This window comes from Eubalaena glacialis, chromosome 2, assembly GCF_028564815.1.
Source record: "Eubalaena glacialis isolate mEubGla1 chromosome 2, mEubGla1.1.hap2.+ XY, whole genome shotgun sequence".
Lineage (NCBI taxonomy): Eukaryota > Metazoa > Chordata > Mammalia > Artiodactyla > Balaenidae > Eubalaena > Eubalaena glacialis.
This window is the reverse complement of record NC_083717.1, coordinates 270,844-342,932: the sequence shown is the minus strand read 5'-3', so window position 1 is coordinate 342,932 and position 72,089 is coordinate 270,844. Positions and strand designations below refer to the sequence as shown.

At 41.8% G+C, this 72,089-nt stretch overlaps 1 protein-coding gene across 1 annotated transcript; it reads left to right on the top strand.

Annotated features, from left to right (window-relative positions):
- The first annotated feature begins 21,248 nt into the window (after positions 1-21,248).
- Positions 21,249-43,804, top strand: LOC133084770 (patched domain-containing protein 3). Its single transcript, XM_061181515.1, has 4 exons — positions 21,249-22,310; positions 23,405-23,526; positions 39,388-39,533; positions 42,054-43,804. Exons 1-4 carry the CDS (start codon positions 21,249-21,251, stop codon positions 43,556-43,558), a joined length of 2,835 nt encoding a protein of 944 aa, XP_061037498.1. The 3' UTR covers positions 43,559-43,804.
- The last annotated feature ends 28,285 nt before the right edge of the window (positions 43,805-72,089 follow it).

Below are 72,089 nucleotides of genomic sequence, written 5' to 3'. Positions count from 1 at the left end.
CATGGTATTTCTCTTCATTCATTTAAATCTATAAATGTCTCTTAATTTTTCATTTCTTCCTCTAAAGGTTTTGTATATCCTTAGTGAGATTTATTCCTAGATAATTGACTTTGTTTGATGCTATTGTAAATCATGATTTTAAGAATTTGCTGCTTTATGGAAATACAATTGGAGTTTGTGTATTGATTTTAAATAGAGCTACCTTGCTAAACTCTCTTATTAACTCTAATATTTTATTTGCTTATTATATTGTTTTATCTACAAACACAACCATGTCGTATGTGAATTATGCCAATTTTATTTCTTCCTTTCCAACCATCAGACTTTTGTGCGTTTCTCTTGCTTTATTGTTCTGCCTAGGAGCACTACTAAAATGCTGAATTGAAGAGGTGATAATGAACATTCTTGTCTTTTCTTGAACTCAAGGGAAACTTTCAGTGACTCACCATTATATCTGAAGCTTATGGAAAGTTTTTGGGTAGTCTACAAATAATTTTCCTTCTATTCCACAATTGCCGGGAGTTTTGAATCATAAATGGAAATGAATTTTATCAAATACATTTTTCTGGATCTGTTGAGGTTATTATAGGATTTCTTTCATTTGTCAATTAATTACATTTATTGATTTTCTAATGTTAAATTTGTCCCTTTCATATAAACCCTCCTTGGTAATGATGGATTATCCTTTTTACATGTTACTCAGTTTGATTTGCATGCGACTTTGCTTTCCTGTATTACCGATGTCAGGCTTTAGTATCAAAGTTATGCTACTCTCACAAAAATAAGTCTTCCCTTTTCTTATTCCTATTATCTGGAAGATTTTGTGCAAGATTGGTGTTATTCCTTCCTTTAATTCTTGGTAGTCCTTGCCAGTGAAATCACAGGGGCCTAGAGTATTGTGTTTTGTAGCTATTTGACTGATATGATTTCTTAGATTTTTTAAATTGTTTATTTGATGATTATTAAAGTTTTCTCTTCCTTTTTGAATTTGTTTTAAGGTTTGTTTGTTTGTTTTAGGAATTTGTCCACTGTTTTCCTATTTTTTTTGCATGATGTATATTTTGTTTTGTTTTATAATATCTTTTAATCTATTTCATTTCTGTAACATCTGGGAGGTGTTTCATTTCCATTCTTGATCACTGACACCTTTTCTTCTTTTCTTCAGTTGGTGTTCCCAGAAATTTATCAAATTTATATCTTTTTAAAAAGACTCAACTTTGGTCTTTTTAAATCCCCTCTATTCTGCTGATTACCAGTTTTATTATTTTTTTTATTTCCTTACTTCTCCTTGATTAGATTTATTTCGATGGTCTTTTTCTATTTTCTTTAGATGGAGCCTTATTTCACTGGTTTTCAGCATTCCTTCTTCTCTATTATATTCCTTAAGGCAAAGTATTTCCTTGAAGGCTACTTTAGTTGTATCCCATTATATTAATGCCTCACATGAGTTGTCATGACAGTTTAGAATCCCAAGGAGCCTTATCCACAGATCAAGTCTGCGCTCACTTGTCAACTCTATCCCGTGGGCTTTCACTGAATATACAGAGGTGGTAATCCAAAGCATGGGAGCAGGTAAGGAGAGCTGAGAGAAACTTCTGAATGTTTCATTCAGTGCAAGACATTGCCTGGCAGCTTCCTATGGCTAAGGGATGTCAGAGGGCTGAGACAAATCCCCTACTGAGTTCACTGAATAGGCTCTCCAAAGCCTGAGGGTAGGCTGCAGAGAGACCTCGTGAGGCCCTGATTGGGGTCATAGTTGAAAAGCAAAGAGAATTTCCCATGGACACAAAAAACTGGCAGCTAGAGAGAGATCTCCCAAGCAGAGACATATCTCCCATGGTTTAGCGAGCTGGTAACTTGTCTATAGAACATAAAGAGATATGTAGGGTCCCAAGCTCTGCTAAAGGGAAAATGCTAGTTCTTCCCTCAAAACATTTAAAGCTAGTGATGACCTGAATCTAACAAACCTGCAACAAAGTCCATACTCAGCTCAACTACAGATTAGATGAACTCAGGCCCCTACACCAAGAGCCTGACTGAAGAACTGAAATGCACTTTTCTGGAAATAAATATTATTTAATTTCCTCTCCATTTATCTTTTATACACAATGTCTCATCTAATTGCAAAAATTATGACATATTTAAGGAAGCAAGTAAATATGAGCTAAGGTTGAAAAAAGAAACAGTCAATAAAAGCAAATCCAGAGAAGGCCCAGATGTTGGGCTTATCAGACAGGGACTTTACGTAACTATAATAAATATGTTAAAGGCTCTAGTGGGTAAAAAATGGACACCGCACAAGTAGATGGGCAAAATCCACAGAGAGCCGGAAGTTGTAAAAAAGAAACAAATAGAAATATTAGAAATAGAAAATATATAACAGGTATGGGAATCATTCAGTGAACTTAGCAGACTGGACACAGCAGAGAAAACAATCATTGAGCTTGTACACAAGTCAGTTAAAATGGTCCAAAACTAAACTAAACAGAGGGAAGGAGGTTAAAAAGAGATGGAATCTGAGTTCTGCCAGACAATAACAATAATAGCCTAACATTGTACATGTAATTAAAGTCCAAGGAGAGGAGAGAGAGTGACACACACGAAAAATTTGAAGAAATAATGGTTGAGAAATTTCTTCAATTGATTATGATATCAACCCACAGATTCAAGAATCTCAGTGGACTGCAAGTGGGGTAAACACAAAGAAAACTGCTCCTAGACACATCAGAGTCAAACTTTGCTAAAAAACAAAGACAAAGAGCAGATCTTAAGAGCACCCAGATGGGGAAAAATCTTTACTTTCAGGGAAACAATGATAAGAATGATGGCTGAATTCTCTCAGAACCATGAAGACGAGAAGACACTAGAACCACATCTTTAAAGTCCTGAAAGGAGAATTAGGAAAAAAGAACACTGGCAAGCTAAAATATTATGTCCACTGGAAACACCCTTCAAAAATGAAGGCAAGGTAAAGGCATTACAGAGTAACGCTGAGAGAACTCACTGCCAACAGAAAGTCACTGCAGAAAACGTTAACAGGTTTTAGGTTGAAGGGAAATGATACCACGTGGAAGCAAGAATCTTAGGACAAATGAAGAGACCAAAAGCTAAATATGTAGCTTTAGACTCACTCGGCGTAAAAGCTTGGCTTTGAAACCCATGTCACGGTCACCAATACTCTGCCCTAAGGGAAGGGGGGCTTGTCCTCCCAGAGTGTGGGCTCTCCAGCTGCAGTAAAGAGGTGGCCGCCGTCTCCAGCTCTCCGGTGACATTTGGGAAAGCCTACCCCTACAGATGCTGTTCTTGGGGCTCTTTATCTCTTTCCGCTTGACTATACTCTTTAAAAAAAAATCATTTTATATTGAAACAGATCACTCCCTGCCAGCAGTGTGCCAGAAGTTTTACAGTCTAGATAGATACGGAAAGAAAAGAGAAGCTTGGTGGGGCTGGGAGTGGGTAAGTGGAGAAGGGGCGTCGCTCTGACCAGCTTACAACAGAGCTCATACACAGAAGCCCAACGGCTGAATGCCTCTTTGGTGTTTCCGTCCAAGAGAGTTCCTTGTTCCAGGCAGGCCACTGAGGAGAATCAATGCCTTTTTCCTTATTGCTGTATCCCTGCTGCTTTAGTGTAGAATTCAGCGCACATGGAGCCCCAGAATGTGTCCCTTGGACCACCCCCAGTGACACAACACTTGTCAGTGTACTTGCCTTTCAGTTTTGTAAACAGGCTTTTTTCCCCCTCTCCAGCACTTTTTCCAGTTGTTGGCCTTTTGTGTATCTTCTCGGGTATTTTAATGAGAAAGTTAGAGAGGTCACATCAGGTAAGTCTAGCCTGTTTTTTGACAACTTTTTATTACTTAAATTTTCATATATACAGGAAAGTTGAAAGAATTTTACGGGGAATGTCCATACACCTTCCACCTAGATTCAATACCTAAAGTATTGATTTTGCTTATTAATGATAAATTTTCATTTTGAGACACACAAAAAATAGAGTTTAATTTAATTTAAGCAGATTGTTATTATGCACATTCTCAGGATGTATGAACATTAAATATCCTTTATAATATTAATAATAAAAATATTTAACCAGAGAAATAAAAACTGGAGTATAAATAATTTTTCTATAAATGATATGTCAGCATTACATTAATAAATGGAGAATTGAAGTAATCATTTTAACGGCTAATGTTTCAAAAATTTTTGTGAGAGTCACTTGAATAGTTTTTTACAACTATCCACCTCATTCTATAGATTAAAATTGGTTGAATGAAAAGAAAGTAGAAATAAGTGACCTTGATGTCAATTTGGGCCTATGTTGTCCCAAGTAAAAATTTACCTACACTATAAATCAATTTAGAATTCAAGAAATCTCCTTTTATAGCTAATTTTTTAAGAGGTTATTATATAGTCATATAGTTTCTCACCAGATTATGGGAACAAGAATGAGAAGACTCTTCTCAGCTTTGTGATTCATCACCTTCCAACACTTCCATGATTTGGGAGAAAACAGCAGCAGTAACTGGGTTGACTTCTTGAGAAGCTAAAGGACGGCCTCAAAGTCCTTTAAAAGGAGTACTAAACTCCAATCTCCTATAAAGGCTACATTTTATACCAAAACTTTGCTGTAATATTCTTCCACTTTACATTTTTCTCCTTGTAATATAGCATTTTAAACATCCCAGCCACGGGACCATAAAGCAGTATTAGCTCTTACATAACAATTCCCTGCATATTATTATTCTTTTTTTAAATTGCATTTCTCTGGCACACATTACAAAGAAGTTTTCCTACAGATCAAAACCAAAGGCTTGGACTGAGCCCATGTTTGTTTCAACTTGCATCACCACGCACCTGGGCCTGACTCAGGCTGGCAGTCCAAAGGGAAAATACTGCCTCAGTGTATTATAACCTCTGGATCTGTTCCCCTGCTCAGGAGCACAGAAACAGATTAACTGGGGGAGGTGACAGGGCAAATCTGACTGGAGGTGAATTCCGGGAGACAGCAGGGTTGAGGGCAGCCCAGCCATTTGGCAAAGAGTAAGCAGAAATGACTTCTGAGAGGAACAGTTTGAGAAAGAACAAAGTTGCTCATGATTCCTAAGCCAGAGTTTGCTGAAGCGTTTTTTAGCTAGAAATGCTTTCAAGACAAGACTTTTCCTTCTGGAGAAGCTTAAGACCTGAAAACCAGCCATCTTTGGTTATTGCAAAACTTCACAATGTATAAAATTTTAAAACAAAGACTTGTGTTCAAGAATTCACTTAAAAAGCAACTAGAATTGATCTGTTTTTGCTTCTAGAGGTCCTTTTCAACTCTAGACTTTTATTTATTCTAAAAATAGAATCCTTCTTCAAGTTAACTTTCAGGAAAAGGAAGGGTAGCTTTATTAGATAATTATTGTTCTTTCCTTTTCCCCATCAACCAGATTTTGTCAGGTGAGTAAACAGTGTCAGTCAGCTGAGTCTTTCCAGCTTTAAATATCTTTAGTCCTCTAAGCCTCCAGGATATTGCTTATCAAGGACAGGCATTAATTACTCTCTACCAAAGGGTCTAGCAATGTGGTTGGTCTCCTGAAAAGTTGGTGAAGAGGGGTGTTATATGTCTTATTTGGGGTTAGTCAAGAGCCCAGAAGCCTGGGAGACCATACTGGCTGCTCTTGGAGGTTTTATGGATGTGACTGGAGAAATATGATAGTGTTTCCAGCTGCTCCATTTAGTGGCCAGAGAGAACGGGACAAGTTACTTAATCTCTAAGGCCCATTCCCTCACCTGTAAAATGGGGGTATTGGTAACACCTACATCACTGCACTGTTTTTTGGATTAAACGATATAGAAAGAGCACAAAGTAAATGTTAAACATATGTTAGTCATAACTATCAGACATCTGTGTGTGTGCTTGACTCATGTAGCTGCACCAAGACCAAATTTTATTTGTGCCAGTAGGACTGCATTGTCAGCTTTAGTCAGATATATCATGTTTTTAAACTTCTTTCATGATTGTGAAAAGATCACCAAGAGGAAGCAGTGAGCTGACAGCTGAGGCAGAGGGAGAATTGGAATTCCTGGAATGTTTGTTCCCAACCTCCTTTCCAGCTCTCATCACCAGTAAAAGCTACTTTTTTGGACCAAGAGAGAGCACTCTTGGGAACCTCTATGGAGCAGACTTTGTGTGTGTTTTTTTAAAGTTCTTCAATAAATACACTAAGCTCTGCTTTGGGGATACATCATGGATCACAAAGGAAAACCAGTAGAAAGAAACATTGTGGATGTAAAAAACATCGTTGAGACTTCACTAATGCTTGGATACTTTTGCTGCTTATATTTATGAAGAGACCCTTGAAATTACCCAGGAAAGTGACCCAAATAGTCACAATGTGACAGTGCTTTTAATTTCACTAGTGTTCATATGGCTACAGTTTAGTTTCAGATAAATTTGCAATAAATGAAATTACAAAATGCAGTTTGTCTCCCCAAGGGATGGTTTTATTGCTTTTGCATCCATTTTGCTAAGTATATTTTCAAAGTAGAGGCCTGTATACCTAGTGATAGTAAATAAAATCATTGGATATTAGGAAATAGGCATCACTGAAAGATATTCAGATTCTTGGAAATTTTAGATTTTTAGTTTTTTAGTTTTTTCTAAAAAAAAAAATGTAATTAGTTTTTTGCTTCTATTGCCAGAGAAGCACGGGAGAACTCTATTTCCTTCCCATTTGAAAGATGTAATATCACAATCTCGATTCTGACTCCTGTTCAGACATTCTGAGCCACAGGGGAAGCTGCCCACATTCAAATTCACAATGTGGGTGCTGACATCATAGGGAATTATCTTATTGTTCCATTTCCAATAATAGAGGAAAAAGTCAGAAATTCAATATGACTCTACTAAATAGTAACAACATCTCTCAGCATTTATAACACATTATATTCTGGTATCACCCAAGGTGCTGAAAGAAAAGATTTTTTTCCTAACTTACATAAATTCTTGATTTTCATCTTCTGAGATGTTGCAATGCATGCAGATGTCTCATAATATTATAGATGTCTTAATTTTGTACACAGACAGTGACATGAAACTGAAAGGATTTGGTCCAACCACTGTTGTGAATGTATTTCCATATAAACCCCCAATCTAACGTTAGACTAATTCTGCCATAATGTAGACACTTCAGGGAAATGATAAAACCAGGGACACGTGACTTTGAAAGTCTAACTGGTGAAAGAGCATTAGTTTCTTAAAACTGGAAATGCTCCAATTTCTTTTAGACATATTTACCTGGAGCTATTTATAACATTAACACATTTCCTAATCATGCTCTACAACAAGAAGTCAGCGCCTTAAAATATTCATGGAATAGTGAAGCTTTTACAATTAAGGGGCCAAAGTTACAGCGGATTGTCAATTGAGGATGTTAACATCAAGTAAAACCCAACATCATTTCATCTCAAACATAACATGTCCAAAAACAAAACTCTTGATCCCTTCCTGCCAACACAAATCCATTTCTCTAGTGTCATCCAGCTTAGTAAATGGCACCCCATTCACCCAAAATATTTGCTCAAACCAAAGGCTTGGGAGTTATTTCTAACTCCTTTATTTCTCTCATACTCAAAATCCAATTTAGCAGCAAATTCCTTTGGCTCTACCTTCTCCAATTATCCCAGATCCAATCACTTCTTACCACCTTGATCTCCAACACCCTGGTCTAAGCCGCCATAGTTTCTAGCCTGACCTACAGCAACAGCTTCCTGACTAGCCCCTGCTTCCACTCTCACACCCAATAATTAGTCTATTCTCCACACAACTGCCAGGGTAAACCTCTTAAAATATTAATTAGATTATTTCACTCCTCTTTGCTCACAATCCTCCTATGGTTTCCATCACGTTAGAATAAACCCATATTCCTTCCATGGCTTACAGGGTTCTAAATGGTCTGGCTCTTGTCTTTCCAAGTGAATGCTATTTTCATTCTTCCCCCGACTCTGCTCCACCCCAGCTAACCTCCTTCCCACTCCTCACCAGGACCTGGCCCGTGTGGTCCATCTACTTGGATGGAAGCTTGAGATGTTCTTTTGGTTCACTGTCTCTCTTCATTCAGATCCCTCCCCACATGACCTTGTCAAAGAGGAGAGAACACTCACCTAAAATAGCATCTTATGTCACTCTCTAACCTAGTGGTCCTCAGCTCTGGCTGTGCATTAGAACTTCCTGAGCAACTTAAAAATTGTGATGCCCAAGCTGCACTTCCAAGTAACTGGAATAGAATCTCTGCAGGTGGGACTAAGGCTTCAGCATTTTTTAAAGTGCTCAGTTGTTTCCAGTTGTTGAGCCAAGGTTGAGCCCCACTGCTTCAACTCCTGACCCTGCTTCATTTTTCTTCATAGCACTTATTACTACTGATATAACATTATATATTTATTTGTTTTCTAGAATTTGCTCTATGTGTTTAGAGACATTCTGTGTTTTGCTCACTGCTAATTCCTTAAGACCCAGAACACTTTGCAAATTATAGGGATTCTTAATTAATTTCTTAAGAGGAAGAACATTCCTTCCCAACAAAACAGAAAAAAAAAAAGATAATTTCAAAAAGAAGAGATGGTCCTTTCAAAGAAAGAAAAATTGACTTTACACTGATTTATTTTTTAACTTTGAATAAAAAAAATTGTATTGATATATTACATTGTGTGTTGTGTGATTACTTTCCATTAGATACGGCTTTTTTAGTGTTGTTTCTTGTAGCTATGTTTTTTCTTCCAGTTTTATTGAGATATATTTGATATACAGCACTGTATGAGTTCACGGTGTACAGCATGATGATTTGACTTACATACATCATGAGATGATTACCACAATAAGTTTAGTGACCATCCATCATCTCATGTAAACACAAAATAAGAGAAGTAGAAAAACATTATTTGCCCTTGTGGTAAAAACTCTTAGGATTTGCTCTCTTAACAACTTTTATATGTAACATACAGCAGTGTTAATTATAGTTATCCCGTTGTACCTCACATCCCTAGTACCTATTTATCTTATAACTGGAAGTTTGTACCTTTTGATGCCTTCATCCAATTCCTCCCCCCATCCAGCAGCCCCTTCCTGCCTTTGGTAACCACAAATCTGATCTCTTTTTCTATGCTCAATGGTAGTCAATTGTTCGAGTCTACCAATTTGTTTAATTTGTCCCTTGTTAATGAATATCTATATTATATTGTTTCCAGGCTCCAGGCTTTCACTATTATAAAGAATGTTGCATTTCTCATATAACCCTCAAACTCTATGAGAGGGGAACAATTTAATCCCATTTTACAGATGAAGACTAGAGAGAGGGAGAGGGAAATGAAGTAATTTGCATAATCTCATGCATGCAGTAAGTGGAAAAGGTACAATTCTAATCCAGAGACTGCATTCTTTACTACCTTCCATTGTCTTCCTGCCAACAAGGGGAACTGTATTAGTATTTATCTACCATATTAAGTCAGGTGTTGGAGGCATGCTGCACAGTGTACAGACTGGGGCTTCAGGAGTGTTTGTAATATGTTATTTCCTTAGCTTAGCTCATGGATTCGCACGTATCTATTTTTGTGGTTTGTTTTTGAAACATAAAGCATTTGTTTATTTTTGTGTTTCTTAATTTACATCAATGTCACATATGAACTTTCATATGTATCATCTATTACACAATTAAAACTGTTAAAAATCCCAGTACTGGTAAAAAGATGTGTGGGTAAAATCTAAGGACAAGTTCTTCAGATTGCTTTAAAATTTCTGACCTATTCCTACATGGCTGGGGAAAGGAGAGATTGGAATGGTGATTTAGGAACTCATGGAGAGCAAATCTCAAATCTGGTCACATAGTGACCACCATGGCAATTATTCATCTGGCATCCCTTTTCTAGGAACTATTCTTTTCCCAGTATTCATGGTTATGGTGGGAGACATAATGATCCTACTTCCTGGATACAGTTGATTGGACCAAGAGAGGACCCTTGGGACAAGATATTGTTTCTCTGGTAATTCACTTCCTGGCCTGAGTCAGCTGGTCTGTAAGCAGGCACATGACTCAGGCGAAGCCAATCAGTGTCCTTTACCTATAATTTTAGAACCAGAACTGGGAAACTATTGAGATTCAAACTCAAATCTGCTCGTAGACTTTAAAAAAAATTTTTTTTGGCTGTGTTGGGTCTTCGTTGTTGCATGCAGGCTTCTCTAGTTGTGGCGAGCGGGGGCTACTCTTCGTTGCGGTGCGTGGGCTTCTCATTGCGGTGGCTTCTCTTGTTGCGGAGCTCAGGCTCTAGGCGTGTGGGCTTCAGTAGTTGTGGCACACGGGCTTAGTTGCTCTGCGGCATGTGGGATCTTCCCAGACCAGGCATCGAACCCGCGTCCCCTGCATTGGCAGGTGGATTCTTAACCACTGTGCCACCAGGAAAGTCCCTCTGCTAGTAGACTTTTGGAGAAAAATTCATTTGCATTCAAAAAGAAGGAATACAAGGCAGACAAAAAAAAAAACAAAACAAAAAGCGACAAGCCACAGGGAGTCTTGATGGCATTCAAGGCTTGATTCCAGATGTTCCTGAGGCCCAGCTACACCCAAGACCTTCCAGAGCTAAGTTGTTTTGTAAGAGTCCCACAGTATCCATTTAATAAATTACTTTTTTCTAAAGTACTTAAAAACAAAGTTTCTTTTTTACCTGAGAGAGTTCTAATTTCCTTAGGTCAATTAATCAGCAGGTGGTGCTGCAAAGGTATAAGAAGACAGCTATCAGGACAATAAGGACTTTCTGTGCTAGCCACGGAGAGTTTAATTGGTTATAGACCCACAACAAGTATTTATACTGAACAGCCAAAAGAAAATACAGTTAGCAAACAAAGAAGTATACCCTATAAGTCATGACAAAAAAAAGACAAAAGTAAAATCACCAGAGTTGCAGAACTTCCTTTGCCAAAAACAAAAAGAATTTTTAAAAACTAAAAAACAATTGAGAGGCAAAGTAGGAATAATGGATCCCAATCAACAGTAATAAACCATTTAAATTCTTCTGTGCAAATGCATCAGTTTTGTGTAAAAAAAGGAGGTGGACCAGATAACTGCCTACCTCCTTACTACCTCTAAAATTCTTTAGCTCTGATGTTAAAGACATTAATAGCAATTTACAACTTTTGTAAAGTCCTGAAAATATGACAAAAATTATTTCATATTGAACATCACTGTCAAAAATGGAGGTCTTAGCTGACTTAATACCAATGATAAAATCAGACCAAGTGGTTCAGAATATGCTTTATTGGCTAGTTAACAAGTTTGGGTGACTTGCGAAGTATCAGATATAGCCCATGCTCTGTAGATGCTAAAAATATATAGAAATGTTGTGTAAAGATCCAAGAAAGCAAAATCCAATCCCTATCATTTTATTTCTCCATGGCTTTTAAATTAAAATCACTACTCATGATCCAGCTCATATTTATTTTCATTTTAAAGTCTAGTTTATTTTTCCTTTCACACCAATGATTCACTTTGTCAAGAATATTTTCTTTATTGTGACTTAGTACAATATATATATATATATATATATAATTAGAGTAACAATTACAGAATATTTTTGACAAGTATGGAAAAATAGTAGTTAATGTTTTCCATCTGTTTGCTGCATGCTATGTCACCAAAAGAACCACTGATCCTACAGAATCAGGAAACGCCTATGCAAGTATATGACAGAAATATAAATGTCTAATGAATTAATTTTGATCCCTTACTTACACATTTTTGTAAATGTTACCATATGTTGTTTAAATTACCCATTATCAAAATTAGTGCACAAATGTTGTCTCTTCCAGAGCTTCACTCTGGGAAGTTTTAAAAATTGTAATTATTTAAATTTATTTGTGTGAAATGTATTGTCATTTACTTCTAGATATCTAATTTCTAAAATTAAAGTTCAAGTTCTGAAATCTTCCTTATAAGAGCCTTGGTGGTGCTGTCGCAAGTCTTTTGTTTGGTAGACTTACGTTCTCCAAAAAGTAAAAACCAAGAACTATATCTAATGACCTCAAATTCAAACTACAACTTACAGAAAGGGAATGCAGAATGTGTCACAATTTCAATCTGCAGGCTTGGAAGGCATTGCAGATTGTCTGTGTTCTAGGAAGTCACCATAGCTTGGTTCCGTGTTGGGACCCGTCTGTCCCCATCCCACCCCATCCTTCTGAGGGACTGTGCTGGAGGAAGAGACCTCAGTCAGAACAACACAGAGAAGTCTAAGAAACTCTTTCTAGATGAGTCTATTTCACCAACCTGGCACAAAAATGGAGGTCAGAAAGCCTTCCCATAACCAAAACAAGTGTTCTAAATATTATAAATATTGCCATAGTAATTTGCTGTTTGTTGAACAACGATTGAGCAATTATAAAGCCAGCACGATCCTAAACTCCTTGGAGGCAGGTGCTCTAATTATGCCCATTTGACTTGCCCAAGGTTACACAACTAAGAAGTTGCCCCGCTGGGGGTGAACACAGGTGTGTCTGACTATGGAGCTGGTGCCCTGACCGGTGCATAATGCTCCCTCCAAATAACCAAGTGTAAATGGTCAGATTTATTGGTACAAATGACACAAACATAACTTCCCGCCTTCTTGTCCTAGGCTATGTTATCAGGGATGTAACTAAGCAAACTTTCTGGTCTGAGTTTTTTAGTCTTATATTAATGTTTACAGAATGTGGTTTATCCCAATTAGTACTGCACATGCAAATTCCACACAGTGAAAATTTAAAGAAAAAATAGGCCTGAAATCACATGGCTCTCCCACTTGCCATACTGGCAGAATAGGTATCAGAGAATCTGCACTGCTCTCCATTCACCAAACTGCTGAGTCAAGGTTAAGTCCAGGGGATAAGTTTTGGAAACACGCAAATCCTTGAATACATGCACACATGTACACTGTGCCTGAGGAGAGGTCACATATTGGATATTCGCATCCCAAAACATGAAGAACCATTGCACTAAAATTTTTTAAATTGTAAAATTGTGATTTCCCACATAACTTATATTATATAGGAAGAATGTTAATCCATAAAAGAAAACCTGGCCTGTTTGTTATATTTCTCATGATAAAGTAATAAATTAGTATTGTGATTTACTCAAAAGCAAAGTTAGAGAAAAACTAAAAGTGGTTGCACTAAGGTTTACAATGCACATATGATACAAGTGTGTTAAAAGAAGCAACATTAGACTGGTACAATGTGAATTGTTTCATCATTAATACATGTCTTAGAGTCTCCGAGAAATCTTTCCTTCACTCAATCCTGACGGTCAGAACATAAAAGGTGACTGTTAATGAAAGAAAACCAGACATCTCAAGTTACGGAATTTAGCGCTTTTCTGTGTATGGGAAGATGCAGGAGCCTGGGCTCATTGAAATCACTCCTTTGATGTGCACCTCAGTGATCTGGGGTCAGTACCCTGCTTTTCTCCATCCTGAATCCCCTCAGGGTGCACAGTTGGGGGCAGCTGTAGTGGCTGAGGGCCTGATGGCAGCAACATCCTTTGTTTACTGATAGGGCAGGTGACACTCTTTGTCCACAACAGTCCAGAACTGTCAGGCACAAACTGAAGCTGCTGTGCTCAGGCAGAATTTCTTCTTCAGGGGAGACTTAGCTCTGCTCTAAAGATCTTTCAAATAACTGATTCAGGCCCATGAGATTATCTAGGATAATCTCTTTTCCTTAAAGTCAACTGGCTGTGGACTTTAATCACATCTACAAAATGCCTTCACAATAACACCTAGATAAGCGTTTGATTGAATAACTGGGGACTACAGCCTGGCCAAGCTGACACACAAAACTGACCAGTACAACAATCACATGTATATGAATGTATATATACATCTGTATTATGATCCAGATGCACTGTTGCACTATGTGTGTGTAGACAGACAAATGGAGCATTCAGGAGGGATGCCCACTAAAATGATAACAATGGAAGAGAGTGTATTTGGGGAGTTGAAAAGTGTAGGGCAAAGAGGAGATTCACTTTTTACTCTTTATAGTTCTGGTGGGTGATGTTGATACTGGGGAGAGAATGCATGTGTGGGATCAGGGGGTATTTGGGAAATCACTGTACTTTCTGTCCCATTTTTCTGTGAACCTAAAACTACTCTGAAAAATAAAGTCTATTTTTAAAGAAATGACAGATTACCTACAAATAAACAGCAATCGGGTTGGTAGCAGAGCTCTCATCAGCAAAAATAAAAGCGGGAAAATATCTTTTATGTACCCAAAGTAAAGAACCCTGAACCTAGAATTCAATACATAATAAATTATCATTCAAGAAGGAAGATAATTCAATATGTATTCAAATATGATATACAATGGAATATTAGCCATAAAATGGAACAAAATTGAGTTATTTGTAGTGAGGTGGATGGACCTAGAATCTGTCATACAGAGTGAAGTAAGCCAAAAAGAGAAAAACAAATACCATATCCTAATGCATATATATGGGATTTTAAAAAGCGGTACTGATGAACCTAGTGGCAGGGCAGGAATAGAGACACAGACATGGAGAATGAACTTGAGGGCACGGGGTAGGGGGGGAAGGGGAACGTAGGATGAAGTGAGAGAGTAGCATTGACATATTATGGGGAAGGATGCACACCTCTGTGACTGTATTAAAAGTCATTAAAATGTACACTTTTAAATGGCTGATTTGTATGGTATGTGAATTATATCTTAATGAAGCTGTTAGAAAAATAAAACAAATATGAAAATATAATAGTTTACTCCTCACTGACATTTGTGAAGAAACTACTGAAGAATATGCATGAAAGAGGTAGGAGGGAAATGTAGTGGTGAGCAAATCCATTTGGATAACATATTGCTAAACTAAATTAAGTATTGAGTATGAAAAAAAACACAATACTTTTCATGGATGTGTTTAAAAATCAGAATGAAAATTCTGGATAACAATACTATGGAAGTTGATGGTGAAGTGTTTCAGCATGAAATAAAAAAATTATAAATATTTTGTTGCTTTTGGAAGAGAACAGAGTTAATAATTAACTTTAGAATATGTTAAAGAAATGTGAAGCTAACACACATGTTAAAAATGTAAGAGTACCTTTTAAAGAAAACCACAGGAATTAAGAAAAACATACTAATCCAACAAAAGGAGCAAAGAAAAACAATAGACAAAGCAAATGGGGATAAAAGCATGGTAAACAGATGACACAAAATAGGATAATTTCCAAGGAAATTAGTACATTTTTGAAAATTTATCTTTAGAACACTACTCATCAAAACCTGTAAAATAGTTAATCCAATACTAAGTGAAAATGTATAGTTTTAAATGTGTTTATTATAAAACAAGAAGCAGTGAGCCTAAGAAATCAGAAGAACAACGAAAATTGGAGGAAGTAAATAAAAGCAAAGGTAGAATTAAAGAAACAGAATGATCAAAGGATTTTAAAATAGAGTTAAATTGGAAATCAAAACCTGTTTCTCTTAAAAGAGTAGTAAATAGAAAAAGTCTGCTTAAGGAAAAAAGAGAGTACATGCAAATTAACATTAGGAATGGAAGAAGCCTGGTAAGTACAGATGAAGAACAGATTTTTTTAACCTTCAAAAACACATGACAATGTTATGACAATTAATTTTAAAACAAATGACATTAACACATTTTTAGAAAAATAAAAATGTCCACCTCTTAAAGGAACTAGACCCAGATATTTCACAGAAGAGATTTAGCAACCTCCAAGAAACAAGTTATTTCTATCTTATAGAAACTCTTGCAGAGAATAGAAAAAGAGAGAAAGCTATCCAACTTTTTAAGGGGCTAACATAACATTGTTACCCAAACTGGACAATAAAAGAAAATTATAGGCCAATCTAAACTATAAACATGAATGCAGAAATGCTATATAAACTATCAATAAATTGAACCCACATTATATTCTGACATTTAGGGTTTTCTAGCATTTTTCAAAATTAGAAAAATATAATAACACTGTTTTCCTGTACGTACATTGAAGAAGAGAATCCATATGATCTTCCCAATGAAACAACAAATGTGATTTGACAAAACTTTAACTCATTCATCTAACAAAAAAGAAAAAAAAAATTGTAGCAAACTGTCCTTACGTTGATAAGGTATCAAACTACAAACAAAAACCAAGAAACCACTCAGTGGTCAAAATATTTCAAATAATAATGGCTCGTATTGAATTTCATATTTTAAATAATTTTGCATGTATTAAATAATTTAATCCTCATAAGAACTACATGAGCTAGGTATTATTTTCTCCATTTGATAGATGGAAAAAGTGTTGCAGAGAGAGGTTAAGTAACTTGCCCCAAATCACACAGGTAGTAAGAGGTAGAGCTGGGATTTGAACCCTGGCACATTAGCCTCAAAGTCTTACTTTAGGATGCCATAATGCCTTGAAAAAGATCCAAAACCTCTTAATTTCCATTGCCCACATAGACCATGCATTCTTGGACTGAGTGTGGATTCTGTCTAGTTCTATTTAAGCAGAATTTATGTAGATCCTGGAACTTGTGTCTCAGGGGCACTTTCCCCTAGGTCCCAACATCTGTTTCAGATTTAGAATCAACCTCAGCAGATTCCTGAACAGAACCTATTATTTGTCCTTCTGAAGTCTGTACCCTCTGGGGCCTAGTGAGGATCAATGCCCCGGCCATGTTCTCTTCCCAAAAAATCTAACGTTTTTTCAACTTTTGGATATTTTCTATGCCCTAAGTAACTTACTTCACTTCAATGGAATGCAGATGGCCTTCCCTTTGCCACAGCGCTTTCTGTGGTGGAGACCCACGACACAGACGACACAGACTGGGACTCTTTCTGGCTACATCTCACCTGCTCCTTTCAGGAAGGTTCCCTTAGGTTTATACTTCTTATCCTGACCCTTACATTGATCCCTTTCCTTCTTGAAAAACCTGTAAACCAGCCCTGTTTGCTAGGACTGAGTGCTCTCCCTTGATTACAGTCCATATCCGCGGGCCAGATCCTCTATTCCACCAACCGATTTTCGATCCTCAGTTGGTTGACTCGAACCATGCAGAACCAAGGATGTGGAGGGTCGACTGTACTAGCTATTTCATATAAAGGACTTGGACATCCACGGATTTTGGTATCCGTGGGGGTACTGGAACCAATCTCCCTCGGATACCAAAGGACTATTGTAATTTCCCTTGATTTGGGGCTCAGATATTTGTTTTCTAACATAGTCCTCACATCTTGATGTGGAAGGTCTAGCATAGGCAGAAATATGAAGTCAACAAGTTACTGAATTATCAGACCGTTCATTGTTTAGCTAAAGCTTGTCCACCTTCACCTCCTTGACTCAGATAAATTCATCTAGGATGTCCTCTTCCAATCACCCCATCATGTACTTTATGAGGGGGGTCAATCGCTTTTGTCTTCCTTGGTTCCTTTTAGTGTTTCTCCTCTTCTCTGTGCTTCTTTCTTTTTTTTTTTAATAAAATTTTTTTAATACATTTTCTTTTAAAATTAATTAATTAATTAATTAATTTTTGGCTGTGTTGGGTCTTTGTTGCTGCGCGCAGGCATTCTCTAGTTTCAGCAAGCCGGGGCTACTCTTTGTTGCGGTGCATGGCTTCTAATTGCAGTGGCTTCTCTTGTTGCGGAGCATGGGCTCTAGGTGCAGGGGCTTCAGTAGTTGTGGCACGCGGGCTCAGTAGTTGTGGCTCGTGAGCTGTAGAGCTCAGGCTCAGTAGTTGCGGCGCACGGGCTTAGTTGTTCCGCGGCATGTGGGATCTTCCCGGACCAGGGCTTGAACTCGTGTCCCCTGCATTGACAGGCGGATTCTTAACCACCGCACCACCAGGGAAGTCCTGTGCTTCTTTTTTGAGGAGACTTAACTCTAGAAGTTCTTGGCCCCCTAGGGCTCAGGAAATACATTGGCAGTGGGCAGGGTGGTTGCTGAATAAAACGAAGTGTGCTCAGACACAAGTGTTTAGGGACAGCAATCTCCTCACTGGATTATTTAGTGGTGAAGCCATACTGGCCACTTTAATAAATAAGTCCCAACATTTTAGTGGCTTACCACAATGAAAGTGTATTTCTCACTCATGTAACAGTCACTGTAGATGTTCCTGGTCAGTGAGTACCTATCCTGACCATGGTGATTCAGGGACCCAGGTTCCTGCCAACTTATGGTGTCATGATCCAAATGGCCTCTTTTGTTGCCTGTGTCTAGATGGCAGATGGGACAGAAAACTTCTTAAAGGTCTTGGCCTATAGGTGAAACACATCACTTCCATGCATATTTTGTAGTCGACTACTGATCTCATTGTCACATGTGTAAGTCAAAGGAATTAGAAAATGTAGTCCTTGATAGGGCAGTCTTGTTTCAATTAAATTCCATATTATGGAAAGGTAGCACAATTTTGGTTGAAGCAAGCACTCAATGTCACTTCTTTACATTACATTAAAATAAATTTCCAGATGGATCAATATTTAAATGCACATTTTCTCCTCTTCAGCAAGTGGTGTCGGGAAAGCTGGACAGCCACTGTAAATCAATGAAGTTAAAACACACCTTCTCACCATACACAAAAATAAACTCAAAACAGCTTAAAGGCTTGTTAACATGACACCATAAAACTCTTAGAACATAGGCAAAACATTCTCTGATATAAATCATACCAATGTTTTCTTAGGTCAGTCTCCCAAGGCAATAGAAATAAAAACAAAAATAAACAAATGGGACCTAATCAAACTTACAAGCTTTTGAATAGCAAAGGAAACCATAAATAAAACAAAAAGGCAACCTACAGAATGGGAGAAAATATTTGCAAATGATGTGACTGACAAAGGCTTAATTTCCAAAATATAAAAACAGCTCATACAACTCAATAACAAAAAAACAAAGAACCCAATCAAAAAATGGGCAGAAGACTTAAATAGACATTTCTCCAAAGAAGACACACAGATGGCCAATAGGCACATGAAAAGCTGCTCAACATTGCTAAAAATTATTAGAGAAATGCAAATCAAAACTACAATGAGGTACCACCTCACACCAGTCAGAATGGCCATTATTAAAGAGTCTACAAATAACAAATGCTGGAGAAGATGTGGAGAAAAGGCAACCCTCCTAAACTGTTGGTAGGAATGTAAATTGGTGCAGCCACTATGGAAAACAGCATGGCAGTTCCTTTAAAAACTAAAAATAGAACTACCATATGACCCAGCAATCCCACTCCTGGGCATATATCCAGAGAAAACTCTAATTCAAAAAGATATATGCACCCTAATGTTCATAGCAGCACTATTTACAATAGCCAAGGCATGGAAGCAACCTAAATGTCTGTCGACAGATGAATGAATAAAAAAAGATGTGGTACATATACACAACGGAATACTACTCAGCCATGAAAAAGAATGAAATACTGCCTTTTGCAGCAAGATGAATGGACCTAGAGATTATTATACTAAGTGAAGTAAGTCAGAAAGAGAAAGATAAATACCATATGATATCACTTATATATGGAATCTAAAATATGACACAAATGAACTTATTTTTGAAACAGAAACAGACATAGAAAACAAACTTATGGTTACCAAAGGGTAAAGGGGGTGGGGCAGGGGTAAATTAGGAGTTTGGGATTAGCAGAGACAAACTATTATATATAAAATAGATAAACAACAATATCCTACTGGATATTGACTGTATTCAACATCCTGTAATAAACCATAATGGAAAAGAATATGAAAAAGAATATGTATTTATATGTATAACTGAATCACTTTGCTGTACACCAGAAACTAACACAACATTGTAAATCAACTATACTTCAGTAACAAAAAAAAAGAGTGAATTTAAAAAATTTAAAGTAGATTATAATCACTGAAAGGGAAACAGCTGTCTATTATGAAACAAAATCCAGAACTCATTTTTAAAAAATTAGTTAATTCAACTACAAACAGAAGGCATGGCATCCAGCAAAATGGGGATGGGAGAGTAGGGGGGTGGGGAGACTCATGACTCAAAACGGTCATTTCATTAGTATATGAATGGTTTCTATAATCAAGAAGAAAATTCTAACAGTCCAAAAGGGAAACCAGGAAAAGATATAAGATGATAGTTCACCCAGAGAGGAAATATGGTGAGTCTAAGCAACAAATTAAAAAAGTAAAATCAAAATAAGATACCAGTGGCACAAATCAAACATTTTAATGACATTCTGGGACAGGCTGTGGCATAACAAAACTTCATGCACTGCTTATGAGGGTGTAAACTGATACAACTTCTATGGATTTTATCAGTAACTCTGAAATTTAAAATGGGATATCCTTTGACCCAGTAAATCCCTTTCTACAAAAACATCTCACAACTCTAAAAGACCCACAGATCTATCAGTAGGGTTATGGCTCGTTAATTTATGTTTCACTCATACACTGGAAAATTATAAAGCAATTCAAAAGAGTAAGATAACTCTACATGCAGTCACATGTTAAGATCCTTTGACATATTTGGTGAACAATGTAATCTGCATACACAGATAGTGAAATAATACTCATGGAAAAGATATACTTGCATATATTTTGATATGCCTGCAAATGCAAAGAAAACGGTTTGTAAGGATAAACACCCACTTTTTAACACTTCCCTTAAGAGGAGGAATGGGACAGAAGGAAGTTTTAGGGTTGGGTTTTGGGTTATTTTCTTTTTTTTCACTTTTCATTCTATGCATTTACTTCTAACTTTTTACAAGGAGAATGTTATGTCTGTAGTAAAACAATAAAAACAACTAAATTAGGTGTACCAGGTTCACCAAAGCCTTACCCTGAGAACCATGCTTCTGGATGATCCCCCCGAAAGGTAAAAGCTGCCACTTAGAACACATGACATATCTGTGCCATTTGTGTGTGTGTGTGTGTGTGTGCGCGTGCGGGGGGTGCGCACGTGAACCAGCCAAATTCTGCCAATAAATTGTGAGTCCTGTAGGACAGGCACGATTCCATTCGCCTGTAAGAAGTGTTTCTTGTATTCACTGAATCCTGAGAGGCTGGGCGCAGGGACACATTTGGGGCTGGTTAGGCTACCACGTGGCCCCCAGCGAAGCTCCAGCCTCCGGGCGCGAGCATCCCGGACTCAAACAGACTCCCTCAGAATTTCCAGGAAACCGTCGGGTGGGTGGAGATGGGCGCTCCGTCCAGCAGCGCCCTTCCAATCGCTCTCTTGTTTGAGAACGTCGCCTTTCCTTGCCGGAAATGAGCCTTAATCCAGCTAAGGTTGCGCCAGAGGCGGTGCCCGGGCGGGAGGCGGGGCAGGAACCGGGGCCGAGAGCGCAGGGGCCGGAGGCGGGGCCGGGACCGGACTCGGAGAGCCGGCCGCAGCCGGCGGCAGGGCCCGGCTCGGAGTCTTTCCCGGCCGCAGAGCCCGAGCCGGAGCCGCTCTCGGCGTCGGGTCCGGGACAGGAGCCCGAGCTGGGCTGGGCTGCGGGGCAGCGCGCAGGGGCCCCGCCGGAGTCGCAGCCTCTGCCGGCGTCGGAGTCTGAGAACGGAGTGTCCGAGAGGCCCCGCTGCCACACCGACTGCCTGGAGGCGCCGCTCTCCCGGGCCTTCCGGCGGCTGGGATGGGAGGTGGGCTCGCACCCTTGGATCTTCCTGCTGCTGCCCATGGTTTTAACGGCCGTCCTCGGCACTGGCCTGATTTACCTGCCCAAGGAAGAAGAAGAAGACCTCGAGGAGCAGTACACCCCGATAGGGAGCCCCGCCAAGGCTGAGCGACGCTTCGTGCAGGGACATTTCACCGCCAACGACTCTAATCTCTTCTCCATCTCCAGGAAGAGCACCGAGGTCAATTATGCTTCCATTCTAGTGGTCTCCAACACCAACTCGCTGCTGGAACAAGAAACCTTATCAGAAATTAGTGAAGTGGACGACGCGGTCCAGGCTTTGTCTGTGACACAGGGAAACGGAACCCAGATCCTCTACAATGAGGTGTGCTCGAAGAACCAGGGCTACTGTGTACCCTCCAACCCACTCTTGTTCGCCTGGAAAACGAACAATTTCCTCAACCTGAAAAACATCACCTTCCCCATCTACAGCCTAGCCGGCCAGGTCGTGTACCTGGCCAACAACCTTGGAGGAACTGTGTTAGGCGAGAGCATGGGACTGAGCCAGTTACTCCTGGAGGCCAAAGCCATGCGGCTGCAGTACTACCTGAAGACCGGCGAAGGCGAGGACAGCGAACGTAGCAAGGCGTGGCTGATCCACTTCCTGAACCAAGTTGGCAACCTTGAAAAGAGTCTGGCCTTGAAGAAGATCCAGGTACCTAGCGGCTGGGGCTTTATAGGGAGGCCAGGAGAAGGTGGGAGGGATAAGAAGACTTGTTCCAACCGCACTCCCTAATTACTTGATGGAGCCCTTGACTTGAAGCTGGGTGTGTTCTGCTGTATTTGGTCCTTGATCCAACTTTCTTAACATAGCGCACTGAAGAATGCCACAAAAGAATCTAAAAGAGTGGATATATGCACATGTATAACTGATTCACTTTGCTGTACACCTGAAACTAACACATAATTGTAAATCAACTATACTACAATAAAATTTTTTAAAAATAAAATAAAATAAAAAAGAGAGCTAAGACCTAAAAAAAAAAAAAAAAAAAAAAAAAGCCAGAAATCTGAAATCCTTGGTAACATTTTGCTGAACAACACAAATTGTACCTCCTCCAGGTTGTTCTGTTCAGTACAGACATTGATCTTAAGGTTTAGTTTGGTTTTCTGGTCATATTACTTGGAAATTCTTACTTTTAGTTAAAGCCTTTGCTGTTTCTGGGAGCCCCCTAAAATTTGTTTAGAGTTCAGTGGAATAAAAAAAAAACAAATCTATAAGCAAAAGTTCCATGGTGTTGTTGAAAAAGAATGGTGAGCATTTTAAAAGTAAATTATAGCATAGTGCCAGGCACATGTTCGCTGTTCAGTAATTGCTGGGCTGGCAAACCTAATACTCTGAATAAAACTGGTGAAAATGAGACACCTTCTGGAAGAAGCCTTTGAATACCCAGTCCTTAATGAAATGATATTTGTGCAATTAAAATAGTAAAAGATAACAACCTAATAAAAATTTAGAAAAAGCCAAAATGTCTATAGTTGTTAATGATTTTTTTATGTAAGATTCAGATTTCATATATTCAGGAGTTTTAAACTTTAGATTTTTGAAAGAAACTTTGGAAAGCATGCCAGAGGTTTGTGGGAAGAAGCAAGTCTTTATTACCTTCTTTATTCTAAAATCAGAATCCACATAGTTTGATTCTTTACTGAATTTTAATGTTTCAATCAAGCTGTAGTGTTTCAATATCATTTGTAACACACACAATATCAGAATTAAAAGTTACTTATCTGAGTATATTTTTGTGGCAGGTGGTCTACTTTACATCACTTTCTAGACAACTGGAATTTGAGGCAACTTCTATGACAGTGATTCCCTTGTTTCACTTGGCATACCTTCTAATCATATTATTTGCAATCACATCATGCTACAGGTAAAAGACTTTTATTAGTTTTTTAAACTCTAACTTTAAAAAATATTTTATTGTGGTGATATATATGTATATAATATGTATAACATAAAATGTACCATTTTAAAAACCATTAAAAAAAATATATATTTAATTATTTGGCTATGCCGGGTCTTAGTTGCAGCACATGGGATCTTTAGTTGCAGCATGTGGGCTCTGAGTTGTGGCATGCAGGCTCTTAGTTGCAGCATGCGGGATCTGGTTTCCTGACCAGGGATCCAACCTGGGCCCCCTGCACTGGGAGCATGGAGTCTTAACCACTGGACCACCAGGGAAGTCCCTAAAAACCATTTTTAAGTGTACAATTTAGTGGCATTAATTACATTCACACTGTTGTGCAACCATCACAACTATCTCTTTATAAATATGTTCCACCACCCCAAACAGAAACTCTGTAACCATTAAGCAATAACTCCCCATTGTCTCCCCCAAGTCTTGGTTACTTTTTAATGTACTTTCTGTTTCCATGAATTTGCCTATTGTAGAGATTTCATATAAGTGGAATCATACAGTATTTGTCCTTTTGTGACTGGCTTATTTTCACTTAGCATAATGTTTTCAAGGTTTATCCATGTTGTAGCATGAGTTCCTTTTTATGGCTGAATAATATTCCATTTTATGTATATACCGCATTTTATCTACTTATCTGTTTATGGGCCCTTGGAATATTTCCATCTTTTGACTATAGTGAATAATGCTGCAATGAACGTTGGTGTACAAATCTCTGTTTGAACCTGTTTTCAATTCTTTTCAGTATATACCTAGGAGTGGAATTAGTGGGTTGTATGATAATTCTCTGGTTAGCTTTTTTTTTTTTTTTTTTTTTTTTTTTTTTTTTTTGGTATCTTTACCAGTTTTTTTTTTTTTTTTTTTTTTATTTATTTATGGCTGTGTTGAGTCTTCGTTTCTGTGTGAGGGCTTTCTCTAGTTGCGGCAAGTGGGGGCCACTCTTCATCGCAGTGCGCGGGCCTCTCACTATCGCGGCCTCTCTTGTTGCGGAGCACAGGCTCCAGACGCGCAGGCTCAGCAATTGTGGCTCACGGGCCTAGTCGCTCCGCGGCATGTGGGATCTTCCCAAACCAGGGCTCGAACCCGTGTCCCCTGCATTGGCAGGCAGATTCTCAACCACTGCGCCACCAGGGAAGCCCTCTGGTTAGCTTTTTGAAGAACCACCAAACTATTTTTCACAGAGGCTACACCATTTTATATCCCACCAGCAATGTGTAAGTTTTCCAATTTCTCCACATCCTCACCAACACTTGTTATTTTCTGTTTTATTGATTATAGCCATCCTTGTAGGTACAAAGTGACATCTCATTGTGGTTTTGATTTGCATTTCCCTAGTAACTAATGATGTTAAGTATCTTTTTATGTGTTTACTGGTCATTTGTATATCTTCTTTGGAGAAATGTCTATTCAGGTCCTTTGCCCTTTTTTTTTTTGTCTGTGCCACACAGCTTGCAGGATCTTAGTTTCCTGACCAGGGATTGAACTCGGGCCCTTGGCAGTGAAAGCGTGGAGTCCTAACCACTGGACTGCCAGGGAAGTCCCACTTTTGCCTATTTGTAATGAAGTTGTTTGTCCTTTTGTTGTGTTGAGTCCTATTGTTGATGAGTACTTTATATATTTTAGATATTAAATCCTTATCAAGATATATGATTTGCAAATATTTTCTCCCACTCTGTAGATTATCTCTTTACTTTCTTGATAATGTCCTTTAATGCACAAATGTTTTAATTTTGATGAAATGCAACTTATTTTTATTCTTGCTACTTGTGCTTTTGGTGTTATATCTAAGAATCCATTGACAAATCCAAGGTCATGCACATTTACCCTATGTTTCCTTCAAGAGTTTTATGGTTTTAGCTCTGAAATTTAGGTGATTGCAATTTTTAATTCATAGTTGTATGTGATGTGGAGTAGGGGTCCAACTTCATTCTTGTACATGTGGAAATCCAGTTGTCCAAGTACCATTTGTTGAAGAGACTGTTCTTTTCCAGTTGAATGGACTTGGCATCCTTGCCAAAAATCAATGGGCTGTAGATGTATGGGTTTATTTCCAGACGCTCAGTTCTAGTCCATTGGTCTATATGTCAATCCATATACTAGTACCACTCTGTTTTAATTATTGTAGCTTTGTTATAAATTTTGAAATCTGGAAATCTCAGCTGTCCAATTTTTTTTCATTTTAAGGTTATTTTGGATATCCAGGGCGCCTTGTAATTCCATATGAATTTGAGTGTTGACCTTGCCATTTCTGAAAAAAAAAAAGCCATTGGAATTTTGATAGAGATTGTGTTGAATCTGTAGATTGCTTAGGTGAGATTGTCATTTTGACAATCTCTTCCTCCCCATGAACTAAGAATGTCTTTCCATTAATTTAGGTCTTCTGTAGTTTTCATCAATGTTTTGTAGTTTTCAGCATACACGTCTTTCACTTCCTTGGTCAAATGTATTCCTAAGTATTTCATTATTTTAAACACTAAATGGAGTTACTTCTTTAAGTTCTTTTGGGATTGTTCATTGTGCATGGATAGAAACAGCTGAATCCTGTGTGTTTATCTTATATCCTGCAGCTTTACTGAATTTGTTTACTAACGTTAGTAGTTTTCTTGTGGAGTCTTTGGATTTTTCATATATATGATCATATAATCTGTGAAAAGAGATAGTTACAATTCTTCCTTTCCAATTTGAATTCCTTTTATTTCGATTTCTTGTGTAATTGCTCTGGCTAGCACTTTCAGTACAATGTTGAATATCATTGGTGAAAGTGGGCATCCTTATCTTGTTCCTGATCTTAGATGGAAAGCTTTCCATTTTTCACCATTGAGTGTGATGTTAGCTGTGCAGTTTTCATACTTGACTTTATAATTTTGAGGAACTTTCCTTCCATTCCTTGTTTTTGAGTGTTTTTATCATGAGAAGATATTGGAATTTGTCAAATGCCTTTTCTGCATCTTTTGAGATGATCATGTGGTTTTTATCCTTTGTTCTATTAGTGTGGTGTATTACATTGATTGATTTTCCCATGTTGAACCACTCTTGCATTCCTGGGGTAAATCCCATATGGTCATGATGTATAATCCTTTCAATATGCTATTGAATTGTGTCTGCTAGAATTTTGTTGAGGATTTTTGTATCTATATTTATAAGAGGTATTATCTGTAGCTTTCTTGTGATACCTTTGTCTGGAATTGATATCAATGTAATGATGGCCTCATCATATGAGTTAGGAAGTGTTCCCTTCCTTTCAACTTTTTGGAAGGGTTTGAAAAGGATTGGTATTAATTCTTCTTTACATGTTTGGTAAAATTCACTAGTGAAGCCATCTGGTCCTGGACTTTTTTTGTTAGGAGGTTTTTGATTACTGATTCAATCCTTTTAGTTGTTACATGTCTGTTGAAATGTTCTATTTCATCTTGAGTCAGTTTAGGTCTTTGTGTATTTCTAGGAATTTGTGCATTTTATCTAGGTTATCCAGTTTGTTGGCATAAGTTGTTAATAGTAGTCTCTTATAATCCTTTACATTTCTGTAAGTTCAGTAGTAATGTCCTCACTTTCATATCTGATTTAGTTATTTGTATCTTTTTTTTTTTCTCCTTTGTCAATCTAGATAAATGTTTGTCAATTTTGTTGATCTTTTTCAATAACCACTTTTGGTTTTGTTGGTTTTGTCTTTTGTTTTTCTATTCTCAATTTTATTTATCACTGTTCTAATCTTTATTATTTTCTTCCTTCTGTTAGGTTTGTGTTTGGTTTTCTCTTCTTTTTCTGGTTCCACAAGGTGTCTAAATCCACAAAGTGGTTTGAGATCTTTTCTCTTTTTTAATGTAGCTATAAATTTACCTATGGGCACTGGTGTCACTACATCTCATAAGTTATGGTATTTTGTATGTTTGTTTTCATTTTCCTTATAAATTATCTGCCTAGATGTTTTATCCATTATTGAAAGTGATGTATTGAATTTGCCAACTATTACTGTAGAGCTATATATTTCTCTCTACAATTCTGTTAATATTTGCTTCATATATTTTGGGTCTCTGTTATGTGGTTAATTTATGTTTATAGTTGTTATGTCTTCCTGATTAATTGCCCCGTTTATCGATATGTAGTGTCCCTCTGTCTCTTTTAACAGTTTTTGAAATACAGTCTATTTTTGTCTGATATCAGTATAGCCACCCCTGGTCTCTTTTGGTTACTATTCATATGGAGTATCTTTTTCAATGCTCTAACTTTCAATCTATTCATGTCTTTGGATCTAAAGTGAGTCTCTTGTACACAGCATATAGTTGAATCATGCTGTTTTATCCATTCTGACAGTATCTGCCTTTTGATTGGAAAGTTTAATTTATTTAGATTTTAAATAATTGCTGACAAGGAAGGACTTACTCCTGCTGTTTTGCTGTTTGTATTCTGTATATATTATAGCTTATTGTCCTTCATTTCATCCATTTATGCCTTTTTTTTTTTTTTTGGCCACGCTGCGCGGCTTGTGGGATCTTAATTCCCTGACCAGGGATTGAACCCAGGCCCAGGCAGTGAAAGCTCCAAGTCTTAACCACTGGACCAGTGAATTCCTGATTTATGCGTTCTTTTATGTTTAGTTTCTATTTTTCTGGTGAGCTGTTTTGATTCTTTTTTCATTTCCTTTTGTGATGGTTTTTAGAGACTTTCTTTGTGGTTACCATGGAGATTCATATAACATCTTAAATTTAAAATGATCTGTATTAAATTAATACCTACTTAACTTTTAACTATGCTGCTTCTATACATCTCTGTCCTCCCTCCCTTATGTTGTTGTCATAAATTATATCCTTATACATTGTATGCACTATAACATAGATTTATAGTTATTTTTACGTAATTGTCTTTTAAATTCTGTAGGAAATAAAAGGTAGAGTTACAAACCAAAAATACAATAATACTTGTTTTTGTATTTGCCCATGTATTTACCTTTACTGGACATCTGTATTTCTTCATGACTTCGGTTACTTTTTTTTTTTTCCTTCATTTCAATCTGAAGGAGTTCCTTCAGCATTTCTTATAGGACAGGCCTAGTGATAACAAATTCCCTCAGCTCTTCTTTATCTGTGAATGTCTTAACTTCTCCTTCATATTTGAAGGAGAGTTTTCTGGACACTGCCTTGAAGTTGATGGGTTTTTCTTTTAACACTTTCAATATCATCCATTGTCCCTTGGCCTCCATGGTTTCTGATGAGAAATCAACCTTTATACTTATTAAGTATCCTTTGTACATGATCAGTTGCTTCTTTCTTGCTGCTTCCAAGACTCTCTTTGTCTTCGTCTTTCAATAGTTTGATTATAATGTCTCTTGGTGTGGATCATTTTGAGTTTATCCTACTTGGAGTTTGTTAAGTTTCTTGGATTTGTAGCTTCATGGCTTCTATCAAATTTGGGAAGTTTTCAGTCATTATTCTTTAAATATTCTTTCTGCCTTTTTTTCCCTCTCTTCTTTTTCAGGGACACCCATAATATGTATGTTGGTTTGCTTGCTGGAATCTAACAGGTCTGTGAGGTACTTTTCACTTCTTAATCCTTTTTTCTTTCAGCCTCTCAGACTCAGTAATTTCAATTGACCTATCTTCAAGTTCACTGGTTCTTTATTATGCCTACTAAATCTGTTATTGAACATCTCTAGTGTTTTGGTTTTTATTTCAGTTGTACTTTTCAGCTCTAGAATTTTAGTTCCTTTTAAGTTTTTTTCTATCTCTTTATTTAAATGATCACTTTGTTCATACATTATTTTCCTTATATCCTTGTCAGTGCTCACCTTTAGTTCTCTAAGCTTATTTAGGACAGCGTTTTATAGTCTTTATCTACTAGGTCCTGTCTCTGTCTTTCCTGTCAATTTATTTTGTTCGTTTGCCTGAGCAATACTTTCCTATTTCTTTGTATGCCTTGGGATTTTGTTGTTGTTGTTGTTGTTGAAAACTTGGCATTTGACTATTATAATGTGGTAACTGGAAATCAGATTTCCTACCTCCCCAGGGTTTCCTGATGTTTGTTTGCTTGTTTGTTTGATACTGTAGTAGTTGATCTTCTTAGTGACTTTCCCAAACTATTATTGCAAAGATTGTATTCCTTATTTATGTTGTCACTGAAGTCCCGTTCCTTAGCTTGTGTTCAGCTAGTGTTTTGACAGAAATTTCCTTGCATGCCAGGAGCTCTCCCAGTCTTTTCAAAATGGTTCTGGACTCTCCTTCAACACTTACCCAGGGTTATGCCGTGACTGGGGATTAGCCATAGGTGAAAGCTTAGTGTCTTAAGTCCTTTTTGAGCATTATATCTTGCCCTGGGTGACTTTCTAAATTCCCCAGTATACACAGGCACTTGTGAATATTCTAAACTCCCAGAGGAATGCTCCCCAGCTCCTGCCTTAGGCAGTCTTTTGTATGTTTGGACTGTAATCTTTTGCCCTATGCATGTGAAGTTTGTTTATTCAGTTTGTGGTGTTTCCACCTTTCTCAACCTGAGTTTTGTGTTAGACAAAACAGAGGAGTGCCTTGCATCAGTCCTTCAGGTAGTCCCTAGACAGTTTAGAACAGATATATAAAATATTATGTGAATAAGGTCTGCTCTGCTCCTTCCAGAAATGAGGAAATAGTCCCACACTGGTAACATGGGCTGTTGATGCTTTAAGATTGCTGTTGCTTTAAGACTTTGCTTTAAGACTCTTGCCACTTTAAGACTATGGCCAGTTTAACACATCTGCCACTTTATGGTCACTGCCATTTTGAAACTTCTGTCCCACCAGAGAGGGAGGTGAGGTAGGGCATATAAACTCACTACAAACCTTCCTACTGTTTTAAAGGCCCCCTGCCTTTTTTTTTCTTTCAGCCCTCTGTAAACTTTTGACTGTTTTCTAGAGATCACAGAGTTGGTTCTGACAACTTCTGCTTGTTTTTCTATGTATCTGTTGGGAGACAAGAAGTGGAAAATTCTTACTCTACATTTTTCTGACGTCTAACAGTAAACTCTTATTTTTTAAACCTAATGACTTAAAAAAAATTTTGCCCATTAGCAATAGTATGCAATCAAATGGAATAGTAAAAAGAAATTTTGGCCGGTTTTGTTTGATTTGGCAAATGTTTATTACCTTACATGTTGTGCCAGTTATGATTAGTTGTGTCATTTGGAGGCGGATATGCTGATAGAGCTAAGAAACAAGTCTTTATTTCTATTATAAATTTGAACTAGTACTTTTAACTATACAAAAAAGTAAGCTCTAATTTAATTGACACGGGCATTTCCATTGTTCTGGTGTGGAGTTTACCTTGTTAAGCACTTGTTATCTAGGCATTAGGGTTAGTTTGAGCTCTTATGGCCGGAAAGCTAAAATATGAAAAATATCACCCCCCAAAAAAATAGAATTTAGATGTAGAAAGAACCTCACAAATAATATTATTCTAATGATTCTCACATCAGAGTCACAGAGAGAGCCCTAAAACCACATATTCTGAGGCCCTGCCCTATTGAATCAAGTATCTGGAGGCTAAATCTGAAAATCTATATTTCAAAAATTTCTCTAGTTTATTCTCATAAGTACATACGTTTGGGGGAAAATGATATAATTTAACTCTCTAGGTTTAAGGTAGAGAAAGATGTGAGGCTCCAATAGGTAAAGGGACTTAACCACACTGGGTGCATCTTTAGAGTCAATAAACTAATTTATAACTTTGTCATTCTGGAAAGGAAGATCACATCCCTTAGAAAATAAAGAAACAAAAAAAGAAGGAAGGAAGAAAAAAGGAGGAAGAAGGGAAGGAAGGAAGGGAGGAAGGGAGGGATGGGGGAGGAAAGAAAGCAAAATTCAATCTTGTTAAAGTTAGTAGGATAAATAATTTTTTAAATTAGTATGGAATCTATAAGGTACCAAGAACTAGTTTGACAAAAGTCTTCTACTGGATAGTTGGTTCTGAATATACAAAGTTATGTCAATTCTTGCTTATCTGTAGCAAATAATTGTGGACAATAATTCAGAAAATCTTGTATTGAAGGCAATTAGAAAATGACTTACATTTGTCTTTGAAGACTTTTTATGCTTATGTAACCAACATATTGAACACACAGGACACGTGAGGTGTAAACATAAAGCAACTTAATTTTCATCTCCCTCTGTTCCCTTTAAGTTTTGTAGGTAGAGCAAGTTCTTCCTCTGCCCCGTAAAAACTGAGGCAGGCCCTGTGACTTTCATTGTCATTCTTAGGTAAGGCAGAGTCCTCCAATCGGAATTAAAATGTCCATGTCCATGTAATAAACAAGAAGTGGTAACTTGATTTGAAGCTAAGGTTTCCCCCTCTCTTAGCTGGAGTGCACTGCATGGGAAAGCCTTTTACGGGGAAAAAAGGGCTTCCCTGCCCTCTTCTATCACTTCTTATCTTGCTGTACTAGTTCCTGGGTTGGAACATGCCTAAGGAGAAGAGGAAAGGGAAGAGGAAGATTCTTAAGCCATACATGCTGAGTGATGGTCTAATAGATGCTTTTTCTGGGTTTGAATATACAACTGATTCTCCTGTGAGAGCTTTTGTAAGTTCCTTGACATCTCTCACTCCCAGTTCTCTGTTATCACTGAGAATCTTATCTCTGTTCTGGGTGGGGCGTCCTAGACAGTCCCTAAGATATCCCCATCCTGCCTGTCTCACACACTTATATATGAAAGTTATTCCTTGCCTACATGCATTTACCTCATACAGAACCATTATTCAAACACATTTTGTGGTTCCATATTTACTGTCTTGCAGTGAAGTCATTTAAACAATAGTAAGACTTTCTCAAAAGGTATACTCCAAATTGAACTTCATTCTATAGTAAGTACTGGTATGTTCAGCTTCCAGACTATTTCAAAATTGTCTGACATTTTGGAAATGACAAAACTTACACCAAATGTGAGCTCAATTTAAGAAAAAAATCCAGAGAATCTTTCCCTTCTCAAATACACTGTAAACTATTCTTTAGTCTTGATAGACATCATTATGTTTCAAGGAAGATGTGGATCCCTCACCAAGCGTGTACATAGATTGTATTCTAAGTGGAATGATTTCTAATTTAGCCCTCCCCTGCTAAGTGAATAGAAAATTCAGAAAATTGGCTATTTTGCTGCCAGTGATGCCTAACTGCCTGAGCATTGGAATCATATGAAGAAATTTTTAGACACTTGGATTCTGCAGCTTCTCTACAAACCTATAGATCAGAATCTGCAGAGCTGTGTTCCAGGACTGCAGGAATCTAAAGTTCTAAGACTCTTCTAAGTCATTCTGATAAACTGCTTAACCAAGGTCCTTCTTGGGGACTAGAAAATCTGCGAGTGTGTTCACCAAACAGTGCTCTACATTCACATCTTCCCTCCATTGCCTATTGAACATTAAAATAAAGGTCATTTAGAAAAAGTCAACACAGCAACTAGTCAAAGTCAAGTCACTCTAGCCAATAATATACTTCACTCCCCCATCCTCTGAAAAATTTACACCAAAAAAATCCAGAAACCTGAAAGAGGGAATGGGGATAAACATGTCACATGTAGCTTTTATCCTCATTAATCTTTTTGATTTCACGGTTCATCTGTGTTACTTTCTTACCTTAAACTCCTATAAACCAGTATTGTTACTTTAAGAAAGTATTTGTTATAATCAAAGTTTGTCATAACAAAGAAATTTACTTTTGCTCTGGAGTGAGACTGTGTGTGTGTGTGTGTGTGTGTGTGTGTGTGTGTTTATTTTTGGGCCCTGAGTTTAACTGACAGCACCAGCAGTTTGAGAAAAAGTGAGATGCAGGCACAGTGTAGTTTTTTTTTTTGGTAGTAATAAGAAAGTTTAGCTATTTTAATGTGGTCCTGCCTGAATAAGGTCTTTAGTTATATTCGTGCTGTTTTGGAATCAGTAGCTCCATTTGCTTAGTTGACTCTCCCAGTTTTCAAACCAAACTTAGTTTCTCTCTCCTGCTAAAAATATCTAGAGGCAGGTATCAGTCATTTGTTTTGGAGCAGTTAGCAAATGAATAAAGTAGAAAACCAGAGGCTGTTGTCAGTATTTTAAAATGTAAAGTCATGGTTGTTGGGAGGAAAAGTATTAAACCCATTCTTTAATTGCTGTGTATGTATTCCCATTTCTGTTAGTCCAACCAAGAAACAGGCATAGCTTGTGTTACTCAAAATGGAGTACATATCACATTCTTTTTGCAATTAGTAGCCATTTTTCTAGAGCTCACTTCTCCAGCAGAGGAGAGTATGAAAATCTTTTAGAAGGAGGCTTTACTTTTTTTTTTTAATTTTTATTTTTTTTAAACAGCAGGTTCTTATTAGTCATCAGTTTTACACACATCAGTGTATACATGTCAGTCCCAATCTCCCAATTCATCACACCACCACCACCACCCCCCCGCCGCTTTCCCCCCTTGGTGTCCATACGTTTGTTCTCTACATCTGTGTCTCTATTTCTGCCCTGCAAACCGGATCATCTGTACCATTTTCTAGGTTCCACATATATGCGTTAATATACGGTATTTGTTTTTCTCTTTCTGACTTACTTCACTCTGTATGCCAGCCTCTAAGTCCATCCACGTCTCAACAAATGACCCAATTTCGTTCCTTTTTATGGCTGAGTAATATTCCATTGTATATATGTACCACATCTTCTTTATCCGTTCGTCTGTTGATGGGCATTTAGGATGCTTCCATGACCTGGCTATTGTAAATAGTGCTGCAATGAACATTGGGGTGCATGTGTCTTTTTGAATTGTAGTTTTCTCTGGGTATATGCCCAGTAGTGGGATTGCTGGATTATATGGTAATTCTATTTTTAGTTTTTTAAGGAACCTCCATACTGTTCTCCATAGTGGCTGTATCAGTTTACATTCCCACCAACAGTGCAAGAGGGTTCCGTCTTCTTCACACCCTCTCCAGCATTTGTAGTTTGTAGATTTTCTGATGACGCCCATTCTAACTGGTGTGAGGTGATACCTCATTGTAGTTTTGATTTGCATTTCTCTAATAATTAGTGATGTTGAGCATCTTTTCATGTGCTTCTTGGCCATCTGTATGTCTTCTTTGGAGAAATGTCTATTTAGGTATTCTGCCCATTTTTGGATTCGGTGGTTTGTTTTTTTAATATCGAGCTGCATGAGCTGTTTATATATTTTAGAGAGTAATCCTTTGTCCGTTGATTCGTTTGCAAATATTTTCTCCCATTCTGAGGGTTGTCTTTTCGTCTTGTTTATGGTTTCCTTTGCTGTGCAAAAGATTTGAAGTTTCATTAGGTCCCATTTGTTTATTTTTGTTTTTATTTCCATTACTCTAGGAAGTGGATCAAAACAGATCTTGCTGTGATTTATGTCTGAGAGTGTTCTGCCTATAATTTCCTCTAAGAGTTTTATAGTGTCCGGTCTTACATTTAGGTCTGTAATCCATTTTGAGTTTATTTTTGTGTATGGTGTTAGGGAGTGTTCTAATTTCATTCTTTTACATGTAGCTGTCCAGTTTTCCCAGCACCACTTATTGAAGAGACTGTCTTTTCTCCGTTGTATATCCTTGCCTCCTTTGTCATAGATTAGTTGACCATCGGTGCGTGGGTTTACCTCTGGGCTTTCTATCTTGTTCCATTGATCTATGTTTCTGTGTTTGTGCCAGTACCCTATTGTCTTGATTACTGTAGCTTTGTAGTATAGTCTGAAGTCTGAGAGCCTGATGCCTCCAGCTCCTTTTTTTTTCCTCAAGATTGCTTTGGCTATTTGGGGTCTTTTGTGTCTCCATACAAATATTAAGATTTTTTGTTCTAGTTCTGTAAAAAATGCCATTGGTAATTTGATAGGAATTGCATTGAATCTGTAGATTGCTTTGGGTAGTATAGTCTTTTTCACAATATTGATTCTTCCAATCCAAGAACATGGCATATCTCTCCATCTGTTTGTATCATCTTTAATTTCTTTATCAGTGTTTTATAGTTTTCTGCATACAGGTCTTTTGTCTCCCTAGGTAGATTTTTCCCTAAGTATATTATTCTTTTTGTTGCAATGGTAAATGGGAGTGTTTCCTTAATTTCTCTTTCAGATTTTTCATCATTAGTGTATAGGAACGCAAGAGATTTCTGTGCATTAATTTTGTATCCTGCAACTTTACCAAATTCATTGCTTAGCTCTAGTAGTTTTCTGGTGGCATCTTTAGGATTCTCTATGTATAGTATCATGTCATCTGCAAACAGTGACAGTTTTACTTCTTCTTTTCCAATTTGTATTCCTTTTATTTCTTTTTCTTCTTTGATTGCTGTGGCTAGGACTTCCAAAACTAGGTTGAATAATAGTGGTGAGAGTGAACATCCTTGTTTTGTTCCTGATCTTAGAGGAAATGCTTTCAGTTTTTCACCATTGAGAATGATGTTTGCTGTGGCCTTTATTATGTTGAGGTAGGTTCCCTCTATGCCAACTTTCTGGAGAGTTTTTATCATAAATGGATGTTGGATTTTGTGAAAAGATTTTTCTGCATCTATTGAGATGATCATATGGTTTTTCTTCTTCAATTTGTTAATACGGTGTATCACATTGATTAATTTGCATATATTGAAGAATCCTTGCATCCCTGGGATAAATCCCACTTGATCATGCTGTGTGATCCTTTTAGTGTGTTGTTGGATTCTGTTTGCTAGTATTTTGTTGAGGATTTTTGCATCTATATTCATCAGTGATATTGGCCTGTAATTTTCTTTTTTTGTAGTATCTTTGTCTGGTTTTGGTATCAGGGTGATGGTGGCCTCATACAATGAGTTTGGGAGTGTTCCTTCCTCTGCAATTTTTTGGAAGAGTTTAAGAAGGATGGGTGTTAGCTCTTCTCTAAATGTTTGATAGAATTCACCTGTAAAGCCATCTGGTCCTGGACTTTTGTTTGTTGGAAGATTTTTAATCACAGTTTCAGTTTCATTACCTGTGATTGGTCTGTTCATATTTTCTATTTCTTCCTGGTTCAGTCTTGGAAGGTTATACCTTTCTAAGAATTTGTCCATTTCTTCCAGGTTGTCCATTTTATTGGCATAGAGTTGCTTGTAGTAGTCTCTTAGGATGCTTTGTATTTCTGCGGTGTCTGTTGTAACTTCTCCTTTTTCATTTCTAATTTTATTGATTTGAGTCTTCTCCCTTTTTTTCTTGATGAGTCTGGCTAATGGTTTATCAACTTTGTTTATCTTCTCAAAGAACCAGCTTTTAGTTTTATTGATCTTTGCTATTGTTTTCTTTGTTTTCTATTTCAGTTATTTCTGCTCTGATATTTATGATTTCTTTCCTTGTGCTAACTTTGGGTTTTGTTTGTTCTTCTTTCTCTAGTTCCTTTACGTGTAAGGTTAGATTATTTATTTGAGATTTTTCTTATTTCTTCAGGTAGGCTTTTATAGGTATAAACTTCCCTCTTAGAACTGCTTTTGCTGTATCCCAAAAGTTTTGGATTGTCGTGTTTTCATTGTCATTTGTCTTTAGGTATTTTTTGATTTCCTCTTTGATTTCTTCAGTGATCTCTTGGTTATTTAGTAACGTAGTGTTTAGCCTCCATGCGTTTGTGTTTTTTACGTTTTTTCCCCTGTAATTCATTTCTAATTTCATAGTGTTGTGGTCAGAAAAGATGCTTGATATGATTTCAATTTTCTTAAATTTACTGAGTCTTGATTTGTGACCCAAGATGTGATCTATCCTGGAGAATGTTCCATGCACACTTGAGAAGAAAGTGTAATCTGCTGTTTTTGGATGGAATGTCCTATAAATATCAATTAAATCTATCTGGTCTATTGCATCATTTAAAGCTTCTGTTTCCTTATTAATTTTCATTTAGGATGATCCATTGGTGTAAGTGAGGTGTTGAAGTCCCCCACTATTATTGTGTTAGTGTCGATTTCCTCTTTTAGAGCTGTTAGCAGTTGCCTTATGTATTGAGGTGCTCCTATGTTGGGTACATATATATTTATAATTGTTATATCTTCTTCTAGGATTGATCCCTTGATCATTATGTAGTGTCCTTCCTTGTCTCTTGTAACAGTCTTTATTTTAAAGTCTATTTTATCTGATATAAGTATTGCTACTCCAGCTTTCTTTTGATTTCCGTTTGCATGGGATATCTTTTTCCATCCCCTCACTTTCAGTCTCTATGTGTCCCTAGGTCTGAAGTGGGTCTCTTGTAGACAGGATGTATATGGATCTTGTTTTTGTATCAGTTCAGCCAGTCTATGTCTTTTGGTTGGAGCATTTAATCCATTCACGTTTAAGGTAATTATCGATATGTGTGTTCCTATGACCATTTTCTTAATTGTTTTGGGTTTGTTTTTGTAGGTCCTTTTCTTCTCTTGTGTTTCCCACTTAGAGAAGTTCCTTTAGCATTTGTTGTAGAGCTGGTTTGGTGGTGCTGAATTCTCTTAGCTTTTGCTTGTCTGTAAAGCTTTTGATTTCTCCATCAAATCTGAATGAGATCCTTGCCGGGTAGAGTAATCTTGGCTGTAGGTTCTTCCCTTTCATCACTTTAAGTATATCATGCCACTCCCTTCTGGCCTGTAGAGTTTCTGCTGAGAAATCAGCTGTTAACCTTATGGGAGTTCCCTTGTATGTTATTTGTCGTTTTTCCCTTGCTGCTTTCATTAATTTTTCTTTGTCTTTAATTTTTGCCAATTTGATTACTATGTGTCTTGGCGTGTTTCTCCTTGGGTTTATCCTGTATGGGACTTGCTGCGCTTCCTGGACTTGGGTGGCTATTTCATTTCCCATGTTAGGGAAGTTTTTGACTATAATCTCTTCAAATATTTTCTCGGGTCCTTTCTCTCTCTCTTCTCCTTCTGGGACCCCTATAATGCGAATGTTGTTGCGTTTAATGTTGTCCCAGAGGTCTCTTAGGCTGTCTTCATTTCTTTTCATTCTTTTTTCTTTATTCTGTTCCGCAGCAGTGAATTCCACCATTCTGTCTTCCAGGTCACTTATCCGTTCTTCTCCCGCAGTTATTCTGCTATTGATTCCTTCTGGTGTAGTTTTCATTTCAGTTATTGTATTGTTCATCTCTGTTTGTTTGTTCTTTAATTCTTCTAGGTCTTTGTTAAACATTTCTTGCATCTTCTCAATCTTTGCCTACATTGTTTTTCCGAGGTCCTGGATCATCTTCACTATCATTATTCTGAATTCTTTTTCTGGAAGGTTGCCTATCTCCACTTCATTTAGTTGTTTTTCTGGGGTTTTAATCTTGTTCCTTCATCTGGTACATAGCCGTCTGCCTTTTCATCTTGTCTGTCTTTCTGTGAATGTGGTTTTTGTTCCACAGGCTGCAGGATTGTAGTTCTTTTTGCTTCTAGAAGGAGGCTTTCATACTTTTTGTCAGCCAGATACATATTGAACCAGCTTTGAGATACAGGAGCTATTTAGGATTGTGTTTAGGGCTAACTTGAGTTACAGGTGGGTGAGAAGATAACTGGATATAGGTACTTCCATTTGCTGTTGTGTTCCATTCACACTCCTTTGAAGATCAGAGTGGAATTAACCATCTGCAGTGTTTTATTATATCTTTGTGGTCCTGAAATGCCAGTCACTGGATTTGTGCTTGGCTAGATGTGTAAGAATCAACCAGTATAGTTTGGTAAAAGTACAGATTTCCAACTTTTCTGTCTCTGACCCCCCTTTTTTTTTTCAGTTGGTCTGGGCTAGTGCCTGGAAATTAAAGTTCTCCAGCAGACAGGTATGAGAATTATTGCCCAAGAGGGCTCTGTATAGATATCCAATTCAAGAATGTTATGAATTGCTGGAATTTCAGTGTGGAAGCTACCACTACAAGTTCCATGATTTTTCCCTCCAAATTTACAGGTGTGACTGTATACGAAACAAAATGTGGGTTGCAGCCTTTGGAGTGATTTCTGCTGCCTTGGCAGTGGTGAGCAGCTTTGGCCTGATGTTGTACATTGGGGTGCCATTTGTGATCATAGTTGCAAATTCACCATTTCTTATTCTAGGTGAGTAAAACAAAACGTGAGGCTGCACATTGTGTATGTGGGGGTGTGGGGTGGATAATGGAAGGGGATTGTGTTAGATTAAGCAGAATAATTATATTTAGGTGGCTCTACAGATCCAAAATGGGGTATCAGGAAAGAAGAAAATCAGATGGAATTCTGTGTCTTTAGAGTTAGAAAAATCTAGTACCCCAAATGGAAAAACGCAGACCAGGGACATGAACAGGCAGTTCACACACACACACACACACACACACACACACACACACCAAACACAAAATCCAAAATACTAGTCACTGAAAATATGAGAAAAAATATTTGACCTTTCAGTTAATCAAGGGATGCAAGTTAAAACAAAAGTGAGACACCTTTGTTTTCTTTTCTTATTAATGAATATTAGCAAGATTAAAGGTTTGGGGAATGTTGTATGCAAATGAACACTCATATTCTGCTTGCTGGGGGAAGTTTGTAAATTGGTGCACTTTTAAAATACAACTTTGCAACAAATCAAAAGACTTAAAAATTTAAAAGGGAATACCTTTGACCTGCCTACTCCACTTCTAGGAGTTTGTCCTAATTATTGGACAAGTGCTCACAAAGTAGAACGTGTATGTTCATTTCAGTGTGATTTAGAATAGGAAAAACAAGAACAACCTAATCCCATATCGACATGGGATCGGTCCACTCAAACATAGCATATTAAAGTTTTGGAATCCTATTCAGTCTTTAAAAAGAGGTAGATATAAAGTGTTAAATGAAGAATGCTGGCTATGAAACAAGATGTTTAAAATAGATATACAAATATATGTGTATATTTGTATAGAGCAAATTCTGGATGGATATACTTAAAATATTAGCAAGGAATATCCCTGAAGGGTGGAATTACAGTTGTTTAAATTTTTTCTTTGCATTTTCCTGTACTTTAAGGATTTATTTTACAATAAGCATGAGAAGATAAATATGTTTATATTTTGGAAAGTAAACAACTTGGAAGAAATAATATTTGATTTCCTAGGGGAGACAGTGGAGGAAACCTTCCTAGTACACACTCACGCTTAAGCTCTCAGTGTTCCCACAGTCATAAATAACTATAGTTAAAGTCTATGCAACCAATTTAATATAAACCATCTTCGTACTGTCTGTGTATACATAGAAGTATGAGTGTAGGGGTGTGTGTGTGTATGAGTGTGTGTGTGGGAGGGTTGTGATTTCAGTAACTCAAGAAATATACGAGGACAATTTTTGAACAAGGTTCTATAAAGAAAAAACTGGTTTTTAAATACCTAATAAATATCAATGAGTTTATTCGTCATCCTTAGTACCTCTGATTCTTCCCTTTTGTTCAGCTGAATACAACTGAAATCCACAAAGCTGGCAGCAGGGGGAGTGTCGGGATGCAGTTTATGACACACTACGTAAACCTGTGTCAGTGTAGGCCCTCCTACCTTGATCATACGCACACAACATCTGAATTAGAGGCAAAGTGCAACTCCCAGTACCCTCCCCAGGTAATCCATGGAGAAGATCTCTTAAAATTGAAATGAAAATCAGCATGTTAGTTCCAAGTACTGATTTTGTATCAATACACACAGAAACAGAGGTGTACATGAGTGAAAGCAGTAGAAAGCTTGAGGGAGATGAAATTTGTCTGCAACATGCTCATGCTGTCCTTTGTAATCCCATTTCTTCTCTGTGGTCCTCCTCTCCTAGCCTTCATTGATGGTTTCAAAGTCCTCAGATGTTCTCCTGTCTTCTTTATTCCAAACCAATCAGGAAACATCATTGTGGAAAAGACTGATTACCTTAGTAGGCATTTAATATGTAAAGGAATCTTAATATTTACTTTGGTGCATATTTCTGATCTCAAGAGAGCCTGCATTTTATTGAGATAATGCCTTAACCTGGGCAAGTGAAGTTTGAATGACAGCCTTCTGGGTATCAAAAACAGACTAGCAGGAAAACTGCATTTGTGTGTGTGTGTGTGTGTGTGTGTGTGTGTGTGTGTGTGTGTGTCTATAAACTATGGGGTGCCTCTACAATCAGACCACATTGATAGCTAGATGCTAACTGTAGAACAGATAAATCCAGCTCATATTTTAAGCAACAGTATGTTGGCTCAACATTAGTGCATTAGAATAAAATGGTTTATGGGAGAAAATGGTCTCTCAAGTATTCTAATGGAGTCAAGGATACATTGCTAATCCTGCTTCACCTAACACCCAGCAGCCAGGTTTCCTGACTCATCATTAAAACACCCTAAATGATGACTAGGAGTAGAGTATACTGTGCTCTGTGCAAATAGGAGTATGTACAAAGCACAGAGCTACTACAGAGCAAGGAGTGATAAGTTCTGTTGTGGATTCAGAGGCAACCAGAAAAAGCATCACAGAACGAAGTATCAAAACACAGACTGAGGAAGATAAATAAGACCTTAAGAGATGGACAAAGAAATGGTGTGAACTGATCTGTTTAATGTTTAACGGATGTTCATATGTATGAAGATTCTGTTTCTTTTTTTAACAGGCGTTGGGGTCGATGACATGTTTATCATGATTTCTGCCTGGCAGAAGACCAACCTCATGGATAGCATAAAAGAGCGGATGTCCAATGTCTATTCAAAAGTGGCAGTGTCCATTACAATCACCACCGTCACCAACATCCTGGCCTTCTACACAGGAATTATGACCTCTTTCAGGTCCGTACAATACTTCTGCATCTATACAGGAACAACCCTGCTCTTTTGTTATTTTTATAACATCACCTGTTTTGGAGCATTTATGGCCCTGGATGGTAAAAGAGAAGTAGTCTGTCTACGCTGGTTGAAGAAACCAGAAACTCCTGACCAAAAATGTTCCTCATTAAAAAAGCCCTGCTGCCTCCCATGTAATTCTCTCCGAGACAAACATAAAGCTGATATCCACCCAATGAATTTGTTCTTTAGAGACTATTTTGGTCCTTTTCTCACAAGCACTGAGTCCAAGTTTTTTGTAGTGCTTATATACATTTTGTACATCATAAGTAGTATATATGGGTGTTTCCAAGTGCAGGAAGGTTTAGACCTCCGAAATTTGGCAAGTGACGACTCCTACATCACACCGTATTTTAATGTAGAAGAAGAACATTTTTCAAGTTATGGTCCCAGGGTTATGGTTATTGTTACTGAAGCTCTTGACTATTGGGATGGAGATGCTAGGCAAAAATTGGAAAAATGTCTTGTAGATTTTGAAAACAGTGACTATGTAGATAAAAATCTTACAGAGTTTTGGTTACGAGAATATGTGAAATATATGGAAAACCACCATCACGATGTAAATGATAAGATAACTTTTCTAAAAAATATTCCCAATTTTGTAATAGATTCTCCACTTTTTATGTATGATATTAACATTACATCATCACAGGAAATCATTTGTTCCCGGGCCTTCATTCAGACCACGGGTGTTTCTTCTTCAACCAGTAAGAAGCTGATGTTACTCCAGTTCCGAGACATGGCCGAAAAGTGTGAAATTCCCCTAATGGTGTATAACCAGGCGTTCATATATTTTGATCAGTATTCTGCAATATTAGAAAACACTGTTCGAAATGTAATTGTTGCCTCAACAGCTATGTTCATTGTTTCCTTACTGTTAATCCCTCACCCGCTGTGTTCTTTGTGGGTAACTTTTGCTATCGCTTCTGTGATTGTGGGAGTAACGGGTTTCATGGCATTCTGGAACGTCAATCTTGATTCCATATCCATGATTAATCTTGTCATTTGTATAGGGTTTTCTTTTGATTTTTCTGCGCACATTTCCTATGCATTTGTTTCCAGTTCAAAGCCCTCAGTAAACCAAAAAACCATCGAGGCATTGTATCTGCTAGGCTACCCTGTGTTGCAAAGTGCAATTTCAACAATAATAGGGGTGTGTGTCTTATCTGCAGCTAAAGCATACATCTTCAGGACATTTTTTAAGATTATGTTTCTTGTTATGGTATTTGGAGTTGCTCATGGCCTAATTTTTATTCCGGTATTCTTAACCTTTTTCTGAAAGTTTGTTTGACTAGCCACTAACCAATCAAAGACCAATTATAGAATTCCTGATTGCCCCAATCCAATCTGATAAAAATGCGCTATTAAGAATAGTCAATAAACTAAAAACAAAGGCATGTTTCCTTGGTGTGGAAATCCCATTTTAAAATGTTATTTAAAATATCCTGAGAAAAATTAATTAGTCTTACATTAAAATATCTTTACTAAATTAGGAAGTGTTGTCATCTTTATTATGGTCTATACAATCAAGCATAAGTATAACTTTCCAGCTATTTTTTCCTTTTATTTCATCATTAGTAGTTTATGCCTGGAATTCAAATATTTTATGTATTATGCTATAAATGGAATATTATTTTCATTGTACTTCCCATATGCATTATTATGTGAAAGTGCAACTGATTATTATTTATTCTCATAGTCTGGGGTTTTTCTATCCATGTTCTTAGTGGTGTATTTTGATGAACTGAAGTTTTTAAGTTTTGAAATCCAATTTATCATTTTTTTAATGGTTAGTGTTTTCTGTGTCCTCTGTAAGAAATTTTTGCCTAATCCAAGATTACAAAAAATTCATCTATGTTTTCTTCTCAAAGCTAGTAGTTTTATTTTTACATTTAGGTCTATGATTCATAGACCCGTGTTTGTTGGGAAGTATGGATAGAGGTTCATTGTCTTTCCATTATAGTTATCCAGTTGTCCCAGCAGCATTAGTGAAAAGACTGTCCTTTCACCATAGGGATTAATTTGGCACCTCTGTCAAAGAATCAATTGACAATTTATGTGTGGCTCTATTTTTGTGCGTTGATCTGTTTTTCTATCATACCACACTGCATTGATTACTGAAGCTTTCTATTAATTATTGAAATTAGGTTAGGTAAGGTATCCAACATTTTTGCTCTTTTCCAAATTGTTTTGGCTATTCTAGGTTCTTTGCATTTAGATACTAATTTTAGAATCATTTGTCAATTTATCAAAAAAAAAATCTGGGATTTTTGATTGGGATCATGATTGGGTTATGGTGAATCTACAGATCAATTTGGGGAAAATAGATATCTTAGCAGTATGGAATCTTCCAATCTGTGAACATGGTTTATCTCTCCATTTATTTATATCTTCTTTAATTTCTCTCAGGCATGTCTTATAGATTTACATGGATTTACTTCTAAGTACATTAATTTATTATATCATTGTAAATATTTTAAATCCCCTTTCCATTTTTTTTTTTACTGGTACATAAAAATACAATTGGTTTTGGTATACCTACCTTATACTGTGTAATCTTTTTAGGTTCATTTATTAGTTCATGTTGAGTTTTTTAGTTTCTCTAATAGTTTTTATCTATGCAATTATGTAAAGGTCACATAAAGACAATCCTATTTCTCCCTACATAAACTTTATCTTGTACTTATCTTATTGCACTGGCTTAAAATGTCCAGTAAAATGTGGGAAAATGTACTGAAAGCAGACATCATTGCCTTGTTCCCAACTTTGTAAGGAACGTGGTCAATATCTCAGGAAGTATGATGATTACCTGGAAGTTTTTCATAGCCATCTTCTGTCAGATTGTGGAAGCTCTTTTCTACATTTAGTTTTCTGGGATGTTTTAACATGAATGGGTATTAAATTTTGTCAAATAATTTCTGTCCATTGACTGAGATTATCATGTCTATTTTTCTATCTTAATCTGTGAATGTGACAATTTATATTGAATGATTTTTTAATATTATACCAACCTTGCATTCCTAGGATGACTCACATTTAGTCATGGCATATTATTTTCATATATTGCTGTCTTTGTTTTGTTAATATTTTGTCAATGATATATGTTCCTATGTTTATGAGGCATATTGGTCTACAATTCCATTTTTTGTAATGCCTTTCTCAGGTCTTTATATCAGGGTTATGCTGCCCTCAGGAAACAAGCTAGTAAATATATATTCCTCCCCTTCTATTTTCTGAAATATATGATGTATGGTTGATATAATTCTTTCATTTCTTACTTAAATGTTCAGTAGAATTCACCAGTGAAGTCTTCTGGGCATGGAGTTTTTCTGGGAAGGATTTTTATTTCAGATTCACTTTCTTTAACAAATAGAAGGCCATTCAGATGTTCTTTTTCTTCTTGGGTCAATTTTGGTATGTTTGGTTTTATAAGGAATTTGCCCATTTTGCTAATTGGCTAATTGATTATTTTCTTACCATTTTAATGTCTAGTGATGTCCCCTGTGCAGTTCTTGATATTGGTAATTTGTATTATGTACCTTTTATTTCTTGATCAAGGGATTATCAATTTTATTAAATTTTTCCAAGAACCAACTTTTGGCTTTATTCATTTCTTTTATTTCTCTATTTGCTACTTGATTGCCACACTCTTTGTTCATTCTTTGAGTTTAACTTTCTCTTCATTTTCTAGCTTTATAAGGTGGTAGGATAAGTCACTGATTTTAACATTTATTCTTTTCTAAGAAAGCTTTTAATGCTATAAATTTCCTTCTAACTACTCTTTTAACTGTACCCACAAATTTTTATATGAGGGGTGTTCATTATCATTCATTTCAAAATAAGCTCATATTTTCCTTGTGATTTCTTCTTTGACCATGAATCAAACAATACCTTTATTTTCTCTTCGTTATTTAAGAATAGTTTAACTAAGCGGTCCCCAACCTTTTTGGCACCAGGGACCAGTTTCATGGGAGACAAATTTTCCATGGGCCAGGGAGGGTGGGGCATGGTTTTGGGATGATTCAAGCAAATTACATTTATTGTGCACTTTATTTCTATTATTATTACATTGTGATATATAATGAAATAATTATACAACTCACCATAATGCAGAATCAATGGGAGCCCTGAGCTTGTTTTCACTTGCCACTCACCGATAGGGTTTTGATACGAGTCTGCAAGCAATTGATTTATTGTGGTCTCTGTGCAGTCAAACCTCTCTGCTAATGATAACCTGTATTTGCAGCTGCTCCCCAGCGCTAGAATCACCGCCTCAGCTCCCCCTCAGATCATCAGGCATTAGATTCTCATACGGAGCATGCAACCTAGATCCCTTGCATGTGCAGGTCACAGTAGGGTTCGCGCTCCTATGAGAATCTAACGCCGCTGTTGATCTGATAGAAGGTGGAGCTCGGGCGGTAATGGGAGCAATGGGGAGTGTCTGTAAATACAGATGAAGCTTCACTCACTCAACCACTGCTGACCTCCTGCTGTGTGGCCCAGTTCCTAACAGGCCACGGACCTGTACTGGTCTGTGGCCCGGGCGTTGGGGACCCCTGGTTTAACTGGATATAGAATTCTAGGTTGAGAAGATGTTTTTCTTTCAGCCCTTTAAAAATGTCATTGCATTGTCTTCTTGATGCAGTGCTTTGATTAGACTTCATCCTTCACTGTTATATTTTTTTAATTAATTTTTATTGGAGTATAGTTGCTTTACAATGTTGTGTTAGTTTCTACTGTACAGCAAAGTGAATCAGCTATATGTATACATGTATCCCCTCTTTTTTGGATTTCCTTCCCATTCAGGTCACCACAGAGCACTGAGCAGAGTTCCCTGAGCTATACAATAGGTTCTCATTAGTTATCTATTTTATACGTAGTATCAGTGGTGTATATATGTCAATCCCAATCTCCCAATTCATCCCACCCCCTTCCCTGCTTGGTGTCCATATGTTTGTTCTCTGTGTCTGTGTCTCTATTTCTGTTTTGCAGATAAGATCATCGACACCATTTTTCTAGATTCCACATATGTCTGTTAATATACGGTATTTGTTTTTCTCTTTCTGACTTAACTTCACTTTGTATGACAATCTCTAGGTCCATCCATGTCTCTACAAATGACCCAATTTCATTCCTTTTTATGGCTGAGTAATATTCCATTGTATACATGTACCACAATTTCTTTTTCCATTCCTCTGTTGATAGACACTTAGGTTGCTTCCATGTCCTGGCTATTGTAAATAGTGCTGCAATGAACATTGGGGTACATGCGTCTTTTTGAATTATGGTTTTCTCTGGGTAAATGCCCAGCAGTGGGATTGCTGGGTCATATGGTAGTTCTATTTTTAGTTTTTTAAGGAACCTCCATACTGTTCTCCATAGTGGCTGTATCAATTTACATTCCCACAAACAGTGCAAGAGGGTACCCTTTTCTCCGCACCCTCTCCAGCATTTTTGTACATTTTTTTGATGATGGCCATTCTGACTGGTGTGAGGTGATACCTCACCGTAGTTTTGATTTGCATTTCTCTAATAATTAGTGATGTTGAGCATCTTTTCATGTGTTTGTTGGCCATCTGTGTGTATTCTTCGGAGAAATGTCTATTTAGGTCTTCCATCCATTTTTTTGATTGGGTTGTTTTTTTCTGATATTGAGCTTCATGAGCTGTTTGTATGTTTTGGAGATTAATCCTTTGTTAGTTGCTTCATTTGCAAATATTTTCTCCCCTTCACTGTTATACTGATCTTCTTTATGGAATGTGCCTTTTTTTCTTCTAGCTTCATTTAAGCTTTTTTTAGTATTGGTTTTCAGCAATTTGACTATGATGAGATTGTATATGGTGTTTTTTCTATTCAATCTTCTTAGGTATCTTTAAGCACTGAGGACCTGTGGCTTGATAATTTCTGTCATATTTGGAAATATTTTAGCATTTATTTCTTCAAATGTTTTCCTGCCACATTGTCTTTCCCCTCTCCTTCAGCGACTTTAATTACAAATATGTTCTCATGATTTTTAGTTGGTTCATAAAATTGTAATTGTCTCCAAGGTTGCATTTTATTATTAATAAATTGAAATTTATTGACACCTTTGATAAACTCTTCTCTGTAGCCCATATTTTGTTGGAAAAATACTCTTTCTACTTATGGTGAGATTCCTGGTAAGCTCAGGAAAATTCTGCTCAGTAAAGGTACTTAATTATGTTTTTATGTATGGAAATATTTAAATATTTTAGTCCAAATATTTTCATCATACTGTCCATTTTTATTTCATTGAGACTGTCATTCTTAGACAAATATTTTATAACACAAAACTCATCAGCTGTGTTGTCTCTATTTCTAATTATCTTGAATATTTTGCCAAACAAAATAGAGATATCACAAAATAATAGAGCTTTTCAATTTCATTCTATTCATTACAGAATGTTAAGTTTATCCCCCAAATGGAAGCTCAGCCAAAAATTCTTCTCACAAGTTATGAAATTACAAAGCATAATTATAAAATTTCAATCAGGTACACTGTTTGAACTCCCTTATTTGATTTGGTCATTTCCTCCCTCACTTTTGTAGTGACAGATTCATTGACTTCCTATTTATACACCATGTTTTCGAGAATTCCAATTTGCTAAAGGCTTCAAAACTTTAAGTTCCACTCACTGAACACTTTGATTAAAGATTCACAAGTGATTTTGAACAAATTGCAACAAAAAATAATAGAAGACTAGTTCACAAACTAGTTGAATAACTTTGTAGGGCACTAGATTGCTTTACAAAGTAGTTCCTCAAAGATTCGAACATTTGTAAAATCTGTGTAATATTGGGCAGTTAAGAGGGACAAGTGTGTACTGTAATGCTTGAATATTTTTAATTCAACCTCAACTTAATTGGCAAATAATTGTTGTTCACTTACTTTAGGTATTTTAGTAGCTCGTCACCTCCTTCTTCATGTATCCCTCAGGAGGAATCTTTGGTTACCCATTCATATTTACAAATGAAGCCTATTTTGCTCAGGTCATTGATAAATCCATATGCAATTGTTAATTCTGTGTCCAGCAGCTAAAACTGGTTTCTACCGCTATTCTGGTATACCACCTATTTTAAGTTTGTCCTGGACGGCTTGTTTTAAATGACGTATTATTATTAAGAGATGAATTGAAATAAGCCTGGATTGGTTTGCTATACCTCTGCTTTTTACTTTCAGATTCTTCCATGGTCTAGTCTAGTCTAGCGATGTGGATGACACAAGTGCCCTGAATAGAATTTTCACTTTAACATGTAGTTAACTGTGAAACTCACCCACTGATAAACCGCCTCCCTTCCAGATCCTTTACAAATACTATGTAACTAACATTTCCCTTTCGTTGGCAGTGAGCAGAGTGCTCAATGAATAAAACGAAGTGTGCTCAGACGCAAGTGCTTAGGGACAGCTATCTCCTCATTGGATTCTTTATTGGTGAAGCCATACTGGCCACTTTAATAAATAAGCCCCAACATTTTAGTGGCTACATTTCCCTGTCTCCTTTCAGGAAAATTCCCTTAGGTTTATACTTCTTATCCTGACCCTTACATTGATCCCTTTCCTTCTTGAAAAACCTGTAAACCAGCCCTGTTTGCTAGGACTGAGTGCTCTCCCTTGATTACAGTCCATATCCGTGGGTGAGATCCTCTATTCCACCAACCAATTTTCGATCCTCAGTTGGTTGACTCGAACCATGCAGAACTGAGGATGTGGAGGGTCGACTGTACTAGCTATTTCATATAAAGGACTTGAACATCCATGGATTTTGGTATCTGCAGGGGGTACTGGAACCAATCTCCCTCGGATACCAAAGGACTATTGTAATTTCCCTTGATTTGGGGCTCAGATATTTGTTTTCTAACATAGTCCTCTCATCTTGATGTGGAAGGTCTAGCACAGGCAGAAATATGAAGTCAATGAGTTACTGAATTATCAGACCATTCATTGTTTAGCTAAAGCTTGCCCACCTTCACCTCTTTCACTCAGATAAACTCATCTAGGTTGCCCTCTCCCAATCACCCCATCATGTACTTCATGAGGGGGGTCAATCGCTTTTGTCTTCCTTGGTTCCTTTTTGTGTTTCTCCTCTTCTGTGTGCTTCTTTTTTGAGGAGATTTAACTCTAGAAGTTCTTGATCCCCTAGGGCTCAGGAAATACATTGGCAGTGGGCAGAGTGCTCGCTGAATAAAATGAAGTGTTCTCAGACACAAGTGCTTAGGGACAGCTATCTCCTTACTGGATTATTTAGTGGTGAAGCCATATTGGCCACTTTAATAAGTAAGCCCCAACATTTTAGTGGCTTACCACAATGAAAGTGTATTTGTCACTCATGTAACAGTCACTGTAGATGTTCCTGGTCAGTGAGTACCTATCCTGACCATGGTGATTCAGGGACCCAGGTTCCTGCCAACTTATGGTGTCACGATCCAAATGGCCTCTTTTGTTGCCTGTGTCTAGATGGCAGATGGGACAGAGAACTTCTTAAAGGTCTTGGCCTATAGGTGAAACACATCACTTCCATGCATATTTTGACCATATTCTACTGGTCACATGGCCACACGTATAAATCAAAGGAATTAGAAAATGTAGTCCTTGATTGGGCAGCCATGTTGCCGTTAAATTCCATATTATGGAAAGGCAGCACAATTTTTGATTGAAGAAAGCACTCAATGTCATTGTTTCTTAACCTGTTTACATTTCACTAAAATAAATTTCCAGATGGCTCAATATTTAAATATAAAAAATGGGACCTTCCTGATGGCTCAGTGGTTAAGAGTCTGCCTGCCAATGCAGGGGACACAGAATCTAATGCCACTGACCTGACAGGAGGTGGAGCTCAGGCAGTGATGCAAGCGATGGGGAGCAGCTGTAAATACAGATGGAGCTTCGCTCACTTGCCAGCCGCTCACCTCGTGCTGTGCGGTACTGGTCCATGGCCCTGGGTTGAGGACCCCAGGTGTATCACATTGATTGATTTATGTATATTGAAGAATCCTTGCATCCCTGGGAGAAGTCCTACTTGATCACCGTGTACGATCATTTTAATGTGTTGCTGGATTCTCTTTGCTAGTATTTTGTTGAGGATTTTTCTGTCTATGCTCATCAGTGATATTGGATTGTAATTTTCTTTTTTGTGATATCTTTGTCTGGTTTCGGTTTTAGGGTGATGGTGGCCTTGCAGAATGAGTTTGGGAGTATTCCTTCCTGTGCCATTTTTTGGAAGAGTTTCAGAAAGATAGGTGTTAGCTCTCCTCCAAATGTTTGCTAGAATTTGACTATGAAGCCATCTGGTCCTAGACTTTTGTTTGTTGGAAGATTTTTAATTAGTTTCGATTTCATTGCTTGTGATTCATATGTTTATATTTTCTATTTCTTCCTGGTTCAGTCTTGGAAGCTTGTACCTTTCTAAGAGTTTGTCCACTTTTTTCCAGGTTGTCCATTTTATTGCCATATAGTTGCTTGTAGTAGTCTCTTATGATGCTTTGTAGTTCTTCAGTGTCTGTTGTAAATTCTCCTTTTTCATTTCTAATTTTATTGATTTGAATCCTCTCCCTTTTTTTCTTGATGAGTCTGGCTAAAGGTTTATCAATTTTGTTTATCTTCTCAAAGAACCAACATTTAGTTTTATTGATTTTTGCTACTGTTTTCTTCATTTCTATTTCATTTATTTCTGCTCTGATCTTTATGATTTCTTTCCTTCTACTAACTTTGGGGACTTTTTGCTCTTCTTTGTCTAGTTGCTTTAGGTGTACAGTTAGATTCTTTATTTGAGATTTTTCTTGTTTCTTGAGGTGAGATTGAATTGCTATAAACTTCCCTCTTAGAACTGCTTTTGCTGCATCCCATAGGTTTTGGGTCACCGTGGTTTCATTGTCATTTATTTCTATGTATTTTTAAAATTTCCTCTTTGATTTCTGCAGTGATCTCTTGGTTATTAGCAGCGTAATGTTTAGCCTACATGTGTTTGTGTTTTTTACAGTGTTTTTTTTTTCTTCCTGTAGTTGATTTCTAATCTCACAGCGTTGTGGTTAGGGTTAGGGTTAGGGATAGGATAGGAACCCCTTATCAGATATATATATTTTTTCCATTTTTTAAAATTTATTTTTTAATGCCTGACATTGGAAGTTCTACATCTTGAGTTTTGGGTGGTTGTTTTATTTTGTTTTTTTTATTGGACTACAGTTTATCATCATCATTTAACATATTTCAAACACACACAACACACAATGTTGCACTGTATAGATGTACTGGAACTCGGTGTATAGTGGATAGCTATTGACACACACACACTTCTTTCTCCCCTGTTATTGTGGTAAGTCACGCTGAAATCCATGTCCTCATGACCGCAAGTGCATTTTCCACAGTGTCCCCCACACACCGATTTGTTGTCTTTGGACTTTGTCACGGTCTATGCAGAGAGAGATTTTTATTTCCACTTGTATGGGTTTGAGCGTATCAGCCTTTCCTTTCCAGCTTCTGGGCTTTCCCTGTACATTCGAAAGACTTCCTCCGTTCGAAAGTATGGAATGAAAACCGACTCATGCGTTGTTGTTCTTTGAGCACTTGCTTGGTTTCGGTTTGCCAGTCCACGGCTTCCCTCCTTCGCAGGAGTCAGGATCTCGCTCTTGCACTCTGGGCAGCGCTTGCTGGCCACCAGGCCCCGCCGGCGTCTCCGTGGCATTTTAACCACCTGGAACTCGCGTGGCTAGTGTGTCTCCATGGCGGCAGACGCCAGCCAATATCTTCCCAGCCTCCTCTCCCCGCCCCCGCTCCCCCTGTCTGCTGCCGGGGTCGGTCGTGCCGTGCTGTGCCATGCAAAACCGGGAGCTGAGTGCCACAAGGATGCCTCAGGGCCGGGGCGGACGCCCTCCACCCGCCCCGGGACAAGCTCTGGCTTTGGGGCGGCCAGCGCTGCGTCGTCGCTCCCGGGCGCTCGGGATCTGTCCCGCTGACGTTCGCGCCGGTTGTCGGCCGCCATCTGGCGGCCTCTTTTATATCGTCTCTTCCCTCTGGAGCTCCGGCGACCTTTGCGATGGATGGGACGCGGCCTCCGAGCGGGAAGCGGAGTTCCGGGAGTCCGGCGAAGCTGGCGGCAAGTCTCCTGGTCAGGCAGGGGCGTGGGCGTGTCATTCTCTCGCCGGAGACTGGGCGCGCAGGCTTACAGGGGAGTGGTCCGCGCCGCGCTTCCGCCCGGACGTGGCGCCGCCTGGCCGGCGTACCAGTGTCCGCCAGCGCCCCTTTGGCTGCAGTGACCCACGCTACGATGGCCCGGCGCTGCGGGGAGGAAAGCGAGAGTGTCCTGCAGCCAGACGCCTGTGGCGCGGTTGTTCTTTGTCAACCTTACTGATTTCCCCACTCCCTCTACACTTCCTGCTCCCGAGGAGAAGACTGGCCGGTATGTGCTGAGGCCCGTGGAGCGTGGAATGGACTCAGTGGCGGGCACGCTTGAGTCCTGGGGGTTGGATTCTTTCTGATAGATTTTTCGGAGTCGCACTCAGGAGGTGGGGACCGCCCCGGGCCATGAGAGATAACCTGGATAGGGTGGCACGGGTCTGGGTGTTGTCCGTCTTGGGGCCCAGTCGTCAGAGGTGCGTCTGCAGAATTTCCCCCAAGTCCCAATCTAGAGACATTGACGGACCGGTACCTGCCAACTTGGGCGAACTGGAGAGGGCATACCCCGCCCACTCTCGCCCTCATTCCTGCCGCTCCTGCCCCCCAGCCCCCTTTGCTGCCACGCTACCCTGAGATGGCCGTGAGAGCTCTGGGGCTGGCGGTGATGGGGTAGTGCTGGGGACCAATGGCTGGACTGAGGTGCCGTGGGCCCCCCTGCAATTTGTGAATAGCCAGCCCCCGTTGCTGGGTGTGGTAAGTTTTTCACCTAATGTGGGCATTTTTTTTTTTGCTGCTAGAGAGGTGTGGTTTTCTTCAGTGCGTGTTGCCAGGGACATTGGGCTTCTGGACGTGCATAGTGCTCTGGGTTTGACCACAACTTTGCACCTGGCTCTCCCCTTGCTTCTTGAGCTGCCTGCCTGGGCGTGTGCATCGGCTCTTAGGTGTGTGTCCAGCTGACCCAATCCTACATCATACTCCATCTCTGGCCCCTGGCAACCCAAGGGCAGTGAGGCCATGCAGTGTGGGTCCTCTACTCTGCTGTGGCTGTGATGACTTCATCTCACAGGTGTCATGTCATGTGTGAGATGTAATATTCCCAGAATTGTTGGGCACTGTCACCTGAGAAGAGGTGTCCGGTGAGGCTGAAGCAGGCCCTGCTGGTGACGGTCTCCCTCGGCCTCCCCTTTGGGGATTCCATACACACGGATTGGTGGTTATGTCATGCTCTCCAGGGCTGGGGCTAAGCTGAACAAGATGAGGGCTGCAAGTTCAAAGCAAATGGGGCCACTCTTGTCCTGCCCTTGGGGCCCTTCCCTCTCCCCCCCTGCCTACTGGTGGTGTGTGGAACGCAGGAGTGCCCACTCTATCCCGACCTTAGTCTCTTGTCCTTTGCTTCAGGACACCAGTGTGGCTGTGGTCCTCTGATGCAACAGACACTTTTTTCACCTTCCTGACGTGCCTTGCAAGTGGCCCTCCCTGCCCTGGGGAGAGCCATCCCACCACTCTGCTGCATGCCTCCTTGGTGTGTGAGCATGTGTCACCTACTCTCTGTGGTGCCTCTGGAGTTGTACAGGTTGTCCCTCAGGTGCTGAAAACCAAGCAGTGCCGTTTCCTATTCGCAGCAACCCCCTTGTGTCACCACTGTGGTGGTGTGTCCTGTGAGTAGCTTTCCTGGGCGCCTTGATGGTAAGGTGGCACACCTGTCCCACTTCTGGGGCAAGTACCTCATCGTGGTCATCCTTACTGTGCTAGAGGGACTGAGGTTGCCAGGTGAATGCCATGAATACCTTTTTTGCCAGGACTTGTGTGCAATAGTGGCAGGCTGGGCAGCACAGAGAGGGGCTCAGTCAGACTTCAGGGGAGCCCTCTCATGTGGCAAACAGGTGAGCCTGAGGCAGCGCAGACTTTTTCCAGTCCTCACCATAAATGCTCAGGTTGGGCGTTTGCTTACCCATGCCACAAACGTCCCAGGTACAGCCCAGTCCTGCCATCTCTTGAAGTGGTTCTGCTGGCCTGACAGGAGATGAGAATGAGGGACAATGTGTCCTTGGTGAGAAAGTCTCTAGTGATCTGAGAGGGAGGCTTGGAGTGCTGGACCCCCCAGCTGCTGCCCTTCCAAAGTATACAGTAGCCACTGGTGCAACTGCCGCAGCCTGTGGGCAGAGCCCGTCACCTTCCTGTGAGGTGTGTGCTGGCCTGTGGTGGGGCTGAGAACTCCACTTTGTCTACGACAGCCTGTGCCTCCCCCGCCTGAGTCAGGGGAGGGTTCTGAGAGGTTGGCATCCAGTGTAGGGCTGTGTGTGTGCATGTGTATGTGCTTCTCCCATGCTGTGCTGGGGCGGGGGGAATGCTGCATCCTGACTCCCCTGTCCCACTGCTGTGAGCAGCTGTCCTGCCTGTTCCCGTCCAGAGTCACAGCCTGTGGTTGTGCAAGGATTAGGCTGCCTTCCTCAGGAACATGTCCTGTGGACATGAGCCCAGGTCAGAGCAGATGAAAACAGGTAGATATGCATGGATGGATGACAAGGTGAGCAGTCCCTCCAGTGTAGGGATCATCATGCACAGGCCTAACGGCAAGGTTGTGTCATGGGAAGTTTGAGTGACTGAGGCTGGCTGACATGCCAGGTGTTGCGGGAGAGACCGCACTGGTGTCTGTAGTGATGAGACCCCATGCTTGTATTCCTAGTGGCCTGCTGACATCTCAGCATTCCCTTTTCTGGCCAGTCCCTGTGTCCCTGTCTTGTGGCCCTCACCCTCAGTGCATGCTGTCCCTCCCCATTGTTGCTGGCCCTCTGCTTCCCTGATTGCTCACACTACCCCCAACTAGGACTGAAATGGCCTCAGCCTGTGTGTGTCATCACCAGCTGCCATGGCTGAGGGTGCCTCAGATGAAGTGCTTTTGGTCCAGTAGGGGTTCAGCCGTAAGAGCATGTGGGACTAGGTGTTTGTGTGTGTGGGAGAGTTCTCCTGACTAGGCTGAGGCTCTGTAGTGTTGGTGGTTAGGGTTTAGGGGTTACGGTTTAGGTTTTAGGGGTTAGGGTTAGGTTTAGGGTTAGGGTTAGGGTTAGGTTTAGGGTTTAGGGTTAGGGTTAGGGTTTGGGGTTAGAGGTTAGAGGTTAGGGTCAGGGTTTAGGGTTTAGGGTTAGGGTTAGGGTTAAGGTTTAGGGTTAGGATTAAGGTTAAGGTTAAGGTTTAGGGTTAGGGTTAGGGTTAGGGTTTAGGGTTAGGGTTAGGGTCAGGGTTTTAGGGTTAGGGTTAGGATTAGGGTTAAGGTTAGGGTTAGGGTTTTAGGGTTAGGGTTCAGGTTAGGGTTAGGGTTAGGGGGTTAGGGTTAGGGTTAGAGAGTTAGGGATAGGGTTAGGGTTAGGGTAGGGTTAGGGTTAGGGTTAGGCTGAAGCTTAGGGTTACGGTTAGGGTTAGGCATAGGCTTAGGGTTAGGGTTAGGGGTTAGGGTTAAGGGTTAGAGGTTAGGGGTTAGAGGTTAGGGTTAGGGTAGGATTAGGGTTAGGGTTTGGGTTAGGCTTAGGCTTAGGGGTAGGGGATAAGGTTAGGGTTAGGCATAGGGTTATGCTTAGGGTTAGGCTTAGGGTTAGGCTTAGGGTTAGGGTTAGGGGTCAGGGTTAAGGGTTAGGGGTTAGGGTTTAGGGTTAGGGTTAGGGTTAGGGTTAGGGTACGGCTTAGGGTACGTGTTAGGGTATGGGTGAGGTTACGGCGTAGGGTATGGGTTAGGGTTAGGGTTAGTTTTAGGGTTAGGGCTAGGTTTAGGGTACGGGTTAGGATTAGGTTACGTGTAAGGGTTAAGGTATGGGTTAGGGTTAGGGTACGCGTTAGGGTTAGGTTATTTATTAAACGTATCCCTCTCTCTAGATACCACTTAGCAGATAAAGAATATTATTTGGGGTCCAGCCATGGAGAAGATTTTAGACGCTAGGATAAGATAAAAAACACACACATTATAAAGAAATCACATTAGGATTTTCTTTTTAACCTGTTCCTTAAAACACTACTGCTTAGGAACTCTATCGGAGGCAGAAGCAGTCAAGGATAGCTTAGGGTTAGGGTTAGGGTTAGGGTTAGGGTACGGCTTAGTTTACGTTTTAGGGTATGGGTGAGGGTACGGCATAGGGTATGGGTTACGGTTAGGGTTAGGTTTAGTTTTAGGGTTAAGGCTAGGTTTAGGGCACGGTTAGAATTAGGGTACGTGTTAGGGTACGTGTTAGGGTTAGGGTTAGGGTTAGGATTAGGGTTAGGGTATGGCTTAGGGTACGGGTTAGGCTATGGGTGAGGGTACCGCATAGGGTATGGGTTAGGGTTAGGGTTAGTTTTAGGGTTAGGGCTAGGTTTAGGGTATGGGTTAGGATTAGGGTACGTGTTAGGGTTAGGGTATGGGTTAGGGTTAGGGTACGCATTAGAGTTAGGGTATTTATTAAACGTATCCCACTCTCTAGATACCATTTAGCACGTAAAGGAATATTATTTCCAGTCCAGCCAAAAATGGTTCCTGCAATTCTGCCTTGCTTTCAAATCCTCTTCGTTGCCTACCCTCAATATATTTTTGGAAGACAGTTATCACTTATAACTATGCAGGTTTGTGAATTGCAGTGCCCCTGAGCTCCATTTTTCAACTCGCTTTTTTGGGAGCTGGCCGCCAAAGCGAAGGATTGCTTCAGGCCCTATTCTGGATCCGGGGGGCAGGCTGAGCCTGTGGTTAATTCTTCTTCCTGATGGGAAAATAGAGTGACCTGTACCTGTCCCAACACCTAGAGCTAGTCTCTCATTGGTTCCCCCTCTTCCCGTTCATCCTCAGGACAAATTGCAACCTGTATGAAACAGGAGGTTAAAGGTGCTGATTCTCCAAGTAGGGAGATTGTTAGTAAAGGGGCTGGAATGGCGAACCCGAGCACAAGGAGATGAGAAATGAGGTGCGTTTTAGAAACCTTTCCCGATCACACGGTGTACCATCTTCTGGGTTTCCCATGCATGTTTTGATGTAGGAAGATGCCCTTGTACCTGGAGATTTGAGACCCATGGGGTGTGTACCCCGCGGTGTTACTTTAAAGTATCTGCGTTTGCTCACCCAACCTCACCAATCCTCTCAGCCCCAAGAGTGTTCAGCCTTATGCCTCATCCAGCTGTGGGTCTTGATATGTTCAATCCAGGTTGCATCACAGCCCCTGAACGAATTTTGTAAGAATTTCTCTCTTTCATTGTCTTTGTTTTTTGTGTTTTTTTTGTAATTTATTTTTATAATGGGGTTTAGCTGATATTCACTCCTGTGTTTATGCCGTTTACACCCACTTGATTCACTTACAGAGAGATATTAATACATAGGTTATAAGATTCTTACTAGTCAGATATATTCTTGTCCGGTGAATAGGTGGTGTTTAGTCCAGTTCACTGAGCAAGGAGTAGGTCTAGTCTATTACATATTGGGTTTATGGAACGGTATGTGTGCTAATTTCACACCCTTGTTTTATGTATCACCCTACCTCACCTTTCCCATTCAGCAGCCATAGTGTGTTTTCTAAATGTGTGACTCTGTTCTGTTTTCTAATGCAGTTCAAGTGTAGCGATTTTTACATTCCATCTATAAGTGATATCTTATGATAAGTGTCTTTTTCTCTGTGACTTATTTCACTTAGAATCATCGCACCTAAATCCACTCATCCTGCTGCTACTAGCCTTATGACATTGATTTCATGGCTGAGTGATATTCCATTGTGCCTAAGTACCACAACTTCTTTATCCATTTTTCTCTTTCCTGGGATATTGAAGGTGTACTGAAGTGGAGGTTCTTGTAAACAGAGCAACCCTAAACTTTGGGGTGCCTGTGTCTTGTTGATTTTTAGTTTTCCCAGTTTATACGCCCATGAGTGGAAGTGCCCTATGCTCTCTAAGCTGTGTTTTTTAGATGTTTCAGGACACACCGTACACTTCTCCAGAGTGGCTGTTGGCAATTTACATCCCACCCATCAGCGTAGCAAGGCTCCCATTTCTACATGGCCTGTCCTGCATTTCTGGTTTTTACACTTTTTTCAGCATGGCCCTTTTGACAGATGGGAAGTGAGTCTTTTTTGTAGTGCTGATTTGCATTTCCGGCTTGCTTGGTTGGCCAAAAAGGGCGTATGCGTTTTTTCCTGAATATATTCAGGAAAAAACGCATACGCCCTTTTTGGCCAACGGCATCATTGTCAACGTTTTGCCTCTTTTCATGTGCTTTAAAGGCGAGTCGAGTCTACCTCCTGAAATCTGTTTCCTGCAATTCTACCTTGCTTTCAAATCCTCTTCGTTGCCTTCCCTCAATATATTTGTGGATGAGAGTTATCATTTATAAGTCTGCAGGTTTGTGAATTGCAGTGCCCCTGAGCTCCATTTTTCAACTGGCTTTTTTGGGAGCTGGCCGCAAAAGCACAGGATTGCTTCAGGCCCTATTCTGGTTCTGGGGGGTAGACTGAGCCTGTGGTTAATTCTTCTTCCTGATGGGAAAATAGAGTGACCTGTGCCTGTCCCAACACCTAGAGCTAGTCTCTCATTGGTTCCCCCTCTTCCCGTTCATCCTCAGGACAAATTGCAACCTGTACGAAACAGGAGGTTAAAGGTGCTGATTCTCCAAGTAGGGAGATTGTTAGTAAAGCGGCTGGAATGGCGAACCCGAGCACAAGGAGAGGAGAAATGAGGTGCGTTTTAGAAACCTTTCCCGATCACACGGTGTACCATCTTCTGGGTTTCCCATGCATGTTTTTGATGTAGGAAGATGCCCTTGACCCTGGAGATTTGGGACCCATGGAATGGGTACCACACAGTATTACTTTAAAGGGTCTGCGTTTGCTCACCCAACCTCACCAATCCTCTCAGCCCCAAGAGTGTCCAGCCTTATGTCTCATACATCTGTGGGTCTAAATGTGGTCAGTGTAGGTTGCATCACATCCCCTGAACGAATTTTGTAACATTTTGTTTCTGTGTCTGTTTTTTTTTTAATTTATTTTTATAATTTGGTAAAGGTGATTTTCAATGCTGTCTTTCTTCCTGCTGCACATCCACTTGTTTCACTTACAGAGAGACATCCGTAAATTCTTTTAAGATTCTTACCCTTCGTATATATTCTTTTCTGGTGACTAGAGTGTGCTGAGTCCACTTCTTGAGCTATAGAGTAAATTTTGTCGATTACCTATTTGATCTTTGGAATGGCATCCATGTTAATTTCAACCCTCTGGGTTATGTCTCACCCCACCCCACCTTTCCCCTTTATCAGCCATAAGTGTGTTTTGTAAATGTGTACCCTGTTTCTGTTTTGTAATTTAGTTCATGTGTAACCATTTTTATATTCCACCTATAAATAGTATCTTGTGCTAAGTGTCTTTTTGTGTCTGACTTTTGTCACTTAGAATGATCTTATCTAAGTCCACTCGAGTTGCCGCAACTGGCCTAATTCATTGATTTCATGGCTGAGTACTATTCCATTGTACCTAAGTACCATATCTTCTTTATCCATTTTTTCCTTCCAAGGACATTTATATTGTTTCCAAGTCGAGGATCCTGCAAATGTGCTGCAGTAATAGTTGAAGTTCCTGTGTCCTATCGATTTATGGTTATTCCGAAATATATCCCCAGGAGTGGTAGTGTTGTATGCTCTGTAACTCTATTGTGTTTTAATTAATTAAGTAATTAATTTTGCCTGTGTTGGGTCTTCATTATTTCGTGTGGGGTTTCTCTAGTTGCAGGAAGTTGGGGCTACTCTTCATTGAAGTGCACGGGCTTCTCATTGCCATGGCTTCTCTTCTTGCGGAGCACTGGCTTTAGAAGCCAGGCTTCAGTAGTTGTGGCTCACAGGCTCTAGAGCACAGGCTCAGTAGTTGTGGCGCATTGGCTTAGTTGCTCCATGGCATGTGTTATCTTTCCGGACTAGGGCTCGACCCCGTGTCCTCTGCCTTGGCAGTTGGATTCTTAACATCTGCGCCAGCAGGAAGACCCTGTAGCTCTGTTTTTTAGAATGTTTAGGAAACATCATACCCTTCTCAGCGTGGCTGTTAGCAATTGACATTCCCACCATCAGCGTAGCAGGGTTCCATTTTCTCCACATCCTCTCCTCCATTTGTTGTTTTTACACTTTGTGAGGTTGGCCATTCTGACTGGGGCAAAGTGCTACATCTTTGTCGTGTTGATTTGTGTTTCCCGCATGTTTGCTTGGCCACAAAGGTCATATGGGTTTCAACCTGTACACCCTTTTTGGCCAACTGAATCATAAGCAATATTGAGCAGCTTTCATGTGCTTTAACGGCAAGTCCAATCTACCTCTTGCAATCCGGTTCCTGCAATTCTGCCTTGTTTTCAAGTTCTTTTCAGTTACTTACCCCAAGACATTTTTCTACGATAGTTGTCACTTACAAGTTTGCAGGCGTTGTGGATTGCAGTGCCCCTGAGCAAGTGTCTTCAACTTGTTTCTGAAACCGGCCACAAAGTGGCAGGATTGCTTCAAGCCCCATTCTGGTTACAGGGGCAGCCTGAGCCTTTGGGAAATTCCTCTTCCTGATTGGAAATTAGAGTGTCATATGCTGTCCAAATACGTAGAGCTTATTTCTCATTCCTTCCCCCCTTTTCCCTTTCATCCTCCCGACGAATTCCAAGCCTTGCACGACCGGCTGTTGAGTGCGCTGACTTCCCCAGGTGGGGAGACTCTAAGGAAAGAGGCTGGAGCAGGGAACCCTCCCCCAGGACATGTGGAGATAAGGTGACTTTTCCAAACTCTTCCTGCCCATATGGCCCCCCATACTCTGGGGTTCTGTCCAGACATCCCGTGGTTTCCAGCGGTGCGGGGCTCTGGCGCCGCCCTGCAGGGAGCAGCCCTGCTACCCGCGCCTACAGCGCCACCTGCTGGTCTCTTCATCCTCCCATCAGGCACAGTCTTCCACCTTCCCCGCTGCCTCGAATGATCTGTCTCCTCACTGTCCTGTGATCAGCCCATCACCCCCATCTCCACACCCCTCCTCCAGCCTCAGGGATGACCCAGGACTGGGCTCCCCTGCCTGCCCACCCTTGGTCTGTGTCCTCAATCCACCTGTGCAGACAGGTGAGGGTTCCCTCCAGAGGCTCCCAAACACTTCACCCCTACATCCTCCCCGGGGTCGGCCCACATCCTGTCGTGATGTTCCACCCTCACCAAGCCCCCGACTACATGGCAAGGGCAGGCATCAGGCCTGCTGCGTGCACTGCTGTGCGTCCTGCTGTATACACAGGCATGACCCTGCCCCAGGGTGCAGGAAAGGCAGCTCTACCTCGGGATGTGGGGAGATGGACTGACCACAGGGCGAACGTCAGCTCTCAGCTCACCAGGCAAGGGCAGCCGGGTTCTCACTCCTTGGACCCTTTCTCACCCAGCCTGACCATGACCCTGTTTTGTTCCCACCCACGTTGTCCCTCCATTGGCCTCGCTCTTGGGAGCAGAGCAGGACAGTGTGGTCTGTGGTTACAGGCTGAGACACAGATACTTGCTGACCCACGTGCACCCATGCTGACCACACGGAACGGGCACTGCACCAGGGCCTGTGTGGTGTGGGTTCACCAGCCCACAGAGAGGCCGGGCCTCTGCTCCTGGCTCCAGAGGTCACCTTGAGTCTTTTGGGAGTGTCCGTGCTCCGTGGGCCTCGGTCCAGGCTGGTCTGTGCTGACGGCGTGATACACGGTGGGGCTTCCTGAGTTGCCCCTGGGGGCTGGAGGCCAAGGTCAGGCACATGGTGGTCCCCACATTGACGTGACAGACCCCAATAAACCCTGCACTTCAGGACTCAGGTGGGCTTCCCTGGGCTGCCACAGCCGAGGAAGCTGGACCTTGCTCATCCCCCCATCCTTGCTGATTTTAACTTGCATCCTTCAGCATAATAAACCCTGAGTATAACATCTTCAGGGAATTCTGGGAGCCTCCAAGAAAAAAGAAGCCGGGGAGGGGGTCTCTGGGTCCCCGACTCTGCAGGTGGGGTCAGAAGTCGGTGGGGAGGATCTTGGGGCCCTGGAATCTGAAGGGCCCCTCTACCAGGGGAGGGTAGGAGACCCCGGATGGAAGTTAAACTGAGTCCAAGGCCCTCCTGCGTAGGAGGCATCCTAGCCCCAGGGATCCTGAAGAGGCCGGCTCCCTCCTCCCCTCTGCCTCCAGGCCTGGTCCCTGCTCTTGAGAAATTCCCTAGGGTGGAGTCCTGGTGCTGGAGGTGCCCCGATGCTGTGGCCTCCTGAGCCTCCAGTGAGGATAATGGGAGTGGGGGAAGACTTGTTCACAGAAAGGGAGCTTCTGCCAGAACAAAGCCTGGGTCTGCTGCCCCCGACCCCAGGTGCACTGGGGCAGGAATGTGAGAGCGAGGCTCCTTCCCCTCCCAAGACACCCAGGACACATGGGCGCTGGTCACTGGACTCCCACACAATATTAAAATCTCCCACATAGGCCTCATGGATGAGAGACACTATTTAAAGACTATTAATGGGGCCAGGGGGGCCCAGAGGGTGAAGCTGGGGTGGGGAGAGTTGGAAAATCACCCAAGGACACGCTCTCCCTGCAGCGACCCCCCAGATGAGCTCAGGTGGAGGTGGACCCATCAAGTCAGAGCCCACATCCTGGGTCTTTGGGGGACAAATAGCCAAGCACCCCCAGTACTTTCCTTCACCTGCTGCAGTTAGGGCCTGCCCTGTCTTCTTCATGGTCAAATTCTCACCCCTCCCAGAAGCCCTCTTGGGGGTTAATGCGATGGGGGTGTCCATGGCAGGACTGGAGGGTCTGTGGTGGGCTGGAGGCCACGTGGCAGGCAGGAGGGCTCCCACCCATCCTGCCGGTCCCCACCTCCTGGTCATAGGCCCGCACAGAGTCCACCAGGCTGTGGATGTGCTAGAAGGTGCAGAGGTCCAGGGACCGGCCCAGCCCATGCAGGTGTCTGACCACCGAGCGGTCAGTGTGGAGTGTTCGCAGGGAGCCCTGGCCGTGCTCGCACTCTCCCGGGAAGGACACATCAGCGTGGTCCCTGGAATGACCGGGAGGTCAGCCGGAAGCGCTCCCCACCCAACCTCACTGTTACCACCAGAAACAAGAGGCAACTCCGTGCAGAAAGACAGAACATCACCAGCCTGATGCTGTCCTGAGGAAGGTCGGCTGGCATCTGGGAACTGCGTACTACAGTGGATTGAATGGGGGGGGGGTCCCCCCAAGAGTTATGTCCATGTCATGCCCCCCAGAATCTGAGAATGGAACCTTATTTGGAAGTAGGGTCTTTTCAGGTATAATTAGTTACGGATCTGAAGATGAGATCATCCTGGATCAGGGTGGCCCTAAATCAGTGACAGTGTCCTTCTAAGAGACAAGCGGAGAGACACAGACACACAGGAGACACCATGTGAAGATGGAGGTAGAGACGGGAGGGATGCGGCCACAAGCCCAGGGATGCCTGGAGCCCCCAGAAGCTGGAAGAGGCAGGCAGGACCCTCCCCTGGAGCCTCCGGAGGGAGAGCGGCCCTGGGACACCTTGACGTCAGACGTCTGGTCTCCAGGACTGAGAGAGGACAGGTTTCTGTTGCTCTGAGCCTCCGTTTGTGGTCGTTTGTCACAGCTGCCCCGGGAAGCTAATGCAACTGGTGAGCAGCTCCCTGCCCTGATCTAAACCCTCCCTCCTCCCGTTAGGGGCAGCCCCCTGCGCCTGTGCTGTTTGCACAAACCATGTGGTTCATGCTGAGCCCCGGCTCCCCTTCTGGGCACTGGCATTTTGGAGGGTGAGGGCAGAGAACACCGCGTGACCAGCCCCCAGCCGGGTGCCAAGCCTCTAATGAGCCTCCCTGGGGGGACGGGGGTGGGGGTAACTGTCATGGTTCTGCCCTTCGTCGCTGGGGGAAGAGACACCCTAGAGACCCTCGAGGGAAGGAGGGGGCATGAAGGGTCATGAGGTGACCGGAGCAGGGGCCTTCCCTCCCGTGCATCCCTACTGCGTGCCGTGACCCATCTCAGCTGTGAGCACACAAGCCACAAGCATGTGCTGGGTCCTGTGAGCCTCCCAGCCAGTCCCTGAAGGTGAGGGCGGCCCTGCAGACCCCAGCCCTTTCCTCCACGTCTAGTAGGTGGAAGAGCCACTTCTCCTTGCCATTCCAGAAGCGGTTCTGGGGCTGTCCTGGGAGGGCTTCTGGGGTTATGCGGGCTGAGCCCCTGTTGCTAAGCCCCCATTTCCCCACAAGAGCCTCCAGAGCAAGCTGTTTGCCCTGGTGCCTGAATGACCCCCACCAGTTTTCTCAGGAAAGAATCAGGGGGTTCTGTAGCAGCGTCTGCAGGCAGCTCTGCATCTGGGCCCACGTTCACATCTTCTGTGTAAACACCGAGAACATTCCCTGACACGTGCCCCAGCTGACCACCTCCGCATGCCGACCACAGGCCCCAGTGCGGGCGTCAGACTGACCGCCCGTCTCAGCCTCCTCCTCTTGTTTCAGAGCTGCTCCAGGCCCTGCTCAGAACCCGTGGACCCACCTTTCACAGGGCTGTCCTCCACTCCCCAACTTCAGCAGGAGTTCACCTAAGTATTTAAGTTAAGGGGTCCAGAGATAAGAAAGGAAGCTACAAACAAGCAAACAGATGGAACCAGCTGGGACCAAGATGGCAACGAATCTGACCTCCAACAGACCCTGAGTCTCATCACATGTTGAATTTACTATATCAGCATATTAAGTGACACATTTACCGGTGGCCATGACTGGACATGAAGGACCAAAGATGGGTGAAAGGAGGTGGTACCCCACTCCCTTGGGAAAAGCCCTGCCCCTTCCCCGGAAGGCCTCTTCATCCCCATCATTAGCCTCACTCCTCCTCCATTTGTCTTTACTCTTTAAAATTAAACCACTCTCTCCAGGAGGCCGAGAAGTTGATCTGTGAACTTAGTTACCGATTCTCCATTCTTTGGTCACTGAATAGAGCCTGTGCTGTGGTGGTCTCAGCTTTGGTTTTGTTATTTGCCTACTTGAAGCCACATGGAAAAAGGAAACCTTCCCCGCTGAGGCAGAGCGCCTCGCCAGGCTCGGGCCCGAGCAGGGTCCATGTGACTTCACTTGGTAACAGTCTGTAAGGGGACCGTGGTCTCTGCCCGTGGGGTGGGGGGAGGGAACACCTAGAGCCACAGCACCGGCTCCGTGGACGGCACGGCCCCTCGTGGGCCTGGACAGTGTGCTCTCGTCCCCCCACGCCTGACACCCCCTGACAGTCATGACGCGGTGACACTGGCTGCTGGGCGTCCAGTCAGGAGGGACCAGAGGCTGCACCTGGTGCCAGATCAGACGTGCCTTTTCACAGGCACGGGACATGGGAGATATTAGGACTTTGTGTCAGGAAAACAAACCAAGCGGCTAGAAGGTGATCTGAGCTGTGGACGTGAAACCCACGTGCGAGGCGAGAGCTCCCACTGGACACTGTCTCGGAAGCTTCCGCACAGGGGATGACCACACCAGTGCTTCCCGCCCGACCCCTCCAGGCCTCCCTGGCGGGCACGGCTGGACCCGCGCTCCTCAGGCTCCCCAACCCCGAGCCTGAAAGTCTGATGCTGGCAGGGCCTGGGGACGCGAGTGGTCACCCCACCAACGCTGCTCGGCTCCTCCTCCCCAGTGACCAGGGGAGGGAAGCCCCGTGGAGTCTGAGGCCCAGCACAGGCAAAGCTCGCACACCCCCTCCTCGGGACCCCCGGCCCCGCCCTGCTTCCTCAGCCCACCGTCTGCGCCTCCCGGTGCCCGCGTCCCACCGCCCCACATTCCTGGTGTGGACGTCCACGTACACAAGCTGCTCCGTGTCCTCTTCCCACGTGGGACACCCCCATCCCTGCTTCTCCCTAATGACGGCCTGGACCTCGAATGTTCTGGACAGGAAGAGGGCCGAGGAGGAGGCCGGCCTGTCCCGTCTGCCTCCCGGAGGCCCAGACACAGGGCTCAGGGGCGGCTGGGCCTTGAGGTCTGGATGCTTCCAGGTGTGGGATGAACCTGCCACTGCCCGCTGGAGCTGTTCCTTTTGAGATTCAGGAAACAGGGCACCCACCAAACGGAGCCCATCCCCAGGCTCTGCTGCAAGTCTGCTCGGATTTGCAATCCTGATCCTGAAGACAGACCTGCGGGAAACAGGGCCTGCGATTCCCATACTGACGGTGTTCTGTGGAATGTCAATTTTCCATTTCCCTTTCTACCCTGTTCTGAGGAAATTACTAGTCAATCCATGCTACCATCACCCGATAGTGACTGGGAAGCTGAGGCTATGAGAAGCCAAGTAATCCAGCCGGAAGCACAGGTGTGGGACCACGGAGTGTGGTCTGCACCCGCCGCCTGCCCAGGGGGACTGCCCACTCCCCGCAGCTTCCACGCCTGTTCCCTTCGCCCCCCTCCCGGGACCAGCTCACAGAGCCTCCTCTTGGGGGGATTCACTTACCTTCTAACAGGATCCGTCTCACTATCGTGTTCTGGGATCATCCGGAAGGCTTGTCACTCTGACGCAGGTTCAGCCTCATGTCACCAGGGCATCTTTCTTGGATCACACTCACCACCTGCACGTCCACTCCCAGCTCAGACCCAGAAAAGCCCCCTCGGCCCCGAGCCCCATGGCTCTGCCTGGGCTCCCACCTCCTCCTGCCTGGTCCGTCCCTCTCATGTCCCCTGCAGGTCACCAGGAGCTCCCACCTGCCCCAGGCAGGCTGTCTGCTCTGTCCTGGGGAGACCTCCCTGGTGTCAGGAGGAAGACACAAGAGGTACCCGTGGGGCCTCCCTCACGCAGCACAGTGTCCAGCACCCACCTACTGACCTCATCACTCTGGATGGACAGGGGTTCATGGGGCCCGCAGCATCTCCTGGTTCTCATTTCATCCCAGCACCGCCCACAGGGAAGTTGCTAAGAAACTCTGTGCCGGCTGCACAGAGAGGACGCTCATACACACGTCCCCCTCCCAGCACACGAGGTTCTCGTGGTCAGGCCCCCCCCCAGGGTATAGAGCTCACCTGAGCAGGTACCCAGCAGCCCACGGGGCTCTCGTGATCAGGCCCCTCCCAGGAAATGGAGCTCACCTGCGCAGGTACCCAGCAGCCCATGGGGCTCTCGTGGTCAGGCCCCTCCCAGGATATGGAGCTCCCCTGGGCAGGTACCCCAGCAGGGCTGGGCACACAGGAACCGTGTACATAGCCCTCATTGCAGAGCACCCCCAGCTCACCTGTCGCTCAGAGCTGACACAGAGCACCTCAGAGCAGGGCTTGAACTAACAAACAGCAGCTCCAACAGGTCTGTGACCCTGGGCTTCACTCTGTGCGGCCTCCCTCCGCCTGGTCTTCCAGGGGTTTCCACTGCAGCCGGGGCACCAGGCCTCTGTCTCCACCCACCACCCCTCCTCTCCCTGACTCCTGGGTTCCTCTCATTAGGAGAGCGTCTTCTTGAAGTTGTCTCCCACTCATGGACCAGATAAAATGATTAGAAAACAGGCCAGAGCTGCAGCCCCTTGTCTATCCTGACCCTCAGGACCCTACACCTGTTCCTTGGACCTGGCCGGTGCAGCAAGGCCCATTTTCTGCAACTCTGAGCCCCTGAGGGGCGAGGATTGGCTGACCTGGGCAGCCTGACCCGGCCGGCCAGCCCTCCACAGGTGTGCCTGGGTTGAGGTCAATATAAACAGCCCTCCAGGCAGCAAGAGCCCCTGCAGCTGTGCCTGACGCCATATTCTCTGCCCCGTCAGCAGTCTCGGGGCTGGGCTGGTGGGAGGGAGTAGGGCCCACGGCTCTATGGGTGGCCCGGTGTGAGTGGGGCTCTGCTGGACTTTCTGCAGGAGTTGCCGGGCTGCCACCTGCTAAAGAAGAGGATGTGTCACCCATACCTGCTGCTGGAATTTCTACCCGGGCAGAGGTGAGGAAGGAAAAAAGCAGTGGGGGCTGGGACAGGAGGGGTACCTCAGGCAGGGAAATGGAAAGTTTCCAGAAGAGTGCCCGGGGTCAGGACGATCCTGGCTGGCCTGCAGGCACCAAGTTGGCCTGTGTGTTGTCGCTGGTGTGACTCCAAGCCCCTTCCTCTAGGCTTTCAAGTCCTTGCACACATTCAGGTGTTTTACCTGGGAAGGGTGGGAAAAGTTCAGCAGCAGCTGGCCTGGGGCTCAGCTCACGTTTACTCAGAGACGCCTCCTCACGGTCCCCCAGCTTTGCAATGAGGACGCTCCTTGTGTGGGGGCTGCTGGCTGCATGGGAGACGATTCCCCACCTGTGACCAACTTCAGAATTGTTTACCACTGGAGCAAGTGTCCTGATAGGGTTTTCATCTGTGTAACCAGTGAGTTCTTAATTAGCAACGTGAACGGTGATATCAGAGGTCCTGAATCAGGATGGAAATACTTACTTTACGCATGTACAGGCGTAAAAACCTGGGGAGGCCGTGTGCAGCCGGCACCCTTAGGGTTGGGCTTCTGACTGACCCCTCAACGTTCTGGTGTCCAGCCACTGCTTTAGGATTTCGGGGGCCCAATGCTGACTCTAAGGGCTCTGCAATCCAGCCTCTGTCGGCCTTTAATGAGACCCGCACTTCCAGGATCCTGCAGAGCAGGGTCTGTGTGACTGTTCTGTGGCTTCTGTAACAAATGACCACAAGCTGGGTGGTTTAAAACAACAGGAATTCATCCTCCCCCAGTCCTGGAGACCAGACATCTGAGATCAAGGTGTTGGAGGACGGAAGTCTCTCCAAAGGCTCCAGGATAGGGTTCTTCCTGCCTTTTCCAGCTTCTGGGGGCTCCAGGCATCCCCAGTCTCGCGGCTGCATCCCTCCCGTCTCTGCCTCTGTCTTCACGTGGCTTCTTCTCTGTGTCTGAGTCTCTCCTGTTTTGTCTCTCATAAGGACTCTCTCAATTGGATTGAGGGTCACCCTAACCCAAGATGACCTCACCTCGAGATCCTTAACTACATATACAAAGACCCTTTTCCCAGATATGGTCCTGTTGACGTGTTCTGGGGGGGCACATCTTTTGGGGTCAGCATTCAACCCATTACCTGTGTATAAAATAACCCTCATTTTAGGAGATTACCAAGGTCCCGTATAGACTGGCACAGACAGCAGCCATGTGGGTGGGGGTCTGGGAAGAATGAGGACCCTGGAATCACCTGGAAGTGATGAAGTCCTGGCTGCATTAGGTGAGCTCTGCCACCACGGGGTCCGTGGAAACAGCCACTCCACTCTGTCCTTGGAAAGGGACCCAGTGCTGAGTCCAGAAATGGTTACCTTGCAAAGCTGGCTCTTCTGGGATTTCATCATCAATAGCATCATGTAACCAGGAACTACGGGCTTGGAGGAGTCACTCTCTAGCACATGATGACAGCACTGTCACTTTAGGCTCATCAAGCCTAGAATAGGAATGTTTGAAGGAGAAGAGTTTGGGAGATTGCAAAGCTTGGTTGTCAAGGAAACTGAGCAGGTTTGTCAAGGTTGTCAAGGAAACTTCTCCCTTAAACTGAAGGCAGGGCTGGGAGAGCTGAACTCCAGGGATCTTGTAAAGGGGCTGCTCTGAAGCACCATCACCTGAGAGGTGGTCTCACCGTGAGCTGGGGTTTGAGAAAAGTGTGATGAGATTAAGCCTGACTTTCTGTGACAGCTGGGGAGGGGTTTGTAAAGCACCTTGGCTTTTAAGGCAGAAGTTTGTTGCTGGAACAAAGTGTCTCCCAAAACTGGGCTGAAGCTCAAGCTGTCTCTGTCCCCTTCTTGTGAGAGTCCAGGGCAGGTGGGTGTCAGGTCCCAGGCTCTGTCCCCCTTGTTTCTCCTCCCTGCTTCCAGGGGAGGGCTCCAACCAGCAGGGTGGGGTGACCAGGTGGGCATCATGCCCTCCATCCTAGGATGCAGGCTGTTCAAGGCCCTCACCACCTCCACCCCTTCCCCTTGGTAACACGAGACACTGTGCCCCAACTGTAAGGGATGGGAAGGCTGGGAGGTGCAGGGTAGCTGTGAACAGGAAAAAGGGAAATAGCTGTGACCCTGCTGTGAGGGTCGCCTGGACGCTAGCGCACAGACTCTGGGTCCTGTGAAGCTTCGCTGCTTTGTGGTTCTGGAAATCCTATAGGAGACGGTCCACAGCAGGTGAAGCTAATGCTCTCAGTGGAGGTGGTGAAGCTAAAGATCTGCAGTTCAGACCGAAGGTGCCGATGTACATACAGGACAAAAGCATCTCGTGTGAATGGAGTTCAGGCACGTTTAACATGAATGCAGTCGTGTTAATGCCTAGCATCTTCTATCTTGTGCCTCTCCTCAGGGACCCCCTCCTCAGTTCCTGAGGATCCTGTAACTCACGTACAGGGGGATGGAGAGTGGGCTCTGTCCAGTCTGAGCCCTGAGTTACCCTGCGTGTGAGTCTGCTCAGGACCGCCGTAACAAATACCACAGACTGGGCAGCTTGAATAACAGACCTATCTCCCAGTCCTGGATGCTGTCTGAGATCAAGGTGTGTGCAGGCTGGCTTCTCCTGAGGCTTCTCTACTTGGTGCTTAGCCAGCCATCTTCTCCCCAGGTCCTCACGTGGTCTCCCCCTGTGCCTATCTGTGTCCTAATCTCTTCTGGTAGGACATCAATCCTATTGGATTAGGATCCACCCCAGTGACCTCATTTTTACCTTGATCACCTCGTTAAAAACCCCATCTCCAAATACAGCCACATCCTGGGGTCCTGGGGGTTAGGGATTCAGCATGT

Excerpts from the sequence above, each read along its gene's own strand:
- LOC133084770 (XM_061181515.1), top strand. The coding sequence starts at position 21,249 with ATGAGCCTTAATCCAGCTAAGGTTGCGCCAGAGGCGGTGCCCGGGCGG. Across the intron at positions 23,527-39,387 it reads GCAATCACATCATGCTACAG|GTGTGACTGTATACGAAACA; the intron begins GTAAAAGACTTT and ends CCAAATTTACAG. Across the intron at positions 39,534-42,053 it reads TTCACCATTTCTTATTCTAG|GCGTTGGGGTCGATGACATG; the intron begins GTGAGTAAAACA and ends TTTTTTTAACAG.